General features: G+C 51.8%; 1 protein-coding gene across 1 annotated transcript; it reads left to right on the top strand.

Annotated features, from left to right (window-relative positions):
- Nucleotides 1-20,568: 20,568 nt before the first annotated feature.
- On the top strand, nt 20,569-56,362 carry MYO1H (myosin IH). The gene is made up of 32 exons (XM_009909710.2): nt 20,569-20,718; nt 22,595-22,750; nt 25,373-25,488; nt 25,699-25,897; nt 26,990-27,070; nt 27,481-27,660; nt 28,934-29,032; nt 30,323-30,436; nt 31,469-31,540; nt 32,256-32,375; nt 33,343-33,410; nt 33,697-33,802; nt 34,606-34,686; nt 35,636-35,727; nt 39,314-39,408; nt 40,586-40,632; nt 41,053-41,133; nt 41,683-41,788; nt 42,349-42,466; nt 43,607-43,720; nt 44,574-44,650; nt 45,674-45,742; nt 46,875-46,959; nt 47,498-47,657; nt 48,689-48,772; nt 49,336-49,429; nt 50,207-50,262; nt 50,719-50,854; nt 51,325-51,392; nt 52,398-52,495; nt 54,896-55,038; nt 56,241-56,362. The coding sequence occupies exons 2-32, from the start codon at nt 22,625-22,627 to the stop codon at nt 56,360-56,362; spliced, it is 3,207 nt and encodes a 1,068-aa protein (XP_009908012.2). The 5' UTR covers nt 20,569-20,718; nt 22,595-22,624.
- Nucleotides 56,363-56,907: the final 545 nt, after the last annotated feature.

The following is a 56,907-nucleotide window of genomic DNA, read 5'->3' as shown; positions in this document are numbered from 1 at the left end:
GTCGCAGCGCCCCGTGCGCGGCTCCTCGGGGACGGATGCTTGCGTTTCCCTCTTGAGTTTCTGCAGCTGCCTCTTGGGAAGTGCTTAGCTGGCAACTTGTTCCTGCAATTTTTGCTGGGGCTGGCTGGGGAGGGACCCGTTTGTCCTGGGCAAGGCTATCAGGACAGGTTTCTTAAGAGATTCCAGGTCTCTTTCCTGGATTAGTTTGTAACACTTTGGTGAAATCGAAGCTTTGCTTCCCTGGATTTGTTTGTAACATTTAGGTGAAATCAAAGCTCCTCTCCCCTGGATTTCTTTATAGCATTTAGGTGAAATCAAAGCTCCTCTCCCCTGGATTTCTTTATAGCATTTAGGTGAAATCAAAGCTCCTCTCCCCTGGATTTCTTTGTAGCATTTAGGTGAAATCAAAGCTCCTCTCCCCTGGATTTCTTTATAGCATTTAGGTGAAATCAAAGCTCCTCTCCCCTGGATTTCTTTATAGCATTTAGGTGAAATCAAAGCTCCTCTCCCCTGGATTTCTTTGTAGCATTTAGGTGAAATCGAAGCTGCTCTCCCCTGGATTTCTTTACAACATTTAGGTGAAACCAAAGCATTTAGGTGAAACCAAAGCTCCTCCCCCCTGGATGTATTTGTAACATTGGGGTAAACCCAACCCTTTTCTTTCCTGGATTTCTTTCTAACCCTTAGGTAAAACCAAAGCTCAGCCATTTCGACACTGGGGTGTCACCTAAGCAAAATACCAATCCTGCTGCACTGAAAACCCCCTGGACTATGAAACTGACCACTTGTTTTGGCCACTTCTTTCCCCCTTGTGAAACAGGGGTAAGCTTTAAGCCCCCTGTATTTTGTGGCTTTAGAAGGGGCAGCTTCCCGCTCAGCCGAGTCGTGATACAGGGGTGTGGAACAGCAGAGAGAGGAGGGGGCTGGTGGGGTGGAAAAAAACCCCTCAATATGGTTGGGGTTATTCATGTGCTTTTGGATTTGATTTCCTTCCTACTTCCTTATTTAATAACTGGGTTCCTTAAGACTCCTTAAGCTTGACTGACCCACGTTTTGTTGCCGGGTCTATTCCAATGACCCCTGCCAAGACCCCTGCCCCAGTTCGTCTATCAGGCAAAAATGAATCTATTCCAGGAGCTATCAGTTCCCATTATCTCTAATTGAGCCTGACAGTTGGAGACAGGCCTCATTATTTTTAATTGGGCCCTATAGTTCTAGAGTTAAATTAAACACCATTTAATGCAGATAGCTCATATACCTCGGCCTGACAGAGTCAAATTGTATTTCAAGTTTAATGAAACAACAGTTTTTGTTTCCAGGCTTTGCTTTGCCTTTTTTTTTTCCCCCTACCCACCCCCTTCCTTTACATCTTTTTGCTGCTTTGAGCTCTGCCTTGTTTCAGACTTGCCTGTTGCAGGATGACACGTTCCTTAATTAGACCCTGACCTGATCATGCACCTGCTGAACCTTTTCACTGCACACACTTTCTGATGCTGCAAACCAGAGTGGAGGCAGAAGGTGGTGATGAACAGCTCTTTAATAAGCTCAGACTGCCTGTGATAGCTTCATACTCGCTGGTCCAGACAGTTTTAAATAGATTTACAGTCACTGATCATGCAAGCAGAAGAAACTCCTGAAAGTTCTCCTGCAAGGCCTGAGTGGAAGCTTGATTCAGAATGTATCAACCTGCCCTAGGTGATCCTGCTTTGGCATGGGGGTTGGAGGACTAGATGATCTCTAGAGATGCCTTCCAATCCCTAACATTGTGTCTTTAATTAACAGCTGTTTAATCATGGAAATTACATGTCAGCAAGCCTGTAGGCTAGGATTGTCCTGGAGAAAAAGAACAAGGATTTCCCAATGTTTACGCAGTCACTGCACCTTTCTAACTGCTTTCCTCAGCCTGTGTAGAGGCATCCATTCGAGACCAGGAGGCAGTTATGGCTCACTTCTAACTGCCTCCGAAGCTCCTTCTGAAGCTTCTTAACTTGCAGCACAGAGTAACATCTGGCTGAGCACTCTGCTGTCTGTTCTGCTGTGCAAAACCTCGAGCTGCAGCAGGCTCAGTCCCTCCTCTCCCAGCCCAGGGCAGAGCTTTTCCAGCTCACTGTGTTCTTCTCCAGAGATGGAGCCATGTGGCACAGAGCTCCTCAAACCACCCCAGCTTGCTCCTCTGTGGATTTAGTGTGGTCAGTGATGAGAGCTTGAAGGGGCAGCAGCTCAGGGGGGTGTGAAACAGTTACGGATGAGAAACTGGTGAGAGGGATGGAGTTTAGCAGGGAGAGAAACAAGTACTGGAGAAGGGAAGGGAAAAGTCACACCAGATGTTTGTAGGGGACAAGCCAGTGACAGTGGCTGTGGGGCAGAATTCTCTCCCCCTCTTCCCCCTTCTCTCTCCCCCTCTTCCCCCTTCTCTCTCCCCCCTCTTCCCCCTTCTCTCTCCCCCCTTCCCCCTTCTCTCTCCTCCCCTTCCCCCTTCTCTCTCCCCCCCTTCCCCCTTCTCTCTCCCCCTCTTCCCCCTTCTCTCTCCCCCTCTTCCCCCTTCTCTCTCCCCCTCTTCCCCCTCACAAAGTGGGGGGTGTTGGGGGAAAGGCTTCATTTCTCCCCTGGCTATTTTGAACCCCAGTAAAACCAGTCCCCACAGCCAGCACTTCTTTTAGCCCAGGCAGTGCCTTGCTGCTACATCTGATAGCCTCTCTGGGATGAATTTTTCATGGCCACGTTCAGCATGCAGAGGCTACTTTAGACACAGCTACATGCCTGAGCTTCTCAGCTCTTCTCCTCCTCATTAGGTATTTTTGTTAGCTTTGGCTTGGCCAGCAGAACCCCCCTCCCTGTTCTCCTGGCTCTGCAGGAGGGCCCTGCTGTCACAGCCTAAAATGCCAAAAGATACAAGGGGTCTGTCATATGCTGTTGTCCTTTTGACTGAACTTGGAGAGAAAAGGCTTTTGTGTAGCTTGTGGCCAGTTAGCCAGCACACTCCTAATATTATAGGCACAGATTGAGTGACCTGTGTGAGAAGTGAGAGCCAAAGAGATTCCTTGCAGCTTTCCACGCCCCTAGAAACCATCTCTCTCTGTTTGGGATTTCTTAGTAGCCCTCTGTTAGCATTTGGGCACTGCAGGAGGAGTGGTGTCTGAATAGTCAGTGCCAGGAGGTAAAGTCTGGCTGGTCACGTTTGCAGATGTGGGGCTGAAGCTCTGAGGGTATGTTTGTGTGACAGAGTACACACTAGGGAAAGACTGAGATGAGGTAAAGTGGGGTGGATCCTGGAAAGCAGGATAGTTTCTAGGGGCTTGACACACTCATCAACCACTGGGACAGGCTCCCCAGGGAGGTAGTTGAATCCCCATCCCTGGAAGGGTTTAAAAGCAGCAGAGATGTGGTCCTGAGGGGCATGATTTAGCACCAGACTTGGTGGAGCTGGAGAATGGATGGACTCAATGATCATAAAGGTCTTTCCCAACCAGAACAACTCTGTGGTTCTGTGATACTTGCTTTGTCCAGCACTATCCTATGGGCAGCAAGTGTTTTGTGGCTAAGTTCACTCCTGAGGCTTGTGGCCAAGCAGAGAACCTGCCCCCAGGTGTCACAAAGCCTGACCCACCTTATCAGCCTTCAGATGGGGAAATGCCAGATTGATTTCTTAAATCCTAATAAATGGATTTATCATTCCCATTCTGCTCAAGCCTCTCCTTGTTTTGGAATGGAATGGAATGGAATGGAACAGAGTAGAGTAGAGTAGAGTAGAGCAGAGTAGAGCAGAGTAGAATAGAATAGAATAGAATAGAATAGAATAGAATAGAATAGAATAGAATAGAATAGAATAGAATAGAATTAACCAGGCTGGAAGAGAGCTTTGAGATCATCAAGTCCAACCTGTCACCCAACACCATCTAATCAACTAAACCATGTTTTGTTTCAGTCATCACCAAACCACATCTTGGAGGCTGAGCCCACCTAATGTGTTTGTGTCAGCAATGTAAGAGGGTGGATCAGGCTTTGTGACACCTGGGGGCAGGTTCTCTGCTTGGCCACAAGCCTCAGGTTTGAAGTTGCCCAGAACACATGTGCTGCACACAGGATAATGCTGGACAAAGCAAGTGTCAGAGGCCTTTTCCAGCTTTCATGGTTCTGTGAGTCAGGTGCTAAGCTGATGGAGCTGCCCCTTGCTGCCTTCTGCCGCAGCACTCCCATTGCAGTCTGCCATCAGCCTGTCTTCTCCTTCAAATAACAGCTAGAGCCCCATACAATTCATGGCTAACTTGCTGTGATGTGGGGAAGAGAGGAGAAAGGGAAAGGCAAGTTATTTTGGCCCTTTGTAACACAGCAGACCTCTTTCTTCCTTGGGATGGTTGGAATGACTGAGCCCAGGGGTGAATAATTGATAAGCACTTTAACCCAAGCAAGAATTCCATTAAATATGAACAAGAGGGGCCTGGGCACATGGTAAAGAATTTCTCTTTGCCTTTTTTGACTGCAAACAATCCTCTCAGCCCTGGTCACTGAAGACAGCTGGCAATGAAATGGGTGTGTGAAAGAGGAGGAAACCAGATATTATGTTACTTAAAAGTCATTCATCATGTCGCAGGGAGGCAGGAATCTGAACTCCTGCAATAAATAATCACTAAAGGTGATCTCTCTAAACAAAGGTACTGAGGCATGAAGCCACTTCCAACTGCTCAGGTATTCCTGCTGCAGTGAGGGCAGCAACCCCCAGTGCTGTGCTTGCAGAATGGCCAGGGAAGAGCCAGGAGCTTGTTCAAATGATTTCCTGGGTGAGATGTCTCCGTGAAGGGTCTCTAGAAAAGAACTTCCAGCTCTGTTGTGAGCTGGGAATGCAGAGCAGTGTTCTCCTCTCTGCAGCCAGCTTCAGCAGGGGCAGGAAGGGGACTCTGCCCCTCTGCTGAGACCCCACCTGCAGTGCTGGGGCCACCTCTGGAGTCCTCAGCACAGCAAGGACGTGGACCTGTTGGAGAGGTGCCAGCAATGATGGAAGGGCTGGAAGCCCTCTGCTGTGAGATCAGGCTGAGAGAGTTGGGGTTGTTCAGCCTGGAGAAGAGAAGGCTCCAGGGAGACCTTCTGGTGGCCTTTCAGTGCTTAAAGGGGCTGAGCAGAAAGCTGGGGACAGACTTCTGAGCAGGTTCTGGTGTGACAGGACAAGGGGTTGATGGTTTGAAACTGAAGGAGAGAGCTTGAGACTGGAGAGAAGGGAGAAATGTTTGAGACTGAGGGTGGTGAGAGCCTGGCCCAGGTTGCCCAGAGAGGTGGTTGATGCCCCATCCCTGGAACCATTCCAAGGCAAGTTGCTTGGGGCTGTGAGCAACCTGCTCTAGTTGCAGATGTCCCTGCTGAGTGCAGGGGGGTTGGACTGGATGAGCTTGAAAGGTCCCTTCCAACCCAAACCAGTTTGTGATTCTGTGGTTCTATAGTTTATGATTTTCCTCCCCCTTTCCTGGCAGGTTCCTCAAGGTCTAACTCAAGCAGCTTTGCAGTGTTTTTCAGCATTTCCTGTGGCACAAGGGTGCACAGAAGCTGTAGAAGTCAGTCTGTGGGCTTTCACTGCTGCTCAGTTGCCTGATCCGAGTTCTCATCGCTCTTCATCCGGCCGAGCTTTGCCCTCTGCTGCTTTGGCTGGGCTCAGAGACACCTACATCAATATGCACACAATGGGAAGTGGGGAATGAACTGACTGATAAACCTGCAGGAGTTTGTCATGTTCTCTCTTCATCTGGGCAGCTGTAGAAATTTCTTGAAGCTTGAGGTCTAATTTTCATCACCTAACGTGTGTGGGAGCGAGGGTGAGGCCAGTGTGCTGAGGATGCCAGCAGAGGTGGGAGCTGCCTGCCCTCAGCTCTGGTTACACCACATCAGGACCCTGTGGAAGGCAAACCAGGCAGAACACAAATATATAGATGTGAGAGCTGTGTGCTCCTTCATTCCAGCACTCTTCTGGGACACTGTCTGCTCTGTCCCACCTGTATCCTGGCACAGGGCACAGTGGGGTGGAGAGACCCTGGAGGCAGCAGCGAGGCAGGGGGGTTGGTAACATGGAGTGTGTGAGCTGAAAGCACATTAAAGATTCATGTGTAGTCTTAGCATCTGTTCCTCCTTTGTAGGATATCTGCACTTTTAATTTTTAAGCATGTCTTAGCCTCAGCCTGGGAAGGGGGATCCTATAACCCAGGGAATATACATTATTAACCTCCCAGCTTCCAGCTCCACTCAGCTCCTCCAGCCTCTCCCATCCTGCTTGTGGAGCAGCACCCACCAGCCTGCCTGCAACGCCGGCGTGGGCCAGCTCTGGGCTGGCTCGGGGCCGGGGGCACTTCCAAAGCAGCACCACGCAGGCACCCGCTTCGTGTGGCAGCTGATCATTAACACCTCGTGCCTACACAGGCTCACCAAAGCTCAGTGTTATCTGAAGGAAGATACAGTTTCTAGTTCTTATCTGGGAAAAGCAGCCACTAAAATGTATGCAGGTGCCATAGGAGCAAGTCCTGGGCTCCCAGAGTCAATTATTGATGGTGCTGTGGCCGGGTGAGAGCGTAGCCTCCTCGCTAGCTGTGCAGCGGGCACCAAGGACCTTAACCAAGTTCAAAGCACCTTTTGAATGGTTTAGCTGGAATAATTGCTAACAGCTGACTGTAAGAGCATTCAAGATGGATACCCAGGTAACTTTACTTCTTAGTGGCTGGAGTTGGTGGATGTCTTGCAGCGAGCCAGGGATGTAGTTCCATAGGACGTGGCTGTGAACTGAGTGGAGGAGATACTGGAGTGGTGCATTTCCATGGGCTGTGTGATGATCTTGGGAGAGTATTTTTCTGAAGCACACAGCTGAGAGGATTCAGTCACAGGTGTCTAGGCTGAGGTCAGAAGGGTCGTGGTGCCAAAGCGTGCGTCGTGCCTTCAGGACGACTTTGATCCTGCTACCTGTGTGTGCTCAGAGATGTTCCCTTTCCTTCTCTGCTGCCTGATTTCCTTTAGTGGGCTTGGGCAGAGAAATGTCTCAGGAGCTGTGGCTGGGGTGACATCTCACTTGCATGTTAATGAGGTCTTGACAGAGGAGATGACAGATGGAACTCCAGGATCAAAGGAGCTACCTTTCTTCCAACAAGATATTAACATGCCAAGGTTTATAACAGCTCTTGCAATTGAGGTGCAGGCTTCTCACTGTCTGCTGATGACTTTCCTTTGCCATAGACTGTACCAAAACTTCCAGGGATAATCCTGTGAGACCTCCATAGCAGCACTGTGTCACTAACAGGCTGTGCCCTCAGGTGCTCCAGCTCAGTCTTTTTAAATGCTGATGTTCTGAGTCTGGTCTGGGTGGACCACGGTGACAATATTGGTGTGAGGCCCTCTGCCTCCAGAAACCTCCACCCAATCTCATCACAAAACCTGGTGATGGCTTTTGTAGGACAGAGAAACAGTGAGGTGACCTTGACAGTCTCAGTCCAGAGCTGACTTGTAGCTGAATGAAAGACATGGGGAAATTCTTGTGATCTACTTGGCAGATATTCCACCTGCTGCAAAATAACTTGGTGACTCTTCCATTTACTTATTCAGCAGCACTGTGTGGAGACCTGCTCAAAGAAAAAGTGGTTCCTTTGCACCTTCTTTTCTCTTCTTCCTCACAGATAATTGCTGTCTGTGTTTTTTTGAGCTCACACTCACAATGTGCTTCATGAAGGTCACTTGTGCAGCAGTGGTGGTGTGCTGGAGACCTGCTCAAAGAAAAAGTGGTTCCTTTGCACCTTCTTTTCTCCTCTTCCCCTCAAAAAAAAAATCATTGTCTATGTTTGGAAGGAGCAGCTCACACTCATAATGCACTTCGTGAAGGTCAGTGGTGCAGCAGAGGCGGTGTCCTGGGAGGAACTGTGCTTGAAAAGCTTCACAGAGCTGCTCTAGCAATGATTGGGCTGGAGAGAGGCAGTTCAGGAGGAGAGGGAGGCCCTTGCTGGCTTGAAGGGGGGGTTGGAGTGACACTGAGTAGCTAGGGAGAGGTGCTGAAGCAAAGGTGGTCAGCAGTGAGCAGCAGCAGCAGCATGGAGCAGAGGGAGCGGAGGTGGGAGCTGGGCTGGAGCTCTGCAGCTGGCGCCGTGAAGACCAAATGACAGAGCTGGATGCCAAAGCCAAAGAGAAGTAAGGAAATGATGCCCCAAACAGGAGACAGAGGCTTTGAGCTGCAAAGTCTGATTCAGGAAGAGAAACACAGTGAGCACAGGCAAGAGAGGATTTAATTTTTAATTAGACATAATGAAGTCCTTCCACACCTTAGGTCTGGTTGTAACCCAGAGTGAAAGGAAGCAATGCTGGGTTTGCTTTGATGTGCCACAATACCAGGGAGGGAGAGAAAGGGATCTGTTTTAGGGGGTCAAAGTACTGACTGCTGGGCTAGGAGGGGGGAGATGGGGGGGGGGGGCGGTTCTGGCTGTGCAAGGATCCAGTTCCACCTGCTGGAGTTTGCTGGTGGCAACACTGAAAGGGTGTTGACTTTGCATGTGAGTTTGGGGGCTTCTGCTGCTCAAGGGTGCATGGGCCAGCTGAACCAGATGCAGCAGAACCCCCCTCTTCAGTGAGCCAAAGAAGCAGAAGGATAAGGCACTGGCATTGTACGATAATACAGAGAAGATTTATGAGATCTTATAGATCAGATCTATAAGAGAATGGCACTTTGGGACATGGTTTAGTGGGCATGGTGGTGTTGAGTTGGTGGTTGGACTTGATGATCCTCGAGGGCTTTCATTCTTCATGATTCTGTAAGGCTAGCCCATGGGATGTGATAGGTACCTTGCTGCTGAGGCTTGAAACTGATGCAGCATTGAGGGAATTTCTTTTTAAGAACAAATAGGGCAACAAAGCTGGGGAGGGGGTTGGAGCACAGCCCTGTGAGGAGAGGCTGAGGGAGCTGGGGTTGCTTAGCCTGCAGAAGAGGAGGCTCAGGGGAGACCTTCTTGCTCTCTACAACTACCTGAAGGGAGGTTGTAGCCGGGTGGGGGTTGGTCTCTTCTCCCAGGCAACCAGGACCAGAACAAGAGGACACAGCCTCAAGCTGTGCCAGGGGAGGTTCAGGCTGGATGTTAGGAAGAAGTTCTTCCCAGCAAGAGAGACTGGCCATTGGAATGTGCTGCCCAGGGGGGTGGTGGAGTAGCTATCACTGGGGGTGTTTAGGAGGAGACTGGATGGGGTGCTTGGTGCCATGGTTTAGTTGATTAGATGGTGTTGGGTGACAGGTTGGACTGGATGATCTCAAAGGTATCTTCCAACCTGGTTCATTCCATTCCATTCCATTCCATTCCATTCCATTCCATTCCATTCCAAAAGTAGAAGGCTCAAAATGAATTCCTCCCCAGGAAATGAAAGCTGTTTTCTTTAGTCCAATTGCCAAGGAAAAAGAATTCTTCTCCTTGCTCAGAAAGAATTCCTCTTCAGGAAATAAAAAGTGGTTTCTTTTCTCCAAGTAAAAAAATAGTCCTTCTCTTTCTCTTTCAATCTACATTGGTGTGACAGGTACAGAACTAAGCAGCTGGGGGCTTTTACAGCTTTGCTGTGAGAAGTTTTTCTTCCCACATATTTGCCATATATTACAGTTTTCAGACAAAAAAAAACCCCAACCAAAACCCAGCACCAAATGCTCAAAGGAAAACTCTTTCGCTCCTCAGATGACCCCAAGCAGCTTCTTTGGCCCTTCTGATGTAACTCCTTCCCATTCCATGCTCCTGTGATTCTATGATTTTAGAAGTCTGTGGTTTCACAGTTCCAAGAGTCAATGATTTGTGTGGTTCTGTGATGTTAAATTTGCTCCTTCTTTACTCCTCCTCCCAGAAAAGTCCATCTGGGACCTGCATCTCTCCTTTTGAAAGCCCCAAAGCAGCATCACCCTCCTCCCTTTCACTTTGTCCTTTTGAAAGTCGGTTTTAAAGAGCATAGAACCAGCACATGAACTCCTAATAGGATCCAGGAGTAGTTCCTCAGGCTATTGCCTTTGTGTATCCTCACTCTTGAGTGTCACCAGCTCCAGAGCCCTCCTGTTGTGACGGTGCCTGGGTGCCCCCAAGCCCTCTTGGCACTCCACCAGCTCCTCACTCCCAGAACGCTTCATTAACTGGCTGTAATCTGCTGGGGAGAGGAGCAGCATCCTCCTGCGTGCTGAGCACTGAATTCTGGCAAAAGAGCTGGGAGGTGTGGAGGAATTTGTCCTGTTTCAAACCCAGCTTTCTCTCCTCCCTGCCCGGTATCCACCGGCGCTGGGCTCGCCGCTCTGGCTGCAGGGAGCTCTTGGGGGAGCCAGGGGAGGGGGGGGGGGATGGGGACATGGCCACCTGCCATGGAAATGGAGATCTTACACACATAATGAAAGGCAAAACAAAGAAAACATTCTCTGCACCGTGAGCTGCTGAGAAACAAACAGCAACTTACATATGGCTGGGGCTTGGCACAGCCTTTATTTTTACCCTGGGAGCGGGCTCCCTGTCTAGTTATTTACTGTATTAATGACAGGAGGCAGAATTACAGCATCAGGCTGGGCACATTCATTACTGAGATGATTGTCATCCTCTCCTCCAAGGCTGGGACAGCCAAGCACTGCACAGAGCCCTGAGCACAAGCAGAAGGATGGCTGCAGGTGAAATCCAAGGGCAGCTCCTAGGCTCTCCCTTCTTGCTGCTTTGCCTCCGTGTCCTCTCTCTCTGCTCACCACCTAGCAGAGAGCAAATTCTCTTGTTGATTGCCAGGATCATTTTCTTTCACTGTCAGTCATCCTCTGTGAGAGGAGATTTGTGGGGTCATAAAGGTACCACCTTCTTTTCCTCCAACCTCCCTTCTGTGATATTAGGTAATAGGTTGGACCTGATGATCTCTGAGGTCTTTTCCAACCTGGTTGATTCTCTGATCCTTTTGATACCTAAAGCATTTACTTCTAAATCCCTGGGGGTATTTCCACTTCCCCAAGCTCTAAGCCCTCAGAGAAATGATGTAGAAAGCTACTTAGGGTTTTCTTTGCTCTCTTTAAAAGAAAGTTGTTCATTTCAGGTAGATTTCATTTCCAAGATGAGGAATCTCTCCTGTGAGTCTGATTCAGATGTGCACCTCCACCCAGCAAGTTCAGAGCAACTCTTAATATGCAACATGGATGCTATGGTGCTGGGCCCTATGCTCTTTAACATCTTTGTTGATGATCTGGATGAGGGCATTGAGTCCATCATCAGTAAGTTTGCAGATGACACCAAGCTGGGGACAGGAGTTGATCTGCTGGAGGGCGGGAGAGCTCTGCAGAGGGACCTTGCCAGGCTGGACAGATGGGCAGAGGCCAAGGGCAGGAGATTGAACACATCCAAGTGCCAGGTGCTGTGGCACATTGGCCACAACAACTCCATGCAGTGCTACAGGCTGGGGGCAGAGTGGCTGAGAGCAGCCAGGCAGAGAGGGACCTGGGAGTACTGGTTGATAGTAGGCTGAACATGAGCCTGCAGTGTGCCCAGGTGGCCAAGAGGGCCAATGGCATCCTGGCCTGCATCAGGAACAGTGTGGCCAGCAGGAGCAGGGAGCTCATTCTGCCCTGTGCTCAGGCCACACCTTGAGTCCTGTGTCCAGTTCTGGGCTCCTCAGTTTAGGAAAGAGGTTGAGATGCTAGAAGGTGTCCAGAGAAGGGCAACAAAACTGGAGAGGGGTCTGGAGCACAGCCCTGGGAGGAGAGGCTGAGGGAGCTGGGGTTGCTTAGCCTGGAGAAGAGGAGGCTCAGGGGAGACCTTCTTGCTCTCTCCAACTCCCTGAAGGGAGGTTGTAGCCAGGTGGGGGTTGGTCTCTTCTCCCAGGCAAGCAGCACCAGAAGAAGAGGACACAGTCTCAAGCTGTGCCAGGGGAGGTTCAGGCTGGATGTTAGGAAGAAGTTCTACAGAGAGAGAGAGATTGCTCATTGGAATGTGCTGCCCAGGGAGGTGGTGGAGTCACCATCATTGGAGATGTTCAGGAGGAGACTTGATGAGGCACTTGGTGCCATGGTTTAGTTGATTAGATGGTGTTGGGTGATGGGTTGGATGCAATGATCTTAAAGGTCTCTTCCAACCTGGTTTATTCTATTCATTTATGGATGTAAAATACAAAAGCCATCTCCTGGTCTGTTTATCAGCCTGCAATTCTGTTACCGTCTTGTTTGGATGGCAGCTAGCTTTACTGTTTGGTCAGGGTTTGGGGTTTTTTACCTCTTCAAGCCTTATATAAAGACATTTGCTTGCAGCAGAACACACACCTCTAAATGTTCTGTCTTCTTTTATCCTGGGCAAGCACAAAGCAAATCATTTCATCTAGAAATCATCCTGGTTTGGCTTTAAATGCTGCCAATAAAATCATTGCATCTGGAAATCATCCTGGTTTGGCCTTAAATGCTGCAAATAAGATCATCTCTCCCTAGAAATCATCCTGTTTCATCTTTAAATGCTGCTAGTCCATGAAACCAAATCTTCCTTCCTCCTTCCCCAGGAGAGTCACAAAAGAGAGGCTTAAGCCCAAGAAGTGCTTGATGCTGTGTTGCTCCTTTCAAGCTTGCCTCCCTGCTTGCCATGGTTCCCTCTTCTAACAGGTGTTCCCTGTTCCAGGTGATGAAGTTGCCCCATGGCAGCCCTTCAGCAGCTTTTTAACCCTAAGGGTGAGCAGCTGAGTTGTCTCCAGTCTGCTCTCTGTCCTCCACAGAGTGGAAAGGTTTCTGTATCAGAAGGTTCTAGGGGGTTATATTTTTTGCCTCTCTTTCCTGCCTGGTTTGCTGTAGGCTGCATTTTTGGAGCAAGAGGCAAGGAGTGGAAGGTAAGTTCAGAGCTCTGTGTGAGGTTTGATGCTAACTTGTGCTTTAAATGAGGCTTTCTGCCTTGTGTTGTGCAGGTAGCTTCTCCAAGGAAGGGAAAGCTGGTTTGGGGTGCTTGGGAGAGAATGGTGTGAGTGAAGCAGCAGAGAAGGAGCTGACTTTGAAGAAGAGAAGGATGGGGTTTTTCTGATCAGTGGAGAGTGGGGCTTGCACTATGCCCACCAGGGTGCCTGGTAACTTGGATGTGTCTGCTTGAGGAGCTGTGGCCTTTGCTTAAAAACCCAAACCAAAACAACTGCCCTTTGATGGCCCTGTTGGGTGCCTCTTGCATCCCACAGCATAATGGAGATCCCCACCACCCCCTTTTATACTCATTGTGGAGCAAAATAACTTCGATGCTCTAAGAGGGAATGTACTGCCCAGGGAGGTGGTGGAGTCACCATCCCTGGAGGTATTCAAGAGGGGATTGGATGTGGCACTTGGTGCTATGGGTTAGTCATGAGGTTGGTGGTGACAGGTTGGATTTGGTGATCCTTGAGGTCTCTTCCAACCTTGGTGGTTCTGTGTGTGATCACTGAGCTTACTCCTCCATGTGTGGATATGGCACTTCAGGACATGGATTAATGGCCATGGTTGTCTTAGGCTGATGGCTGGACTCAGTCATCTGGGAGGTCTTTTCCACCTCAAACCATTCTATGGTTTCCCTTTGTCCCATTTGCTGTTAAATTGAACAGCAGAGCTTGACTTTTCTCTCCCTTAGTTACAGGGCTGCAGGCAGCGATGGAAGCTCCTCATAGGTACCATGATCAGACCCTTCCTACCCTCATAAATAACTTCTGTGCACATCAAACTATCCTGGAGGGTGGTAAAGGGATGTCTTCTGAAGGTGAGGCCTTATCTTCCCTTCAAGTGCACCTGTCCTGTGGTGAATTTCACTGCTGCAGGTGGCTGCAAACTGAATCTGGCCCATTAAACCCTCTGCCAGAATGGTTAGTTGGCTGGTGGGGTGCAAGAGCCTCTCCTCTGACTTCAGGTGGTAGTTTCCAGCACAAAGCAGGCATGTGTTTTGTGGAAGGGTCTAGAGAGCAAGACTTGGGAAGTGTGGCTGAGGGAACTAGGGTTTTTCAACCTGGAGAGGAGGAGGCTAAGGGGAGACCTTACTGCTCTCTACAACTCCCTGAAGAGAGGTTGGAGTGAGGTGGGAGTTGGTCTCTTCTCCCTAGTATAAGGTGATAGAAGGAGAGGAAATGGCCTGAAATTGTGCCTGGGGATGAGGAAGAATTTCTTTGCTGCAAGAATGGTCAGGGATTGGCACAGGCTGCCCAAGGAGGTGGTGGATTCCCCATCACACAAGGCACCTTGGGACCTGGTTTGATGGCCACGGTGGTGCTGGGTTGACAGCTGGACTCAGAAGGCTTTTTCAACTGAAAGAATTCTCTGAACATCTTGGTGCTTAACCTTTGCATTTAAGTGCTTGCTAGCAAAGTGCTTTGTGTGCAAGGAGGTCCTGGCAAGCAAACCCAACAAGGAAGGGCTGACAGAAGATGTTTCCTGGCTGAGTTTGAAGGGAAGAAATAGCAAACCTCCAAGAACTGCTCCTTTGTGGCTGCCTCTCCAGGTTCTATTGAAGTGTTAGCCTTGCCAGGAAATTTTCAGCTGAGGAATGAGTCAGGTGCTTGCAGCTCCTTCAGAGGCACCCAGAGTTCCTCCCAGCTGGGTGCAAAACTGCAGGCTTGGCATTGGATGCTACTTCATGCCTGACAAACCAGACCTAGAGCAAGTGCAGGTTCTAAATCAGTGTGAGCACTTGGGTGACCTTTGCTGTAATTCCTGTCCCTTAGTCCTTGCCTTGCAGCCTCTGCAAGGTTGCTGCTTTGTGGCTGTTGTCAAAGCAACCCCAGATATATATATATATATATATATTTTTGGAGGGATCTCTTGTACAGAAATAAAGACTGGGGTTGTGCTGTGGGAGCTTGAGTTGGAACCTTTGGGCAGCAGTTTGTTGTCCCAGGTGGCATTTCATAGACTGGTAGGGGTTGGAAGGGACCTTTGGAGAGTGAGTCCCAATCCCCTGCCCAGGCAGCTTCACCTAGGGTAGGTCACCCAGGAAGGTGTCTTGAAAAACCTCCAAGACTGCTGCTGCTTTCCTCCCTCTGCAAGCTGTGGTGTCCAGAGTGCAAAAGGTAGGGTTTGGAGCAGTGGGTTTTTTGGTGGGGGTTGGGGTTTTCTCTGCTTTCTTCCCTCATCCAGCTGGGGTGAAGAGGGCAAAAGTGGACAGTTTGGGGGGGGGGGGAGGGAAGTTATTGTGTTGTGTTTTGTTTTTCCCCGCTGCATTCAAAACTTGCTGCCAAAGCAAAAGGCTCTTTCCTAGCAGTTGTCAGGGGGTTGTCAATTAAAAGGTTTATAAAGATGTGGTGTAGACTTCAGGTCAGGTGCCTGCTGGCAGTGCTGGGAGGACTGGGGCAAGCTGGAATCCCAGACTTGAATCCTGGGGTGCAGAAGAGCAGCTGGCTGGAGCTAATCCCCAAATTGGAGCTGCTCCTCTGCAGCTGACAGGCAATTGTTTGATTCAAGCTGATGTGCTGAATGGGACTCTCTTTAATGCTGTTTCTCTACCTGCCTGCTGAGTGAGGTGTGATTGCTGCTGCTTTCCTCCCTCAGCAAGCTGGGCTGCAGAGGGCACAAGTGGGGTTTGGGGCAGTTTGGGGGGCTTAGGGGAGGGAGTGTGTTTCACTGCCGCATCCAAAACCTACTGGCTAAGCTAAAAGGCTTCTTTGAGGCAGCAGTTGTGGCTTTATTAATCAAAAGGCTATAAAGAAATGGCTTTGCACTTCAGGTCAGGCATCCTGCTGCCAGTGCTGGGGCAAAGTGGAAGGGCAGAGCTGAATTTTTGGGGTGAGAAGGGCTGGGTGGTGTGGGTTTTTTTTTTCCCTTTAACCTGGTGCTAACCCCCAAATTGGAGCTGCCCCTCTGCAGCTGACAGGCAATTGTTTGATTGAAGCTGACGTGCTGAATGGGAGTCTCTTTAATGATATTTCTTTACCTGTCTCATTGGGTTAAAGTGGGGAGAGAGGAATTCCGGGCGAGGAGCGGGCGGAGGGGCGAAGCGCGGCAGGTGGAACCAGACCCTCAGCGCCGGCTCCGCGCCTCGGAGCTTTTCCCCCGAGCCGCCCGACCTAGAGCTGGGGAGCAACAAGAAAGAGTTGCTAAGAACAAATCTCTATTGTTCCTCGTCATCTTTAAATGAGTGTCAAAGTAGGCAGGGGGGCTTTGACCGTTAACCGCACAATTTAGCCTGCCCGTTGTGTCCGGCCGGCCCCCACCCCCTTGGAGTTTCTAGGATGAGAAAAGGCTGCCTCAACCCCTTCTAAATGGGCCAACTCTTCTCCTTTGTGTGCAGACTGCCCAGTGTGAAATCTGCAGTGACGTTAAATGTTTTCTAATGAATAATTACTGAAAGGAAATGGAGGAATATGTGTGTAATGGATTGTCGGGGCGGCGAAAGGGAGAAGAAGGGGAGGAGGAGGGGGGGGAAAAAAAAAAGAGAGCCCCACAAAAAAACAGAGAGGAAAAGAAAACCCCCACTTTTTTTTTTTTTTGTTTGGTTTTTTGGTGTTTTTAAGGCACCAAAAAAAAAAAAAAAGTTGTCCTTCACCAGCACTTTGGGGGGGGGGGGGAGGGAAGGATTGTTTCAGGAAGCCTTTTGTGGAGGGGGGTTTGATTCTCAATGGATTATCTGTGAGGCGCTGGCATTGCGAATAGGAATCAAAAGGGTCCTTTGGCGAGGGAAGGGGTTTCAAAATGGCAGCCATGAAGCCCATTTAGGATTTAAAGGTTTGGGGAGGGGGGGGAGGTGGTTTAAAAAAAAAAAAAAAAGAAATGTTTGAACTCTGGAGATTTTTCTCTACTTTTCTTCCTCCCCCCCCCCCCCCTCCCCACTCCTTTCTTTTGATTTATGAAAGTGAAGTGGGTTCACCTCGACCTCTCCTCTATTGAGCGAGGCAGACAGTCAGCCTTTAACAAGTCTATAGCAGACTATGCCCTGGAGACAGACAAGAAGCCTTAAGAAGTGTTTGGCATTTCCCTAGGCTCTTGATTAACCTTCAAACCCTCTTAGTCTGTATTCTTTTCAGGAGAAATTAGGTTACAATGTGTAAAGTTTTCCACAGTGTGATTGTGTTTATGAATTCTCCTACCTCGGGTTGGGTACAGTAGTGCAAGGCAGCGAGGTGTCCCCACCTCCCCCCCCCCCCCCAGCCCTCCCTCCATCACAAACCCAGCAGATCCCTTTTCCACGGTGCTGCTGCTGCATTTCCAAGCACAGTCGATGTCTAGCATGTAATTTTCATTCTGAAAGAGGTTGCCAGAGATCTAGGGGCCAGACTTGCTGCAATGGCTGAAAAAAATCACCTCATCTCTTTGTTGGCTTTGCTGCAGTTGGGGCAACCATAGCTTGGAGGCTGGGTGGAGACCTGGGTCTGCTTTAGATGGGTTTGTGTTCTCAGGGGAGACCTCATTGCTGTCTACAACTACCTGAAAGGGGGTTGTAGGCAGGAGGGAGTTGGTCTCTTCTGTTAGGCAACTAGCACCACAACAAGAAGACACAGTCTAAAGCTGCACCAGGGTGGGTTTAGGCTGGAGGTGAGGAGAAAGTTCTTCCCAGAGAGAGTTGTTAGCCATTGGAATGTGCTGCCCAGGGAGGTGGTGGAGTCCCCATCCCTGGAGGTGTTCAAGAGGGGATTGGATGTGGCACTTGGTGCCGTGGTCTAGTCATGAGATCTGTGGTGATAGGTTGGACTTGATGATCTTTGAGATCTCTTCCAACCTTGGTGATACTGTGTTAAGAGTTGAGAGTGTGTCTGGTGAGGAGCAGCTGAGGGAACTGGGTGGTTTTAGCCTGGAGAAGAGAAGGCTGAGAGGAGACCTCATTGCTCTCTAACTCCCTGAAAGGAGATTTGAGCCAGGTGGGGGGTTGTCTCTTCTCCCTAGTATCAAGTGATAGAAGGAGAGGAAATGGCCTGAAATTGTGCCAGGGAAGGGTTAGGTTGGAGCTGAGGAATGCTGCAGGAGTGGTCATGGATTGGAACAGGCTGCCCAGGGAGGTGGTGGAGTCCCCACCCCTGAAGGTGTTCAGGAGATGTGTGGACATGGAGCTTTGGGACTTGGTTTAGTGGTGGTGTTGGGTTAATGGTTGGACTCAATGACCTTAGAGGTCTTTCCCCACCCAACAATTCCATGATTCTATGTGCAGCTCTTATTTATCTCAAAATTACTCTGAACAGATTAATTCTGTGGAGCTACACCAAAGCTTCCACAGTAGGAGGGAACTATTTCCCTGTTGCCCTGGGCTTGCTGCTCCTCTTGAATGCTGACTGTGTTGTTCCAAGTTTATTATCAAGCATATTCCTCCTTGATGGCCTGAATTCTCTTTGGGACTGAAGGAATGAGGTTCTGGCTCCTCCTGAAGCAGACACCATGCAGACAGCTGCTTGTAGTGCCCTTCCCACAGCCCTACCACACGCTGCGGTCTTGATCTTGGGGTTGTTGATGGAGTTGAAGGAGAAGATTGCTGGAACCTGTCTGTGCTCTCTGCAGACCTCTTGCAGAGCATCTTTCAAGGCCACTTTTTGTGGTCAAGCAGTGTTGCTGCCCTTCTTGGCTGGCTTCTCTTGAGAGGCTTGGGTGGAGGGAGGTGGAACAGAGCCCGAGGCGTTTCCTTGTTGTAATCCTTGCAGAGCCTCCATCCAGTTTGCAGGGCTCTTAAGGAGCAAATCCCTGTTGAGCAGGAGGGGTGCAGGACTGGGTCAGGGAGTGCTGCCTCTTGCAGTAGGTGCCCATTTCCAAAACAGAGCTCTGATGTTTCTGGAGGAATCTCTTAGCAGTGTTGCTCCAAGCTCATCAATCCCGAGACCTTCATTTCCCTTGCCATGAGGACGCCTTAGTTACTGAGTGAGGTTGGACTTGGGTGTGAGGCTTCTTCAGTCCTGTAAAGAGCTTTGTATTTAAAGCATCGTTGGAAGGTTGGTTGAAGAGGGCTGAGAGGTCACTTCTGCTGCCCCTGTCTCAGCAGCTACCCAAATGGAGGAGCTCATTCTGCTGACAATTGTTTCTGCAATCATGGGAAAACACTTGTTGTTGTCTTTGCCAGCTGGGCAGAGGGGGAGAAAGAGCTGGTGTCACATGAGAGCTGGCAGCAATCTCAGTCCAACCCAGGAATTCAGGTTTTGGAGGCAAAACTCTGTTGTATATGGAAAAGGAGGAGGGGTAGAAGTGGGATGAAATCCGTCGAAGCTTCCACCTGCGAATGAAAATGGGGTTTGCAGTGACCTCTAGTGGGCATCCAGCCCGGGAGCCGCAGGAAGGTCTGAGGAGCCTCTTCAGGAGCGATCTATTTCGTGCCTTCTCTTGCTCGATTTACCCATCAGAAAGGCTCGAACCTGTCGCTTGGTCCTCGGCCTCAAACTTCAGCCTTTTGGTGAGGGCTTAAAGTCTCCTCGAGTGGTGGCATCGGCGTAAGCCTCAGCGTGACTCGAGTGCTGACAGGGTGTTAGATAATTCATTAAAGCCCAGGATGTCAGCATCCCTGTCCAAGAGCAAACAGCCCTGACACACGATACTTGGTGTCAGTGGGCCTCATCTTCAGCCCTGTTAACTCTTGATGCACAAAGTGCAGGTTGGAGAAGGAGTTGAGAGGAGATGACACGCTGCGGTGATGCAGGTAAAGCGGGAGGGACAGGAAACCCCCACCCTGAGTTTGGAGGGTGGTGGGAAGGAAATTCAGCATCTCTGAGTGGGTTGGGATGGTCTTGGGGAGGTGTGGAGGAGGTTGGATGCTAGGAACAATTTCTTTGCTGAATTTGTGCTGGAACAGGCTGCCCAGGTGGCGGTGGAGCTACCACACCTGGAGGCGTTTGAGAAACGTGTAGCCGTGGCGCTTGAGGACTTGGTTTAGTGAGCGTGATGGTGTTGGCTGGATGGTTGGACTTGATGGTCTTAGAGGGCTTTTCCAACCCTAATGAGTTAATGATTCCCTTCTATGATTCTATGAATTGCTGGCTTTGGGGGTGGCCCAAATGAAGCTGGAGTCTTGCATGGCATGTTCCTGTAGATAGGGGTGACTGGGTGGGTAAGGATACTCCAGGTGAGATGGTGCCCACCTGGGGTTCTCACCTCTTTGTATTTGCATGGGTAGCATGGTTGGTTTGGGGGTTCCCTACACAGTGGCATCATAATTGATGAGAGAATCATAGAATGGTTTGGCTTGGAAGGGACCTTAAAGATCCTCTAATTCCAGCCTGCCCTGAATCCTCCTCTTGCCCTGCACACTGATGTCCTCTGTGGTGCTTCAACCAAAGAAACAGCAACAATTAACCTGGGAGCCTGTTGAAGTTCTGAGCCCCTGGCACAGAAGGGTGATAACTCTGCAAATCTGGGTGGGGTTTGTAAAGAAAAAGAAGGTTTGGTTGGGTTTTTTTCCTAACTGGTCCTTGCCAGGTCTTGCTTGGTTGGTACAAACTTTGTCATAGAAACCAACCTGGTGCTCCTGACCTTGCGTTGCTCTCTGCAGGGGGAGGGGGGTTGGACTAGGTGACCTTTAAAGGTCCCTTCCAACCCCAATGCATTCTGTGATCAGCCCTTTCTCAAGAGCTGCCCATCTCATGGGTTTGTGGTGTGGTCTGTTGCAGTTCCTTGTAGTTCATGCTGATGGACAAATCCCTGTGGGAACAGAAAAAGGCTCCTTTGTAGTGAGGGAGAGATCTTCTGATAGAGCTTGTGTCTCAGGAGGCAAGAAAGAAAATCTCCTGACTCTACAGTGATGAGGGAAGGAAAATAATCCTTTGAAAAGAGCCCTGACTTGCTGGGGTGACATGCTGATGAGTCCTGGGGTGGGGAGCTCTTGCTGATGGTGATGCCAGGTAAGCACACAACCTCCAGAACTGGATGGGGGGAGGGAGCGGGGGACAGGGTGGGTTATGGTAATGAAATTGCCTGACCTCAACAACTGCAAAACAGGGAGAAAATCTGAGCACAAAAGCAGCTCAGAGAAGAGTTTCAGCATGACTTTTTTGTCTGATGGGGACCAGTGTCACTTACCAATTAACATACGAGTGAGAGAACTGGGTTAAGGAAACCTGAGCAGGCCACTGTGGTGTCAGGCTTCTTCTTTCCTGCTTCCTGGCTTGGAGAGAAGGTTAAGGTCTCTTCTCCAGCTTGTCTAGCTCTCTCAGGGGGACAAATCCACCTCAAGCTGTTTATAGTCTTTTGCAGCCCAGAAGGCCAGTGGCATCCTGGGCTGCATCAAAAGAAGTGTGGCCAGCTGATGGAGAGAGGTGATTCTGCCACTCTGCTCTGGTGAGACCTCACCTGCAGCACTGTGTCCAGCTCTGGAGTCCTCAACACAGGAGCACCTCTGCTACAGGGACAGGCAGGGAGAGTTGGGGCTCTTCAGCATGGAGAAGAGAAGGCTCCAGGGGGACCTTAGAGCTGCATTTCAGTATCTGAAGGGGACCTACAGAAAGGCTGTGGAGGAACTGTTTAGAAGGGCCTGTGGTGATAAGAGGAGGGGCAATGGTTTGAAACTGGAGCAGGAGAGATTTAGGTTGGACATCAGGAGGAAGTTCTTCACTGTGAAACACTGGAACAGGTTGCTTGGAGAGGTGGTTGAGGCCCCATCCCTAGATGCATTCGAGGTCTAACTTGAGGCCCTGAGCAACCTGATCCAGTTGGAGATGTCCCTGCTGACTGCAAGGGGGGGGGGGGTTTGAACAAGATGACCTTTGAGGGTCCTTTCCAACCTGATGCAACCTGTGAATCTGTGACAGCAAAGTGCCAGTCTTGTCAGGCAGCCACCATCCATAGATTATAGGATGGAGTGGTGGGAGTGCAGGGGTGGCATCACAGAACCAAGTGTGAATTGTTTTGGGTGGGGGGAGGGAGAATACATTACAATGAAGTTATAAGGCTGCTAAAAATGTTTGCAGAAGACATTTGCCATGTGGCTACCACCATGACAACCATGCTCAACACCAGCCAGGTGTGACCAAGTGTCCTCTCCTCTCTCAGCCCGGAGGAGAGGCTGAAATCATTGCCATCATCCCACTTAATACTGCACTCTGAAAAGCTGTTTTGTAAGGTTTGCCCACGGTTTGTGTGAAGCTGTAAGGATCTCTTGGGCAGCTGGCACCACTGCTGGGATGATTGGTGGTGTGGGAACACCAGCACTGGCAGGTGTTTGGAGGTAAGTGTTCAGGATGAAAGCAGGGAGGGGAGACTCCATTGCTCTCCACAACTCCCTGAAAGGAGGTTGGAGTGAGGTGGGGGTTGGTCTCTTCCCCTTAGTGTCAGGTGATAGAAAAGAGGAAATGGCCTGAAGTTGTGCCAGGGGAGGGTTAGGTTGGAGATGAGGAGAAATGTCTTTGCTGCAAGAGTGGTCAGGGGTTGGAACAGGCTGCCCAGGGAGGTGGTGGAGTCCCCATCCCTGAAGGTGTTCAGAAGATGTGCAGCCATGGCACTTTGGGACCTGGTTTAGTGGTGGTGTTGGGTTAATGGTTGGACTCCATGATCTCAGAGGTCTCTTCTAGCTCAAACAATTCTATGACTGTGAAGAACCTGGGTTGCAAGCCAGGTATGAAACTGCCCTCCTCAGGGAAGGTGTTAACAACAACTTGGGTAATAATCCTTTGGTGTTCCCCATGCAAGGCTGACTTGGCCCTGGGCTATGAGGAAGAACTTAGCTGCCCCTTAGGATGCTGCTCCCTCCCACTTCTGAATCATCCAACTTTTGTGTTGCAGAAAGAAGTGGAAGATAACCCTGATGAAAACATGGAAGGGGCTCTGATAGCCCGGGACAGAGTTGGGGTGCAGGACTTTGTGCTTCTGGACTCCCACACCAGTGAGACAGCTTTCCTCAACAACCTTCGCAAGCGCTACCAGGAGAACCTCATCTACGTAAGTGCTGCTGGCTGGGTGCATCTGTGGAGCCTGGGGGAGGGGAAGTGTGTGGCTCACATGTTAAAAGAAAACCCAAACACAACCAAAACCTGTTCTACTCCCCCCCCTCTATTCTGCCCTGGTGAGACCTCACCTGGAGTGTTGCGTCCAGTTTTGGGCTCCCCAGTTCAAGAGGGACAGGGATCTGCTGGAGAGAGTCTAATGGAAGGCTATGAGGATGATGAAGGGACTGCAGCACTGCCCCATGAGGAGAGGCTGAGAGCCCTGGGGCTTTTTAGTCTGGAGGAGACTGAGAGGGGGGTTAATAAATGTATCTGAGGGCTGGGTGTGCAGAGGGAGGGGACAGGCTCTGCTCAGCTGCACCCTGTGATAGGACAAGGGGCAATGGATATAAACTCCAGCACAGGAGGTTCCACCTCAACATGAGGAGGAACTTCTTCACTGTGAGGGTCACAGAGCACTGGAACAGGCTGCCCAGGGAGGTTGTGGAGTCTTCTTCTCTGGAGACTTTCAAGCCCCATCTGGATGCATTCCTGTGTGACCTATGCTAGATTCTATGGTCCTGCTCTGGCAGAGGGCTTGGCTCAATCTCTGGAGGTCCCTTCCAACCCCTAGCATCCTGCCATCTTGTTGTTGCCCATCTTGATGGGGTACAAACTTCAGGGGCAGAAAGCTCTGTCAGTACAGAGAATGTTCTCCCAGGCTGGTTTTGTTGTACTCTGAGACAGGGGAGTGCCCAGGGAGGTGGTGGAGTCACCAGCCCTGAAGGTGTTTGAAAGAACATGTAGACATGACACTTCAGGACATAGTGGTCATGGTAGTGTTGGACCTGATGCCCTTAGAGGTCTTTTCCTACCTTAATCATGATTTCATGAGACAATAAACCTCATGAGATGTTAGTACTCAGCACAGTGATCATCCAGTAGTAGTCTGGCTGCTTCAGCCAAGGTAAACCATAGTCTCAGCCTGCTCAGAGTTGCCTTGAAGACCCAAACAGCATTCAGTGCTGTTCCACTTTCCCATCCCCTTACTCTTGAGGCAAGACAGTGCTGAATGTGGTATCTCACTTGTCTGAGAAGTGTAGAGCACTTCGTGGTGCAGACTGAGGTGACTTCACAGCCATGCCCATTTTCTCAGCAGCCTCCAGCTTCTCCCCTGGCTGGGAGCAATGGCAAGCAGCCCAGCAGGCCCCCTGTCAAACGAGGGCTGATGGCTGTAGGACTCTAGTGGAAGGAAGTGAAACAAGGGGAGAAAAGAGGGCATTGTGATGGGATGAAACATGGATCCAAGTAATCCAAAGGGGTCCTGAGATGTGTGATTTCACAGCCAAGAAGGCATTTTCTCTGTTTGACAGCTATCCCTGGAACAGAGACTCCTTGGCTTTCCTTCCCAGCGTTGATTATGGGTCACTTCCAGAGATCTGTGTGAAATGGAGCTGGGAAAGCAAAGGCATCATTGTGTTAACTTGATGGGAGTTGGTGTTTGGGTTTTTTTTTCCTACTGAGCATCATGAGATACCAAAATGTTGTCTCTAGTATGTAAAGCTCCAAGCTTGCTGTCATTGTTCAACTCCACTCATAGCTAGGTAGACACTGGAAGATGTTTGGTGTTGGCTTTGAAATCTTGAAGCTTGTGGAGGGCTTTTTTGCCTGGGCTGGTTTGGGTTTTAGGTGGTTTTTGCCTTTTCTCGTGGAATACAATAGAATTAACCAGGTTGGAAAAGACCTTTGAGATCATCAAGTCCAAACCATCACCCAGAACCAGCTAATCAACTAAACCATGGCACCAAGTGCCTCATCCAGTCTCCTCTTAAATACCTCCAGGGATGGGGACTCCACCACCTCCCTGGGCAGCACATCCCAATGGCCAATCTCTCTTTCTGGGAAGAACTTCTTCCTAACATCAGCCTAAACATCCCCTGGCACAGCTTGAGACTGTGTCCTCTTGTTCTGGAGCTGCTTGTCTGGGATAAGAGACCAACCCCCACCTGGCTACAATCTCCCTTCAGGGAGCTGTAGACAGCAAGAAGGTCTCCCCTGAGCCTCCTCTTCTCCAGGCTAAGCAACCCCAGCTCCCTCAGCCTCTCCTCCCAGGGCTGTGCTCCAGACCCCTCTCCAGCTTTGTTGCCCTTCTCTGGACACCTTCCAGCATCTCAACATCTTACCTAAACTGAGGGGCCCAGAACTGGACACAGGACTCAAGGTGTGGCCTAACCAGTGCTGAGCACAGGGCAGAATGAGCTCCCTGCTCCTGCTGGCCACACTGTTCCTGATGCAGGCCAGGATGCCATTGGCTGCCTTGGCTACCTGGGCACACTGCAGGCTCATGTTTAGCCTACTCTCAACCAGTCCCCCCAGGTCCCTTTCTGCCTGGCTGCTCTCCAGCCACTCTGCCCCCAGCCTGCAGCACTGCCTGGGGTTGTTGTGGCCAATGTGTGAACACATCCAAGTGCCAGGTTCTAATCTCATGCCCTTGGACTCTGCCCATCTCACACCAAGCTCTGTGCCATCTTTTCCAGTGGTTCTTGCATAGTGTCCTGATGTTCTTGACTCCTCTGGGGACCTCTCACTGTAGTGTTGGAACAAGTGTCTCACCTGTGTGCATTCCTTCTCCCTGCAGACATACATTGGTTCTCTTCTTGTATCTGTCAACCCTTACCAAGAGCTGGATATCTACACCATGACACAGATGCAGCTCTATCGAGGGGTCAACTTCTTTGAACTGCCACCCCATCTGTGAGTACCACCTGCAGCAGGCTGCCAAGGGAGCTTGTGTAGTCTTCTTCCCTGAAGACTTTCAGGACCCATCTGGATGCAATCCTGTGTCTCCTGCCCTGGGTGATCCTGCTTGAGCAGCGGGGTTGGACTGGCTGATCTCTGGGGGTCCGTTCCAACCCCAGCCGTCCAACGATTGTCCTCTGATTGCTTCTTGTGGTCCTTGCTCAGGTATGCCATAGCTGACAATGCCTACAGGCTGATGTGCAGCGAGTACAACAACCATTTCATCCTCATCTCAGGGGAGAGTGGAGCTGGGAAGACAGAAGCATCCAAGAAGATCCTGCAGTATTATGCAGTGACTTGTCCAACGACAGAGCAGCTGCAGGTGGTCCGCGATCGCCTGCTGCTTTCCAACCCTGTTCTGGAGGTAAAAACTGAAGGGAGGGGCAAAATGCTTAAGAGGTGGGGCTGAAGGCCTCATTCTGTGAGACTTGGATGCAAATCTACACACCTACACCCAGGGATAACCTCTTGCTTTACATGGATTTGTGCCTGAAGTGAGACACTGGGCTGGTTAGAATGGAATAGAATTAACCAGGTTGGAAAAGACCTCAGAGATCATCCAGTCCAACCTAGCACCCAGCACCATCTGATCAACTAAACCTTGGCACCAAGTGCCTCATCCAGTCTCCTCTTGAACACCTCCAGTGATGGGGACTCTACCACCTCCCTGGGCAGCACATCCCAATGGCCAATCTCTCTTTATGTGAAAAACCTCTTCCCAACATCCAGCCTAAACCTCCCCTGGCACAGCTTGAGACTGTGTCCTCTTGTTCTGGTGCTGCTTGCCTGGGAGAAGAGACCAACCCCCACCTGGCTACAACCTTCCTGCAGGGAGTTGGAGAGAGCCATAAGGTCTCCCCTGAGCTGCCTCCTTCTCCAGGCTAAGCAACCCCAGCTCCCTCAGCCTCTCCTCACAGGGCTGTGCTCCAGACCCCTCCCCAGCTTTGTTGCCCTTCTCTGGACACCTTCCAGCACCTCAACATCTTTCCTAACCTGAGGAGCTCAGAACTGGACACAGGACTCCAGGTGTGGCCTAACCAGTGCTGAGCACAGGGCAGAATGAGCTCCCTGCTCCTGCTGGCCACACTGTTCCTGCTGCAGGCCAGGATGCCATTGGCCTTCTTGGCCACCTGGGCACACTGCAGGCTCATGTTCAGCCTACTATCAACCAGTACTCCCAGGTCCCCCTCTGCCTGGCTACTCTCAGCCACTCTGCCCCCAGCCTGTAGCACTGCCTGGGGTTGTTGTGGCCAATGTGCAGAACCTGGCACTTGGATGTGTTCAATCTCCTGCCCTTGGCCTCTGCCCATCTGTCCAGCCTGTCCAGGTCCCTCTGCAGAGCCTTTCTACCCTCCAACAGATCAGCTCCTGTCCCCAGCTTGGTGTCATCTGCAGCTCTACTGCAAATGGTTCTGTTTCTGTGGGCAGTGACTGGATTTCATCTGCTTGCCCCTAGGCTTTTGGGAACGCGAAAACCCTGCGGAACGACAACTCCAGCAGGTTTGGGAAGTACATGGACATCCAGTTTGATTTTAAGGTGAGAAGGTGTTTCACTTCCCTACCAGTGAACCTCTTGGACACTCCCCAGGCAGCAGAGGATTGATGAAGCCTTACACTGCAGATTTCTGCCCCTTTTCTTGCAGGAGATGCATTGTCGTGAGGAAAGTGGCTGGTTTTTTACATCCTGAAAGCTTCTTCCCCTCCTGGCATTACTGCCAACCCTCAGTAGAAAGCTGACACAGGTGGTTGTAAGGCATGAGTTACCCTAGGCAGACAACAAACTCTTTAGATACAGCTTGTAGAGTTGGATAGCACCTCTTAAACACAAGATGGCAGATAAGTAACAGCAGACACTTGCTGCTGCTCGTTCCTGGGCGCGGAGGAACGGCGATCGCAACCGAGTCGGGTCTGGTCCGTGGTGCTGATCTGGCTGCTTTGTTCTGCCAGGGAGCTCCAGTGGGAGGGCACATCCTCAGTTACCTCATTGAGAAATCGCGAGTTGTCCACCAAAACCACGGGGAAAGGAATTTCCACATCTTCTACCAGCTGCTGGAGGGTGGAGAGAAGGAACTGCTCGGCTGGCTTGGGCTGGAGCGCAACCCCCAGAAGTATGCATATCTCATCCAGGTCAGTGAGAGCTGCTCCCCCTGCCTCTGGCACACATCTTGAGCTGCAGGGATGGCAAGTGAAGCTTCCCTCGTGTACTAAGGGTGCTGCAAGGCTGCTCAGAGGACCTGCTGTTGTACTTGGCTCTGGGGAGCCCGCACCTTCAGTATTGTGTCCAGTTTTGGGCACCTCAATACGAGAGAGATGGACAAGCAGCTGAATAGGAGCCAGCAGTGTGCCCAGGGGGGCAAGAAAGCCAAAGGCATCCTGGCTGGGATCAGAAATGCTGTGGCCAGCAGGAGTAGGGGGTTGATTGTCCCCTGGTACTCAGCTCTGGGGAGGCTGCACCTCAAGTACTGTCTCCAGTTTTGGGCTCCTCAACACAAGAGAGATGTGGAGGTGCTGGAGCCAGGGCAGAGGAGGGCAAGGAAGCTGGGGAAGGGCCTGGAGAATAAATCTGATGAAGAGTGACTGAAGGAGCTGGGGATGGTTAGTTTGGAGAAGAGGAGGCTGAGGAGAGACCTCCTTGCTCTCTACAACCACCTGAAAGGGCACTGTAGAGAGGCTGGTGCTGGTCTCTTCTCACAGCTAATCAGTGATGGAACAAGAGGCAATGGCCTCAAGTGTGACTGGGCAGGCTTAGACTAGACATTAGGAAAAGTGTTTTCCCAGCAAGAGTGGTCAGGCCCTGGAATGTGCTGCCCAGAGAGGTGGTGGAGTCACCAAGCCTGGCTGTGTTTAAAGGTGGTTTGGATGTGGTGCTTGGGGCTACGGTTTAGGGGTGAGCTTTGTAGAGCAGGGTTCTGGGTTGGACTTGGTGCTCCTGAGGGTCTTGTCCAACCTGAATGTTTCTGTGATTCACTGTGTCCCAGAATGGTTAGAGGAGGCTTGTGGAGATCATTCAGTCCAAACCCCCCTCCTAAAGCAGGGTCACCCACAGCAGCTTGCCCATGGTGTGCAGGTGGGTTTGGAATCCCTCCACAGAACGAGACTCCACAACCTCTCTGGGTAGCCTGCTCCAGGGCTTGGTCACCCTTAAATTCAGGAAGTTCCTCCTCATGGAGTTTCTTAGGTTGCAGTTTGTGCCCACTACCTCTTGTCCTGTCCCTGGGGACCCCTGAGTGCAGACTGGCCCCGTCCCCCTGACACCCACCCTGGAAGCATTTGTAGCGCAGATTGCACCTGGGCAGGCTGAGGAAACTGGAAATGAAAGTAGTGAACTGTCTGCTGCTGAGTTAATAAAATGATTTTGCTAATGAATTGGACTAATTGGGCCTTTCTTTTTGCTCTCCAGGGTAAATGTGCCAAAGTGTTTTCTATTAATGACAAGAACGACTGGAAAATAGTCCGCAAGGCTTTCTCTATCATTGATTTCACTGAGAGAGACCTACAGGTAGGTGTGGGGAAGGGCTGAGCCCCCTCCCCTCCCCTGCTGAAGGGGCTTTTGAGGAGGGGCTGAGCCTCTCAACAGGGTTTGAGGAATAGGATTAACCAGGTTGGAAAAGACCTTTGAGATGATAGAGTCCAACCTATCATCCAACACCATCTGATCAACTAAACCATGGCACCAAGCACCCCATCCAGTCTCTTCCTAAACACCTCCAGGGATGGGGACTCCACCACCTCCCTGGGCAGCACATTCCAATGGCCAATCTCTCTCTCTGTGAAGAATTTCTTCCTAACATGCAGCCTGAACCTCCCCTGGCACAGCTTGAGACTGTGTCCTCTTGTTCTGGTGCTGCTTGCCTGGGAGAAGAGACCAACCCCCACCTGGCTACAACCTCCCTTCAGGCGGTTGGAAAAGACCTTTGAGATCATGGAGTCCAACCACAGCAGCATGCTCCTTACTGAAGTGATAGAAGCAGTCTTGCTTGGGAGAGGTGCTAACAGGCTAGGCCACCATTTTCACACATAATCCCAGCTTGGTGGGGGTTGGAAGGGGTCTCTGGGGATCATCCAGTCCAACCCCTCCTGCTAAAGCAGGGGCACTCACACCAGCATTCCCAGGATCACAATGTCCAGGTGGCTTTGGAAGCTCTGCAGAGAAGGAGACTCCATAACCTCTCTGGGCAGCCTGCTCCAGCCCCCTTATGGGAAAGAAGTTCTTTATGTTGAGGTGTGGAAGTGAGGGAGTGAGTGGGTAAAAAGCTCTGTCCTTGGGTTCAGCATGATGGCAACTGGTAGGAACATCCTCCTGAAGCTGTCTGACTCACTTCCTCCAGCCTAGCCAATATTAGCATGCATAAATGGTGACAAGTTGGACTTGATGAACTTTGAGGTCTTTCCCAACCTTATTGATTGTATGAAATGTCTGTTTATATCTGAGGGCTGGCTGTCAAGAGGGGACAGGCTCTGCTCAGCTGCACCCTGGGATAGGACAAGGGGCAATGGATGTAAACCCCAACACAGGATGTTCCACCTCAACATGAGGAGGAACTTCTTCACTGGGAGGGTCACAGAGCACTGGAGCAGGCTGTGGAGTTGTCTTCTCTGGAGACTTTCAAGACCCATCTAGATGTGTTCCTGTGTGAGCTGTGCTAGATTCTATGTCCCTTCTCTGCCAGAGGGGGTTGGACTTGAAGATCTCCAGAGGTCCTTTCCAACCCCTAGCACCCTGTGAGCAAGTGACCCATGCCCTGGAGCTGTGGGGAGCTGTTTTCTAATGGTTCCCCTCTCATTTCAGCAACTCTTTGGAATCGTTGCGAGCGTGCTGCACCTCGGGAACATTCAGTTTGAAGAGGACAGCAATGGGCACTCCATCATTCGTGATGGCACACAGATCAAGTGGATCTCCAAGGTATCTCTGCTGAGATGGTGTCAGAATGGAAGCCTTAGCCTTCCTGTGCTTTCCTCTTATGGACAAAACCAAAAGCAGAGGGATTGCCACACACACTCAGCTCTTGCTGAAAGCTATCTCGGTAAAGATGTTCCTGCTCGCTGCAGGGGAGATGACCTTCAAAGCTCCTCTCCAATCTGACGCCTTCTATGACTCTACCTTGGATTGCAGAGCTCTTCTTCTCTCTATCTGAAGCTTCCTTACTTGCTGTTAAGTAAAACATGAGTGTAACTGGGAATGAACTGCTGGGCAATGAGGTATCCCTGGACAGCAATGTGCCCTCATGGCCAAATAGGAAGATGGTATCCTAGGGTGCATGAAGTGTGGCCAGCAGGTCAAGGGAGCTTCTCCTCCCCCTGTATGCTGCCCTAGTGAGAGTATTGTTAGTTCTGTATCTGAGTATTGAGTCTAGTTCTGGGCTCCCCAGTTTGAGAGGGACAGGGACATGTTAGAGAGTGTCCAACAGAGGCTATGAGGTATGATGAAGGGATTGGAACACCTGTCTGCTAAGGAAAGGCTGAGAGGGCTGGGGCTGTTTGGCCTGGAGAAGAGCAGCCTGAGAGGGAATGTGATCAATGTTTGCAAATGTCTGAAGGGTGGGTGTCAAGAAGAGACCAGGCTCTTCTCAGTGGTGTCCTGTGATAGGAAAAAGGCAATGGATACGAACTGGAACCCAGAAAATTCCTCAACATGAGGAAAAGCTTCTTTGGAATGAGGGTTCTGGAGCCCTGGAGCAGGCTGCCCATACAGGTTGTGGAGTCTCCTTCTCTGGAGACTTTCAAGACCCATCTGGATGTGTTCTTGTGTGACATGCTTTAGGTGAAGGTGCTCTGGCAGGGGGGTTGGACATGATGATCTCCAGAGGACCCTTCCAAGCCCTACCATTCTATGACTTTATGAACTGGGGGTTGTGCCCTGCTGATGACAAAAATGCCACTTACTTCCATATTCTCCTGCTGACCACACTCTGAGTGCCCCTGCTTGTTCCTACAGCTCCTGGGGGCACACTTGTCCATCCTGCAGGAGGCTCTCACCCATCGGAAGATCGAAGCCAGGTCTGAGGAGGTATGGAGTCAGTCCTGGGGTAGGAAGAGACTCTTCACAGTGAGGGTGGGGAGACACTGGAACAGGCTGCCCAGGGAGGCTGTGGGTGCCTCCTCTCAGGAGGTGTTCAAGGCCAGGCTGGAGAGTTCGAGGTGCTGGAGCATGTGAAGGGCCCTTGAGCAGGAGTCTGATGAGGAATGGCTGAGGGATCTGGGGTTGTTTAGCCTTCAGAAAAGGAGGCTGAGGGGAGACCTCCTTGCTATCTACAACTACCTCAAAGGAAGATGGAGCCGGGGGGGGGGTCAGTCTCTTGTCACATGCAACAAGTGACAGGACAAGAGGAAACAGTTTGAAGTTGTGTCCAGGGGAGGTCAGGTTGGGTATTAGGAGCAATTTCTTCACAGCAAGAGCTGTCAGGCACTGGAACAGGCTGTCTGGGGAGGTGTTGGAGTCACCATCCCTGGAGATGTCTGGATGTGGTGCTGAGGGACATGGTTTAGTGGGTCAGCAGCAGTGATAGGATTGTGAGCTCCAGGCAAGTAATTGGACTTGATGACCTTGGAGGTCTCTTCCAACCTCAGGAGTTCTATGGTTCTAGCTGTAGCCAAGGTGAGCACTGTGCTGTAGTACCCAGCAGCATGGCTGGCTCTCCAGGCCATCAGTGTGAACTGGCTTTTCAGAAGCTTGACCTGATCAGCTGTGGTGTTGATCACCTCTGGCCTATCTTCACTTGTAGGTGCTAAGCCCCTTGAACGTGGATATGGCATTCTATGCTCGGGATGCAGTAGCAAAGGCGATCTACGGACGAACCTTCACTTGGCTGGTCAACAAAATCAACAACTCCCTGGCCAACAAGGTTGGTTGCTTGCCTAATGTCTCCCTAGACAATGAGTGCCCCTAGCATGTTGAGCAAAGCTCCTCCAGTGAAGACCTACAGCACTCAGCACCAAGTATTTCAGGGAGGTGGTGGAGTTGCCATCCCTGGAGGTGTTTAAAAGGCGTGTGGATGTGATGCTGAGGGAGGTGGTTTAGAGGTAATGGCTCAGCAGGAGTGGTGGGATTGCAACCTCCAGGCAAGAAGTTGCTCTTGATGATCTCAGAGGTGTCTTCCAGCCTCAACAGAAGGACATTGAGACTCTTGAACATGTCCAGAGAAGGGCAATGAGGCTGGGGAGAGGCCTCGAGCACAGCCCTCTGAGGAGAGGCTGAGGGAGCTGGGGTTGCTTAGCCTGGAGAAAAGAAGGCTCAGGGGAGACCTTCTTGCTGTTTACAACTGCCTGAAGGGAGGTTGTAGCCAGGTGGGGGTTGGTCTCTTCTCCCAGGCACCCAGCACCAGACCAAGAGGACACAGTCTCAAGCTGTGCCAGGGGAGGTTTAGGCTGGAGGTGAGGAGAAAGTTCTTCCCAGAGAGAGCTGTTAGCCATTGGAATGTGCTGCCCAGGGAGGTGGTGGAGTCCCCGTCCCTGGAGGTGTTCAAGAGGGGATTGGATGTGGCACTTGGTGCCATGGTCTAATAGTCATGAGGTCTGTGGTGCCAGGTTGGACTTGATGATCTCTGAGGTCTTTTCCAACCTTGCTGATTCTATGGTTCTGTATCTTGGATGCTTGGTAACTGATGCGTGGCCATCCCGCTGCACTGAGCTGGAGAACTGAGTTAGGTGTGGAAGGTGGTTTGGTAAAGAGTTCTGGCAGTTCACTACCTGCTTTAAGGTCCTTACTCCGTTGGTGTGTCTCAAATATGTGGGTGGAGGGCTCGAGATGAATCAGGCAGGGGAGCAGCATCAGCTGAAGCAGCAGTTACAGGGCAGTGGTGTCTTTAACAGGATTCGACTCGCAAAACAGTTATTGGCCTGCTGGACATCTATGGCTTTGAAGTGCTGGACACAAACAGGTAACGCTTCCTGAGTGTCCTCACACTGGTGGGGGCATGTGCTGAAGTCCTTCATGTCTTCTTGGGTGTGCTTTTGTCCCAGCAAGGCAAGCTACAGATGACCTCCAAAACCTGAGTGCGCTGAGTTAGGGTTTGAGCCTGGATTTGGAGGCGTTGGCACAAGAGTGTGGGAGGAGGGATGTTGCGGGTTTGGTCTGCGGAGGAGGAGGTTGCTTGGCTTGGAAGTGGTGGGAGAAGTAAAACTGCCCATGAAATAAAAACTAATGCTCATGTAACCCCTCTGAAGCTTTGAGCAGTTCTGCATTAATTACTGCAATGAGAAGCTCCAGCAGCTGTTGATTGAGATGACCTTGAAAGCAGAGCAGGAGGAATATAAACTGGAAGGAATAGAGGTAATTTATTGGGGTTTTTTCTTCCCCCTCTCCCATTTTCCTTTGGGCTGCCATCACTCTTGATGCTTTTGGTCACTGATGAAGAAGACAGCCTGCTATTTTTTTGTTCCTTTTTGCAGTTTCATTGTTCATGTGGGAAGTAGAAGACAGCTGTGGGTCTTGTTCTGTAAATCACCTGCAGGGTAATTTAGGCTGGATTTAATTGACATCCTAGAATGGTTTGGGTTGGAATGGACCTCCAAAGGTCACCTAGTCCAACCTCCCTGCAGTCAGCAGGGACATCCTCCATTAGATCTAAGGAGGGAGGAGGATATGCCCCAAAACTCAGGTCAACAGTGGCAATGTCCCTGTAGAAATGGGGAGCTCCACCAGTTGAGGCACAGGAAGATGGAGTTGCATTCACATGGAGAGGCAGTGGAACACTGGAAGAGGTTGCCTGGGAAGGTGGTTGGGGTTCCACCTCTGGAGATATTCAAGGTGAGGCTTGTCAGGGCTCTGGGCAACCTGATCTAGTTGAGGATACCCCTGCTGACTGCAGAGGGGGTTGGATTAGATGACTTCTGGAGGTCCCTTCTAACCCAGACCATCCTGTGATTCTGTGAAGAGGATGTCTAGGCTGCTGAAGTAGGAAGGCTGCAGTGTGAGGTTGGTAGGTCACTGGGCTCTCACTCTTTCCCCATCAGCTTGGTTGGTGTGAATTCACAGCTGGGATCTTGTCTGGGATTGGAGCTTGGCTTCAGAGAACTGCCCCACCACAAGGAAAAGCTCTCCCTCTAAAGCTTATCTTCCCTTCTTCTTTCCAGTGGGAACAAATTCCATATTTCAACAACAAGATCATCTGTGACCTGGTTGAGGAGAAGCATAAAGGAATCATCTCCATTCTGGTAAGAGCAAGAGTGTTTGCTGCTTAGGTCAAAGCACTTGCCTGTGTCCTGCTGTTATGGTCCATAATTGTGCACTTTGCTTCTCATAGTGTGATGGGTCTGCACAACTCAATGTGAACAGCTAGACCTTGCAAGCAGAGACCCAGAAGATGAAGGCAGAGGATCTGCTTGCTGGCAGAGCTGTGGGTTTTGAAGCTGTGCTGCTTCCACAGCAACCCTGAGTGCTCAAAGGCAGGCCCAGACTCTTCTCTCCATTTCTCTGCTTGGAGAGACTGAGAGATAGGAGGAAAGTGCCTGCAGCAGCCTGGGTGATTTGTAGTCAGCAACAGGAGTGGGACCCAGGTGTCTTCCAAGTACTGTTAGGGAGACAGCAGAACACCTCCTGAGCCCAGACATCCAGGCCTTCCTAAAGATGGGACAACTCATCCCATCTGTCTCCTCATGTGACTTGCTAGCTTTGATGCTTGGTGTTTCAGAAGGGCTCAGCTAGGAGAGAAACCTGAGAGCTGCCTTCCTCCTCCTCCTCCTGAGCTGCAGGTCCTTCTCTTGCTCTTTAATTGTTACTGCTCCTAAAAATGATCTGAAGAAGATCCTCATTGTGGCCTTCATAGGGATGGCAGAAGAAATGGGAGGTCCTTCTGGATTTTGATGTGGAATGATGGACATTTTCTCCCTGATTTTTAAATGACCTAGAAAGAATAAAGGATGAGGCAGGGCATTGGCAAATGTGGAAGAAAAGGCCAGATTTGGCTGACCCTGACTTACCTTGACAGGGCTGCTGAAGGCAGATCAACGAAGCTCTAAACTGAAGCAGGAAGTTGCTTGTATAAAATAGAGCTCATCCCAAGCTGGACAATCCAGGGCTGGGTTTGCTTCACCATGTTGTACTGAGTGTGAGTGAGGTGTCTGCCCAGAGCAGAGTTTGATCTGGTTTGCTCTGTTGCTTCAGGATGAAGAGTGCCTACGGCCTGGTGAAGCCACTGACTTGAGCTTCTTGGAGAAGCTGGAGGAGAAAGTAGGAGATCATGCCCACTTCGTGACGTATGCATTGCCTCTCTCGCTCCTACCCCACAGGAACCCTGCCCATCTCTTACCCACAGCTTCACTGCACATCACACCAAGCTGGGGGCAGGTGCTGATCTGTTGGAGGGTAGGAGAGCTCTGCACAGGGACCTTGCCAGGCTGGACAGATGGGCAGAGCCCAAGGGCAGGAGATTGAGCACATCCAAGTGCCAGGTTCTGCATGTTGGCCACAACAACCCCAGGCAGTGCTGCAGGCTGGGAGCAGAGTGGCTGAGAGCAACCAGGCAGAAAGGGACTGGGGGTAGTGGTAGTAGGCTGAACATGAGGCAGCAGTGTGCCCAGGTGGCCAAGAGGGCCAGTGGCATCCTGGCCTGCACCAGGAACAGTGTGGCCAGCAGGAGCAGGGAAGTCATTGTGCCCTGTGCTCAGCACTGCTCAGGCCACACCTGGAGTCCTGCGTCCAGTTCTGGGCTCCTCAGGTTAGGAAAGATGCTGAGCTGCTGGAAGGTGTCCAGAGAAGGGCAACAAAGCTGGGGAGGGGTCTGGAGCACAGCCCTGTGAGGAGAGGCTGAGGGAGCTGGGGTTGCTTAGCCTGGAGAAGAGGAGGCTCAGGGAAGACCTTCTTGCTCTCTCCAACTCCCTGCAGGGAGGTTGTAGCCAGGTGGGGGTTGGTCTCTTCTCCCAGGCAAGCAGCACCAGAACAAGAGGACACAGTCTCAAGCTGTGCCAGGGGAGGTTCAGGCTGGATGTTAGGAAGCAGTTCTTCATAGAAAGAGAGATTGGCCATGGGAATGTGCTGCCCAGGGAGGTGGTGGAGTCCCCATCTCCTTGGGGTGTTCAAGCAACATGTGGGCATGGCACTTTGGGGCATGATTTAGTGGCCCTGGCAGTGTTAGGTTGATGGTTGGACTTGATGCTAGAGGTCTTTTTCCAGCCCAACCAATTCTGTGACGAGCCAAAAGTCCATCTCAATCTGTGGTGGGCTTCAGGTACTATGAGGAACTTCCATGGCTGCCTGCAGCCCTGGAACTAAGGGAGAGAAAAGTCAAGCTCTGCTGTTCAATTTACCAGCAAATGGGACAGAGGAAAAGCATAGAATGCTTTCAGGTTGAAAAGACCTCCCAGATGATTGAGTCCAGCCATCAGCCTAAGACCACCATGGCCATTAAACCATGTCCTGGAGTGCCATATCCACACATGAAGGAAGAAGCACAGTGATCACACACAGAATCACCAAGGCTGGAAGAGACCTCAAGGATCATCAAGCCCAACCTGGCACCACAGACCTCATGACTAAACCACGGCACCGAGTGCCACATCCCATCCCCTCTTGAGCACCTCCAGGGCTGGAAGAACTGTGCTCCTGCTCAGATCTCCTAGAGGAGCAGCCCTTCAGTTCCTAGCCAGTTTGCAGCATTTTCAGACTCAGTTTGGGTAGCAGATGAGCAGGTTGGGGCTGGGCTGTGCTGGCAGCTCCCAGCAGAAGCCTGCTGGAAGGCTCTGACAAGTCATCAATTCAGAGTCGCGCTGCCGAGCCGTCACCGTCTCCACAGCTCTGAGGTTCATCACAGCCAAGTGGAAAATGTGTTGCCAGCTTCCTTGTCACCACAAATGTGCCTTAATCCTGCTCTGCCTGATGACAAGCTCGAAATAGAAGTGCTGGAGCTGCTTAAATAGGACCTGCTCTTGGCGAGGCTCTTGGAAGGCAATCTTGATGTGCTAATGTGCTGTTGTGACACAGCTCTGCTGGTAGTGCCTGCTGATAAAGCTGAAACTTCAACTGTTAGGTTGCTCTTTTTTTTTCCCCCCCTCAGGAGTCCTTGATTTTCTAATTTTCCTTCTGTTCTTGAGATACTTTTATTGAGTCCTGGTTTTTTTCCCCTCTGTGTGTGCAGCTGCGTTGTTCCAGGGCAAAAATCTCTCAAGCAATCCTTTCCCCTCCCCCTCTTTCCACTATGAAATTGAGGAAGGTTGGGATCTAGTTTGGCATTAGAAGGGACTTCTTCCCTTGGAAAGGCAGAGCTGGGGTTGCTTAGCCTGGAGAAGAGGAGGCTCAGGGGAGACCTTCTTGCTGTCTACAACTCCCTGAAGGGAGGTTGTAGCCAGGTGGGGGTTGGTCTCTTCTCCCAGGCAAAAAGGGACCTGGGGGTACTGGCTCATAGTAGGCTGAGCATGAGCCAGCAGTGTGCCCAGGTGGCCAAGAAGGCAAATGGCATCCTGGCCTGGATCAGGAACAGTGTAGCCAGAAGGAGCAGGGAGCTCATTCTGCCCCTGTGCTCAGCACTGGTTAGGCCACACCTAGAGTCCTGTGTCCAGTTCTGGGCCCCTCAGTTTAGGAAAGATATTGAGGAAGAGCCTGGATGGGGTGCTTGGTGCCATGGTTTAGTTGCTTAGATGGTGTTGGGTGATAGGTTGGACTGGATGATCTGAAAGGTCTCTTCCAACTTGGTTAATTCTATTCTAAGAGGCTCCTGAGGGAGATGGTTGACTCTCCATCCCTGGAGGGATTTCAAAGAGGCTAAGCCATGACCCTCAGCACCATGACTTGGTAGAGTTAGGTCATGGTTGGACTCAGTGATCTTGAAAGTCTTTTCCAATTAAAGCAATCTTACGTCCCTGCTCACTTCCTGGGGGTTGGTCTAGATGACCTTCAAAAGGTCCTTTCCAGCTCAATGTATTTTTACCAGGGAGGTGGTGGAGTCCCCATCGCTGGAGGTGCTTAAGAGGAGCCTGGATGAGGCTCTTGGTGCCATGGTTTAGTTGATCAGATGGTGTTGGGTGATAGGTTGGACTGGATGATCTCAAAGGTCTTTTCCAACCTGGTTAATTCTATTCTGATCTCGTTCTCCTGTGGGCAATGAGATTGTGTTGACATCAATATTACAGGAAGAAATGTTGATAATTGTGGAAAGGGTGATCCTTGCCAGGTGGCAATGGGGACTCTCAGATACCTTGAGGAGTTTCTGGTAGCGAGCTGCTGTCTTCCACCACTGTATTTTGCTGTTGACTCCTCAAAATGGACAGACTGACTGTGGGCCATAACTATCAGCACAGTTGGAACCATGCTGATAGAACTTAGACTCCCAGCTCTCCTACAGCTGTGTTTTCTGGAGGTGACTTTCTACCAGCTGGGGGAACCTATTTAGAATAGAATAAACCAGGTTGGAAGAGACCTTTGAGATCATTGAGTCCCACCCATCATCCAACACCATCTAATCAACTAAACCATGGCACCAAGCATCCCATCAAGTCTTCTCCTAAACCTCTCCAGTGATGGTGACTCCACCACCTCCCTGGCCAACACACTCCCAGAAAGAGAGATTGGCCATTGGAAGAACTTCTTCCTAACCTCCAGCCTGAACCTCTCCTGGCACAGCTTGAGACTGTGTCCTCTTGTTCTGGTGCTGGGTGCCTGGGAGAAGAGACCAACTCCCACCTGGCTACAACCTCCCTTCAGGGAGTGGGAGACAGCAAGAAAGTCTCCCCTGAGCCTCCTCTTCTCCAGGCTAAGCAACCCCAGCTCCCTCAGCCTCTCCTCCCAGGGCTGTGCTCCAAACCCCTCTGCTTTTTCTGCTCTTGATGTTGGTGTCTGCTGTCTCTGCAGCCGCAAGCTCGCAGACCAGAAGACGAGGAAGTCGATTGACTGGGTGGATTTCCGCCTCCTCCACTACGCAGGGGAAGTCACCTACAGTGCTGTTGGTGAGTGTGACCCAAGCACCAGCCTAGAAGTCACCTGAGCTTCCAAGCCAGTGTGGTAGATGATAGAATCATGGAGTTGTTGGGTTGGAAAAGCCCTCTAAGATCATCCAGTCCAACCCTCAACCCAACACCACCGTGGCCATTAAACCATGTCCCAGAGTGAACCTGACCTGAAGGTGAATTCCAAACTGCCTTCCCTCTGAAGGCACCATGGCTTCAAAGTCTTAAACATGAATGCACCAGGGGAGGGTTAGGTTGGGTTGGAGGAAAAGCTTCTTCACTGTAAGAGTGATCAGGAAATGGAACAGGGAGATGCCAAAGCCACCTGGACATTGTGATCCTGGGAATGCTGGTGTGAGTGCCCCTGCTTTAGCGGGAGGGGTTGGACTGGATGATCCCCAGAGACCCCTTCCAACCCCCACCAAGCTGGGATTATGTGTGAAAGTGGTGGCCTAGCCTATTAGCACCTCTCCCAAGCAAGACTGCTTCTATCACTTCAGTAAGGAGCATGCTGCTGTGGTTGGACTCCATGATCTCAAAGGTCTTTTCCAACTGCCTGAAGGGAGGTTGTAGCCAGGTGGGGGTTGGTCTCTTCTCCCAGGCAACCAGCACCAGAACAAGAGGCCACAGTCTCAAGCTGTGCCAGGGGAGATTCAGGCTGGATGCTAGGAAGAAGTTCTTCCCAGCAAGAGAGATTGGCCATGGGAATGTGCTGCCCAGGGAGGTGGTGGAGTCCCCATCCCTGGAGGTGTTTAGGAAGAGATTGGATGAGGCACTTGGTACCATGGTGTAGTTGATCAGATGGTGTTGGGTGATAGGTTGGACTGGATGATCCCAAAGGTCTTTTCCAACCTGGTTAATTCTATTCTATCAGGAATTGGAACAGGCTGCCCAGGGGAGGTGGTGGAGTCACCGTCCCTGGAGGTGTTCCAGAAGTGTATGGACATGGCACTCTGGGACCTGGTTTGATGGTGCTGGGTAGAAGTTGGACTTGATCTTAGATGTTTTGCAACCTTCATGATTCCTTGATGCCTGCCCTCTGAAACCACCTCTAGTTCAGAGTCTTAAACATGAATGCAGTGTGAATCTCAAGGATATAAACTTTGTGTTATAAAGTGTGTAGCCTTCAAAAAGAATTGAGCCTTCTCCTTTTCCTTGTTTGTTTGCTTTTCTTCAGGGTTTCTGGAGAAAAATAATGATCTCCTCTACAGAAACCTGAAAGAGGTAAGAAAAATCACATTTCCACCTAAACATGAGGAGAAACTTCTTTACAGTGAGGGTGCTGGAGCCCTGGAGCAGGCTGCACAGAGAGGTGGTGGAGCCTTCTTCTCTGGAGAGATTCCAGACCTCCCTGGACATTGTGGACCTGGGTGCTCCTGCTTGAGCAGATGGATTGGTCTGGATGATCTCCAGAGGTCCCTTCCAACCTCTACCATGCTGGGATTATGTGAAAAAAAGGCTCTTGAGGCAGAGATGCTTGGCAGAAGGTTGCTTTTTGTCTCTGTAGCAAACAACTTCTATTTCTCCTTGGCAATGCTCTTTGGGCACCTGCATGGTGTCCCCACAGCCCTGCTGCTGAAGCTTGGAAGCATCCCAGCAGGAATTGCACCCCTCTGAGGCAGTGTTTCCCTTCTCCTGTCTCAGGTGCTGTGCAACTCTAAAAATGGCATTATCAGAGAGTGTTTTTTACTGTCAGAGCTGGACAACAGGAAGAGACCAGAGACTGTGAGTTTCATCTGAACTTTGACTGTACGCTCGAAGTGCTCAGGCTGGGTGATGGGGCTTGGGCTGGGTGAGGTCCAGCCCCTAGCATTCTGAGATCTTGTCAATAAAACTCAACTTCCCAAGTCTTGATTGAGCCACTGACCCCAGCCCTAGTCCTGAATTCAGTGGGTTGCTATTTTTGGCTGGCTTTGCACCTCTGCTAGCTTCCTGCTAGCTGAACGGTGGTGTTGCTGAGACAGCAGCCACCAGTGTGACATCCCTCAATGCTGTTACTGATGCATCCCCTTGAAATGAGCCCTGTGGCCACCATCCAAGGGTGGTTAGTTTCTAAAGGGCTGTCTTGCATGTCCAGCTCCATGGCAGGGGCCCAGCTCTTCCTGCTGAGCACTGTCAGTAGCTCAGCATTGAGCTGCTGGGAAGTTCGGTGCTACCGCTGCGTGTGTCAGCCCTTCTCTTGCAGCTTTAAGGTGCTTGCAGGGTTTGAGTTGCTTGCAATTACTGCAGCACCTGAGTTCCAAGGCTGAGAAGCATCTTGCTGTGTCCTTTCAGGTTGCAACTCAGTTCAAGAACAGTCTGACAAGCCTCATAGAAATCCTGATGTCCAAGGAGCCTTCTTATGTCCGATGCATTAAGCCGAATGAGCTCAAGGAGCCTGGTAAGACTTTGGGCCGAAGGGACGATGGAGGTGAAGGGATGAACTGAGGGAGGCTTCAGCTGACAGAATCATTTGGGTTGGAAAACACCTTTAAGATCATGGAGTTCCAACCATGACTGTTTGTGGGGATGTCTTGCTGTTCTTTCAGGTGTAAATCCTGAGCAACCTGATCTAGTTGGGGATGCCCCTGCTTACTGCAGGGGGATTGGACTTAGATGACCTTCAGAGGTGCTTTCCAACCCAGGGCACTCTGATTCTGTTCTCTAGCTCTGCTGAGTCTGGTGCTAAGCCATGGCCCCCAGTTTTATAAACACCTACAAGGATGGGGATTCAACCACCCCCTGGGCAGTCTGTTCCAGTGGTTGAGAACCATTCCAGTAGAGAAGTTTCTCCTGATGTCAAACCTGAACCTCCCCTGGTGCAACCTGAGGCCATCTCCTCTCGTGCTGTTACCAGCTGCAGAGTTGACCCCTTCCTAATCTGTCTTGATCCATGAGGAAGTGAGTGAGCCTCCACAGACAGTGCCTGCCAGGGGCTCTGTGTGTTCTCTCTCACTCCAGGGAAGTTTGATGACTTTCTGATCCGACACCAGGTGAAGTACCTGGGCCTGATGGAGCACCTGAGGGTGAGACGAGCTGGCTTCGCCTACCGGCGCAAGTATGAAATCTTCTTGCAGAGGTGAGCAGAGGTGTGCTGCCCTCCAGCCAGGGAAACCTGGCCTCCCATGAGGGCTGCAGAACAGGGTGTGCTTAACTCATAGAATCACAGCAACATTCAGGTTGGACAAGACCCTCAGCATCACCAAGTCCAACCCAGAACCCTGCTCTACAAAGCTCACCCCTAAACCGTAGCCCCAAGCACCACATCCAAACCATCTTTTAACACAGCCAAGCTTGGTGACTCCACCACCTCCCTGGGCAGCACATTCCAGGGCCTGACCACTCTTGCTGGGAAAACACTTTTCCTAATGTCTAGTCTAAGCCTGCCCAGTCACACTTGAGGCCATTGCCTCTTGTTCCATCACTGATTAGCTGTGAGAAGAGACCAGCACCAGCCTCTCTACAGTGCCCTTTCAGGTAGTTGCAGAGAGCAAGGAGGCCTCTCCTCAGCCTCCTCTTCTCCAAACTAACCATCCCCAGCTCCTTCAGTCACCCTTCATCAGATTTATTCTCCAGGCCCTTCCCCAGCTTCCTTGCCCTCCTCTGCCCTGGCTCCAGCACCTCCACATCTCTCTTGTGTTGAGGAGCCCAAAACTGGAGACAGTACTTGAAGGTGCAGCCTCCCCAGAGCTGAGTACCAGGGGACAGTCACCTCCCTACTCCTGCTGGACACAGCAATTCTGATCCCAGCCAGGATGCCATTGGCTTTCTTGGCCCCCTGGGCACACTGCTGGCTCCTATTCAGCTGCTTGTCCATTAGAACCCCCAGGGCCCTTTCTGCCAGGCAGCTTTCCACTCGCACTGCCCCAAGCCTGTAGTGCAGCTTGGGGCTGCTGTCACCCAAGTGCAGGGCTTGGCACTTAGCCTTGTTGAATATCATCCCATTAACCTTGGCCATGGGTCCAATCTATCCAAGTCTCTCTGCAGAGCCTCCCTACACTCATGCAGATATGTCAAGCCCCAGTGATGGGAGATGTGTTGGTGTCAGGAGAGAAGCTTCAGCATCACAGATAACCTTTGTATGTGTCCTGTCTCTCTGCATTTTGCCTTCCTTTGGCATCTGCCTTCAATAAAGCAGTCAGGATCTGGAGGGAGGAGTTTCAGGAAGGGGTACCTCAAACAACAAGTCATTTGTGTGGGTGTCATGTTGATCTTTCAGGTATAAATCCCTCTGTCCAGCTACCTGGCCAAACTGGAATGGGCCAGCAGCTGAGGGTGTGGAGAAGCTCATCAAGCATCTTGGCTACAAGCCTGAGGAATACAAATTAGGAAGGTAAGTTTGCTTTCTCTGCTGCTCAGCTACGTGGGGTTTACCTTGCTGGATCCTGGCTGTGACTGCAAGCCCCCAAGATCTAGCAGTGTGAGCAGATCTCCTCAGCTTGATTCTTGCTTGACCATGTGACTTAGATGGCCCTGTCTGGCTTTGCAAGCCTGACAGCTTCAGAGTAGTGACCAAAGCAACCTCCCCCCAAAGCTATGTGCTGCCCAGGAGCAAGGAGCCAGATGCAAATCCCAGATTTATGGATTTCCCTTCTATGTCTTTTACCTTCTGCTTCCTTGGAAGCTTGGAATCCAGCACAGTTTCTTCCATCTTTGAGTTAGCTCCAGGTCTCCCTGTTTGCTTGGGCAGCCAGAAGCAACTTGCCTGCACTAGGCTCGAGTTCTTCTCTGAACTGCCTTTTGCAGCCACTTTTGAACCAGAACTTTGCCCTCTCTGCCAAGGCATGGGGCAAAGCAGGACCTTCTGCTGTCACCTTCAACCTGTGGCTAGCAAAATCCATGCATTAGTGCCTAGGCTGGTAGCTCAACCAAGGAATCCTGTTTCACTGGGTTTCAGCTGCTCATCCTGAGCTGCTGGGAAGGTTGCAGAGATCCCAGATTGGGGAGCTGTGAGTTGTGTAAAGGCAGAGCTCTCCACACTGCACCTTTCAGGACAACTGTGTGGTTTGCTTCTTCCCTCTCCCTTCACCCTTTTGCACCTGTTCAGGATGGGCCAGATAGAAGCATGAGGAGTAGTTGTGGAAGGAGATGGAACTTGTCACCTCTTCCAGCTAGTTGGAGGGCTCTGGGCCTGGTTAGGGCACCTGGCATTGCAGGAGTGAGCTGTTTGTGCTCTCTCTTTCCAGAACCAAAATATTCATCCGGTTCCCCAAGACTCTGTTTGCTACTGAAGATGCCTTTGAGCTCAGAAAGTACCTCTTGGGTATGGTTCCACTTCCCTTCCTCTATCTAGAGACCAAGAAGCAGAGCCTGGGTGAGCTTCTGGGCTCCAGCTTGGTGCAGCAGATGCACCGTGGTGAGAGCTGAGGCTTTTGATCTCTACAGCTCTGGAGAGGCCAGGGTGGGAATAAATCACTGCCATGTCAGGAAGAAATTCTTCCCCAGGAGGGTGGTGAGAGACTGGCACAGGTTGCCCAGGGAGGTGGTGGAAGCCTCATCCCTGGAGGTTTTGAAGGCCAGGCTGGATGTGGCTGTGAGTGATGTAGTGTGAGGGGTCCCTGGCCAGGGCAGGGGGGTTGGAACTGGCTGATCCTTGAGGTCCCTTCCAAGCCTGACAATTCTATGTTGCTTGGTTTCTAGACACCCATTTGCTTTTAGAGCTCCTTGGTCCTGCTAGTAACTGTTGGACCCTGTCTGGATGCAGTAAGGACCTCTCCTTTGGGAGTGGGATACCACCCATCTCATCCTAGTGATACCTGTTGGGGTCTGCTTGAAAAGCAGAAATGGTGCCCAAGGGCATGTTTAGCCACACAGCCTACTCCTGGTCCTGCTGGTGTTGTGGCACCTTTGCTCCTCCATGGCTGTGCAGACCCTCCTGAGGCTTGGAACATGGTGTGTGATCACCGTGGGGCTGCAGCAGAGCTGGAGGGGGACACTCCCCAAAGGCATGCAGTGACAAGACAAGGGGGGGGGGTGGCTTTAGGCTGCAAGAAGCTGAATTTAGATTGGACATGGGGAAGAAAATCTTCTCCACACTCCAGTGAGGCACTGGAACAGCTTTCCCAGGGAAGCTGTTGGGAAGGGGCTTCAAGCCTGGAAGTGTTTAAAGCCAAGCAGGATGGGGCTTTGAGCCACCTGGTCTGGTGGAAGGTGTCCCTGCCCAGGGGGCAGGGGGTTGGGACTAGATGATGTTTAAGGTCCTTTCCAACCCAAACCAGTCTGTGGCTCTAGGAATGTTGTGATCCAGTAGATCCCAGCACAATGTCTCTGCTTTCCCCCCTCCCAGTTTCGAGACTCCAGGCCAAATACAAAGGACGCCTTGGGAAAAGGGAATTCAAGAAGAAGAGAGATGCAGGTATGGGCTCTGGAACTGAGGATCCTCTTCTTCTCTTCTTCTTTCCACTAGCAGCTGTAGCCTGGGGAGGTCCTTTCTCAGTAGCTTTGGGAGGTCCCATGTCCGTGTTGCTGCAGACAGCCCCTGCAGCTTCCCCACGGGGCTGTGGGTGATGGGGTTGGATGCAGGTGACAGCTGTGTGAGGAGCTCTGCTGAGCTACTCACACCATGTGCTGCTCTTGGTGCCACCCAGGCCTCAGCTGATGGAGCAGCTCTGTGTGGTGGCAGCAGCACCCTGTGCTGCTGTGTCCTGGGGTACAGAGGAATTGCTTAGTGATGGTGAGCCCTAGGTGAGTGGTTGGACTTGATGAGCTCAAAGGGCTCTTGCAACCCCAGCAGTTCACTGGTTCTAGTCAATGCTCATAGAAGCAATAAGGTTGGAAAAGACCTCAGAGATTATCCAGTCCAACCTGTCACCCAACACCTCATGACTACTAAACCATGGCACCAAGTGCCATGTCCAATCCCCTCTTGAACACCTCCAGGGATGGGGACTCCACCACCTCCCTGGGCAGCACATTCCAATGGCTAACAACTCTCTCTGGGAAGAACTCTCTCCTCACCTCCAACTTAAACCTCCCCTGGCACAGCTTGAGACTGTGTTCTCTTGTTCTAGTGCTGGTTGCCTGGGAGAGGAGATCAACCCCCACTTGTCTACATCCTCCCTTCAGGGAGCTGTAGACAGCAAGAAGGTCTCCCCTGAGCCTTCTCTTGTGCAGGCTAAGCAACCCCAGCTCCCTCAGCCTCTCCTCAGGGGGCTGTGCTCCAGACCTCTCCCCAGCCTGACTGGAGCAACAAAGCCTCTTCTGATGGTGGTCAGGCTGCCAAATCATGGTGCAGGCTCACAGGAGAGTGTTCTGAGATGACCTCCTTGCTGTCCACAGCACCTCAGTGCCACAACTTTGAGCTCTGCGGTGCAGGTGGTGCCAGATCAGTTATGGAGAATAGAATGTCCTAAACTCCTTGTACTGAGGATCAGCCCATGGGGAGAGCTGGAGGAAAAAAACAGTTAGAACTTCTTGTGTGTGATTTTAAAGGATAGTATGGCCCAGGACCTCTGATACTAAGCCCAGGACCCAATTGCCTCTTGCAGCTATCAAGCTGGAAGCTTATTGCAGAGGAGTCCTGGCCCGAAAGGCAGCCAAGAAGAGGTCGTGGGCAGTTCAGATAATCAGGAAGTAACTATCACTGCATGGTGCTCATGGGGGAGGCTTGTGGGTGGGGGGGGGGGTCACAGCTTGGGGATGGTTTCTGGACAAGGACTGCACAGTCCTGACAGTACAGCAAGTCAGAATGATCTCCTCCACAGCCACTTCTGAGCCACCATGGCACTTAGGAGGAGGGGTGCCAGATGGGGCTGATCAGAAGCGGCTTTCACCTCTGACATCCGCCAGTTTCTGCCTGGTTTACACTGAACCAAGGGATCTCCAGGATAATCCTTTGTGTGCCTTCATCCATGGTCCCATGACCCTGCAGCTCCACTTCCTCAAGCCCCTCTCCTGTGCACTGCACCAGGAGTAGAGCTGATCTTGCTTTCCAAGCCCGGAACACCGCAGCTTGGCCAACCCCCCTTGGAAAGCCATGGCAGTGTTGGGAACATCCTGAAGTTTGAGAGGTGGCAGTGCAGCTGAGGGAGCACCCATGGTCTTGGCAGGCTGCTGGCTGCCCTCTGTGCCTTTCACCTCCCTTGAGCTGTGCTTTGGGGGTGTCCTGTAGGTTCATAAAAGGCTTCATCAATCGGAAGAAACCTCTTTGCCCAGAGAACGTTGAGTTTGTGAGGCTGGTGCAGTACAACTACCTGATGAAGCTCAGAGACCACCTGCCAAAGAATGTCCTGGACAAGAGCTGGCTCCAGCCTCCTTCCATCCTGGAAGAGGTGAGGGTTGCTCCAGGCTTGGGGCTGAAGGTAGCTTCTGTCCTGTGTGCACACCTCATGCAGGAGGAGAGCAATGATCTGTTCTCTCTTCAAGCAAGGTGGAAGAGCTTGGGGAGGTTGGGGTGGGAGGAATGATGCTGTTTGTTTCCAAGGGAAAGGAGGGGGAGGTCCATGCTGCTTTTTCAAGCCATAGAAAAGGAGATGCACTGACCAAAAATGTGAGCTCCTGAACCCCATTAAAGGCAGAATTTAATCCCAGGGTGCTTGAAGCTTGCAGCACAAACAGACCTGCAGCCTGGCATCTTGTCTGGGCTGTGGCAGGGCGTGTGGCCCCTCTGCAGGAACTGGACAGCATCTGAGGCCACATCTGTGCCCAGTTTGGGCTCCCTGGTTCAAGAGAGACAGGGAATTACTGGAGAGAGTCCAGTGGAGACTCCAAAGATGCTGGGGGGCATGGAGCATCTCTGTGAAAAGGCTGAGAGCCCTGGGGCTGTTGAGCCTGGAGAGGAGCAGCCCCAGAGGGGATCTGCTCAATGCTCAGCAAGAGCTAAAGGGCCTGTGGGGGGCAAGAGGATGGGACCAGACTCTTGTCAGTGGTACTCAGCAAGAGGGCAAGGGGCAATGGGCACAAAGCAGAACCTGGGAGGCTCCATCTGAACAGGAGGAGAAAATTCTTTGTTGTGAGGGTGCTGGAGGCCTGGAGCAGGCTGCCCAGAGAGGTTGTGGAGTCTCCTTCTCTGGAGAGCTCCCAAACCCACCTGGGCATTGTGCTCCTGGGCAAGCTGCTGTGGGTGCCCCTGCTTGAGCAGGGTGGGGTTGGACTGGATGATCTCCAGAGCTCCCTTCCAGCCCTCACCCTGCTGCAATTCTGGGGCTCTCTGGCAGCAAGCTATTTCTGGGGGAGCTCAGGTGGGTTGCAACTAGGTGTTAAAAGCAGGTTGCACCAGGTCAGTAGTCAGGACTTGTTGCTAGGACTGAGCAGGAGCTGGTGGCATCACTTCACTTCTTTCTCTTTCCTGTTCTTAATGTAGGTGTCTGAGATGCTGCAGAACATGTGCATTAGGAACCTTGTAAGGAAATACTGCCAGGGGGTTCCTGCTGAGAGGAAAGTGCAGGTAACTGCTAGGAGGGAGTTCAGCCACCCTGTGCATCTCTGAGGTACAGACTGCACCTTCTGACAGACCTCAGCTCCTCTCAGCGAGGTTGGAGTCAGGTCTTTGTGTGGGTGGCCCTTGCCATGTGCAGTGTGGGGCTGCAGCACATGGCTCTGAAGCTTGTGGCACTGAAACTGCCCTTCAGATGTGGAGGAAAGATCCATGAGGAGGAGGACAGCTCTGTGGGAGCTCTTTAGTCCCTGCTGCTCCTTTAGTTGTAGTACAGTTAAACCTGAAGATGCTGGAGGAGAGGTGGGGGGCTGATGCCCAGAGGGGTGGGAGGTGGGGGGCTGATGCCCAGAGGGGTGGGAGCTGAGGAAGGTGGGTAGGTGGTGCTGGATCACTGGTTGAACTTGATGATCTTGGAGGTCTTTCCCAGCCCAACCATCTGTATGTTGGCAGTAGTGCAGTGTGAGCTGGGTTGTCCACTCATCTGGAGTGCCAGGATGATGATGTGCAGGGACAGTGCCCTTGTCACCACTGCTGGAGGCACCTCAACACTCAAGGCTGTTCCTTCTCCACAGCTAGAGCAGAAAGTGGTAACAAGTGCTGTCTTCAGAGGCAAGAAGGAAGGCTACCAGCAGAGCATAAACCAGCCCTTCATGGACACCAGGCTGAGTGAGTGCCCCACAGCCCCCTGAAGGACTTGGCCACGGGCTCCTTGCTCAGGAGCATTCTGTTTGACAAAGCAGATGCAGTTTCCAACTAAGCTCCCACCTGGTGGAGGTTGTTTGGGCCTCACTGTTGGAGTTTCCTTGCCCTGTCATGTCCAGTGACATTAAATGGGACAATCACTGCCAGATTGTCCCTTGAATCCCTCTTGGGACTGAGAGTCATCAAGCAAAGGTCCTTGGTGGGATGGGATTCACCCACTCCTGCTGTGCTGGGTGGAGCAGGGTGGTTGCAGTGCTGGTTGTGGGGATCCAGTCTGGACTGGAGCTGCTGGGAAGGAGGGAAGGGAATCTGGGGAGTCCACCTTGGCTGCTGTTGCATGCATGGAGGGAAGTTCTGGGGGTGCAGTGGCATGGTGAGGGCTCTGGCAGGCTGGGTCCTGCTGTGGGGGTGAAATGCAGGAGGTGCTGCTGGAACCTCTGGGAGAGCTTCCTCTGGGCCATGGTGTGGAAGGAAAGATGCCCTGGGTGGTTCTCAGCATGAGTCCTCTCATGCCAGGGTCTGGACCAAGAGCAGACCCAGGAACAGGCCAGTGTGGCAGGCAAGGAGAACCACTGCAGTGGGGTTGGGAGAACCTGGAGGTGAAGACCCTTAGAAGGGAGAGTGCCAAGGGAGCAACCACTAATAGGATGAAGACCATGAATGCATCTCTGGTGTTTTGCTGGTGGGAGTGGTGGCCACCTGCCACCTAGCCTCACTTGGCCTTTCTGGTTTGCTCTGCAGAAGAGAGTGATCTAAACCCCAGAGTGCTGCAGCTCTTCCAGGGTGAGAAGATCAAGGTAAGGGAAGGAGAGCTGCAGCTCAGCAGCCCTCAGGCCAGCTTCACTGCAGTCCTGGAGCTGGCTGCTCACGCAGGGGGTGAGCTGGGACACCCGATGCTGTCCTGCAGCCGTGACTCTGCGTCAGAGCAGGCTGACCAGCAGGGTGTTTGCTTTGGAGGCAGGGCTCAGAGTGCACCTGGCCAACAGTTTATTAACCATTCCTCAAACAGAAGCCCCAAAAGCTTCAGGAACCCAACCTGGGCTGAAGTGGGCAGAGGTGGAGCTGCGTGCTCTGCGCTTGCCGTGGCACAGAGGGCACAGGCGAGCCAGCTTCCTCCGGGGTGGCTTTGCCATCTGGGTCTCCAAGTCTAAAGCAAGCAGGCCACTCCAAGCAGAGGCTGGGAGCTGCTGCTGTGGGCTGGGGTCTGCAGCCTGGAGGAGCAAGAAGTGCTGATTCCACCTCGCTGCTTTCAGTACGTGACCCCCGTGATCAAATACGACAGGAACGGCTTCAAAGCACGGGAGAGGCTGCTTGTCCTCACCCAGGCCTCAGCTTGCGTGGTGGAGATGGCCAAGATCAAGCAGAAGATAGACTACAGCACTCTGAAAGGTAATGGTGGGACTGTGGGACTTCCCTTCCTGCCAGGGGTGGGCTGGTGATGGATGAAGTCACCTCCAGGAGGCAGTGTGAGGACTTGGATGAATTCATGGAATCAAGCAGGCTGGAAAAGACCTCAGAGATCAGCAAGTCCTACCTGGTACCTAGCACCTCCTGACAACTAAACCATGGCTTCAAGTGCCACATCCAGTCCTTTTCTGAACACCTCCACCACCTGGGGACTCCACCACCTCCCTGGGCAGCCCAAATTCCTCACAGCAGCAGCTTTGTGGCACTTGGAAGCAGAGTGATCTACTTTCCCCTGTGTGTAGTGAGGGACAGAGGCCCTCTCTGGGACATCTTCTGCAAACAAGTTGGGGCTAGAGTCACTTCTCCTGCAGGAGCATCATCCTGACACTGGCAGGTGATGGGAGTGATGGCATGGAACTCTCTCTCCTCTAATTGCCTGAATTCTCCTGCAGGTATTTCCACCAGCAACCTGAGTGATGGGATTGTAGTCATTCACGTCCCTGAGGACAACAAACAGAAGGTAGGAGACCATGGTGTGGCCTCTGTGAGCTTTGGTGAGAGAAGCAAAGTCTTGCAGCTGACACTCTGAGTCACTGGGCTGACACCATTACTGGTCACAGGATCACCAAGGTTGGAGGAGACCTCAAAGATCATCAAGTCCAACCTGTCACCCAACACCTCATGACTAAACCATGGCACCAAGTGCCACATCCAGTCCCCTCTTGAACACCTCCAGGGATGGGGACTCCACCACCTCCCTGGGCAGCACATTCCAATGGCTAACAACTCTCTCTGGGAAGAACTTTCTCCTCCCCTCCAGCCTAAACCTCCCCTGGCACAGCTTGAGACTGTGTCCTCTTTGAATGTCTCCAGGGATGTGGCCTCAGCCACCTCTCTGGCCAGCCTCTCCCAGCATTTCACCACCTGATGTCCAGCCTCAATCTCCCCTGCTCCACTTTCAAAGCATTGCCTCTTGTCTTGTCACCACTGGCCCTGTTTAAACAGTCCCTCCCCAGCCTTTGTGCAGCTTCCCCTCAGATACTGAAATGAAGCTCTGAGGTCTCTCTAGGGCTTTCTCTTCTCCAGACTGAGTGATGGGCTGCCTGGGGAGGTGGTGGAGTCACCATCATTGGAGGTGTTCAGGAGGAGACTTGATGGGGTGCTTGGTGCCATGGGTTAGTTGATTAGGTGGTGTTGGATTGGTTGATAGGTTGGACTTGATGATCTTGAAGGTCTCTTCCAACCTGGTCTGGTCTATTCTGGTCTGGTCTATTCTACCCTCAACTCTCCCAGCCTGCCAGTTCCTGGAAGGGGATCTCTAATGATCCAAGCTCAGACCTGACTGCAGGAATTGCTGTGCAGTCCCTGGTCACTTGCAGGCAGTCACAGCTCTGGGGTGAGGAAGGAGTTTCTCTGACTGCCCAGCTGCTGCCTGGGGTGACACCACAGGGTCAGGAAGGTTGGGGATAAGAAAACCCCTCTGTGGTCACCAGATGACTTTGTGCCTCTTACCTCTTGCTTGCAGGGAGATGCAATCCTTCACTGTGAGCACATCTTTGAGACAGTCACCAAACTCTGCATGCTGGCCAACAAGCAGAACCTGGTTAAAGTGGTGCAGGGAAGGTAAGGAAGGAATCATAGAACCCTTGAGGATGGAAATGACCTCAAAGGTCATCAAGTCCAATTATCCACCCAACCCCACCCTGGCCCAAAGGGAGGTTGGGTGGGCAGTGTGCTGGCTGTGTTTCATAGCATGCACTGGGTTGGAAAGGACCTCTGAATCTCCTCTAGTCTCCTCCTGCAGTCAGCAGGGACATGCCCAGTTAGGTCAGGCTGCTCAGAGTCCCATCAAGCCATAGAATCAATAAGGCTGGAAAAGACCTCAGGGATCATCAAGTCCAACCTGTCACCCAACACCTCATGACTACTAAACCATGGCTCCAAGTGCCACATCCAATCCCCTCTTGAACACCTCCAGGGATGGGGGCTCCACCACCTCCCTGGGCAGCACATTCCCATGGCCAATCTCTCTTGCTGGGAAGAACTTCTTCCTAACATCCAGCCTAAGCCTCCACTGGCACAGCTTGAGGCTGTGTCCTCTTGTTCTGGTTGCCTGGGAGAAGAGACCAACCCCCACCTGGCTACAACCTCCTTTCAGGCAGTTGTAGACTGCAAGGTGGTCTCCCCTGAGCCTCCTCTTCTCAGGCTAAACACCCCCAGCTCCCTCAGCCTCTCCTTGTAGGGCTTGTGCTTGAGGCCTCTCCCCCATTTCAGGGAAGAACTTGCTTCCAAAACTCAGAGCTGGACTAACTCAGGTCAAAACTGTTAACATCCCAGGGCCCTAACTGGTGAGGTCTGTTGCAGTAGCATGGTTGCTTTGGTTGCTGCCTCTCATAGGCAGGGGGAACAGAATGGGATGCACTGGAGTGAGACCATGTGTTAATCACTGACTTTGCCCTGCTAGTGAAGCTTCTTTCCATGCTGGTCATGGTGGCTGCTCTGCTCCATGAGCTGCCTGTGACCCCACCTGCCTGAACTCCAAACCTTGTTTAGAGCCATGGAATGGTTTGGCTTGGAAGGGACCTTCAAGATCAGCTGGTTCCAACCCCTCTGCCATGGCCAGGGACACCTCATGTTAGACCAGGTTGCTCAAGGCCTCATCCAGCCTGGACTTGGATGCTTCCAGGACTGGAGCCTCCACAACCTCCCTGGGTAACCTATTCCAGTGCCTCACCACCCTCAGAGGGAGCAACTTCTTCCTAATCTTAGTCCAGCTTCCACTTTGAAGCCATTACCCCTGCTCCTGTTGCTGTCACCTGCATCTCTCTTCCCCCCACCTTTCCCTCCTGTGCCAGGGGAAACAGGCCAGTCCTTGCTCCAACCCTGCTCTTTAGGCCTCCCCTCCAGACTGCAAAAGGACTTGCTGCAGGCTGCTGCTGCTGTGACCTGAGTGTGAGGTGGTGGGTTTAGTGGTTTCACAGCAGATCTCATTAGCACCAGCACAGCAAAGCCTGCTAGGGCTGAGCCCCTGGGTCACTTCAGGATAAGCACTGCTCTCTGTGAAAGGCTGAGAAGCCTCCAGAATGTGACTGAGCACAGGAACCTCCTCAGTCACAGCACCAGGCTCCCTGAGAGACTGAGAAGGGTCCAAGCTGTGCTGGCTGAGCACAGGAACCTCCTCAGTCACAGCACCAGGCTCCCTGAGAGACTGAGAAGGGTCCAAGCTGTGCTGGTTGAGCACAGGAACCTCCTCAGTCACAGCACCAGGCTCCCTGGGAGACTGAGAAGGGTCCAAGCTGTGCTGGCTGAGCACAGGAACCTCCTCAGTCACAGCACCAGGCTCCCTGGGAGACTGAGAAGGGTCTAGAATGTGCTGGTTGAGCACAGGAACCTCCTCAGTCACAGCACCAGGCTCCCTGGGAGACTGAGAAGGGTCCAAGCTGTGCTGGCTGAGCACAGGAACCTCCTCAGTCACAGCACCAGGCTCCCTGGGAGACTGAGAAGGGTCCAAGCTGTGCTGCCTGAGCACAGGAACCTCCTCAGTCACAGCACCAGGCTCCCTGGGAGACTGAGAAGGGTCCAAGCTGTGCTGGCTGAGCACAGGAAGCTTGCCAGTGACAGCCCCAGGCTCATGGCAGGTGGATGCAGTGTCTCTCCCCAGTCTCTCCATGAATTGGCAGTGGCATGTGAAACCTGGGCTTCCTGCTGCAGCTTCTCTCCCTGGCCTTTGTCTTTCAGCTGTGATGAGATTGTGTGTGCTGTGTGGCTGTCTCCAGGTCAGCTCTGCTTAGCTTCCAGTCCTTAATTGCTCCAGGAAGATTCAAAGGCCTGGCCCAGGCAGGCAGGCTCCGTTCATCAACCCCCCCTGGGCTCTAATGCAATTGTTGAGGACATCCACCTAAGCTGGAGGGCTCTGATCTTCTCATCTAATGAGATTTGCCACAGGAACAGGCATTAAGAGGGCTTAGAGCAAAGCCTGCTGCAAGGGAAGCAGCTCCTGACTAACCCTGTCTGTGCCCGCAGCCTGCGGTTCCGCGTCGGCTCGGGGAAGGAAGGGACGATGGTCTTCACTGTTGGGCAGGAGCCTCAGGTCTTCAAAGCCAAAAATGGACAGCTAACAGTGGTAAGGCCTCAGCTAAACCCTGGGAGGATCACAGAATTCCAGGGTGGCAGGGCTTGGCAGGCAGCTCTAGGAAATTATCCAGTCCAACCCCTCTGCTCAAGCACAAGCAGGGGCACCCGCAGCAGCGTGCCCAGGATCACAGTGCCCAGGGGGGGCCAGAGGAGACTCCACAACCTCTCTGGGCAGCCTGCTCCAGGCCTCCAGCACTCTCACAGCAAAAAAGTTTCTCCTCCTGGGTTCCAGGTTGTGCCCATTGCCCCTTGCCTTGTCCCTGGGTACCCCTAAGAAGTCCATCGCCATCCTCTTGCTCCCCACACCTTAGCTCTTGCTGAGCATTGAGAAGATTCCCTCTCAGGCTGCTCTTCTCCCAGCTTTCTCAGCATCAGCCCCACAGGGAGATGCTCTACACCTGACCTGTGCTTTCTCCTTTGATCCTCAACCCCTGCAGAGAGCCCCTCTGAGCTCCAGCAAGGGCCTTCTGTGTACATGCAGGGGGTCTTGCTTCCTCTTAGAGGGCAGAGGGGTGCAGGGCATGACCCAGCCAACACCTACCTCTGTCAGGTGATGCACAGTAGATGGTCATTGTGCTGGCAGCTGCAGGTCCTCCCCTCACACATGGGGTCACTGCCCCTTGCTCTCAAGCTGGCAGGAGCATAGGAGGCAGAGCTCCCTTCTGGGTTGGTTGTTGAGAGCCCAAACCCAACCTGTGCCTGCACAAGGAAGACTTGGCTGAAGCTTGCTGCCTCTTGGTGCCTCCCTCAGCCAAGTTGTGTCTGAAATCAATGGAGCAAAAGCTTTTTGTGTCACCCAGGCAGGCTGTTGGAGAAGGAAGAACCTGTCTGACCCCATCCTGGGTCAGGATCTGACTGAAGGCATTCTGGGTCTGACTGTAGCTGTAGTCAACAGGGAAGCTTTGCCTCTGTCCTTGCTCCTCATGGCCAGGCAGGGAGGTGCTAAGCCTGCCCCCAGCTGCTCCATGGCACCTGCCATGGAGGGACAAGCACAGATGAAGGTCTTTGCTGCTTCCTGGCCAAGCTCAGGGGGTTGGGTGCTGTTAGCTGTGACAGCTCCACACTGAGGCATGACCCCCCCCAGAGCACTGCTCAGCTGTCCCTGCAGCCTGGAGTTGCCTTCATGTGCCAGTGGTCAGGCAGGACCAACACCACCTCTGCTCCTGCAGGCAGGACAGCTCAAGACCAGAACACTGCTGCCTGATTTAATGGCTGCTTCCTCTTCTCACCCCAGGTGTCAACCCAGATGAGCTCTTGACGAGAAACACTTCCACTGGCCTGGCCAGGAGGCTGCAGCAAGGAGCCTGCAGGATGAGCCCAGCACTCTCCTCTCCCCTGGGCCCTCTGCTGCCATAGGGCTGCTGTGATGTGACAGTTTGCTTGCTTATTTTTAAGTCTAGCTTCAAACTACTAAACTCCAGCTCAATAAATGCTGTTCTGTTGCTGCAACACTCCAGTGAGCACAGAAGCTCCTTCCACTCTCGCAGGGAAACGTTTGAAAGCAGAAGCTGCACTTCCCCAGGTAGAAATGTCTACCTCAGTGCACTCAGGGAGAGCTCTGGGAGGCCAGGAAGGATTAAAATGGAAGCAGAAAGAAGGCTTCTCTGGCTCTGCTTGGAGTCCCAGCTCAGCAGAACTCCATCCAGTGCAGGTAGATAAAGGTAACTCCGGTCTGACAGCAGCTCTTCTCTCTGGGAGAGCCTTTAAAGCCAGCAGCCAGTCTCTCAGCAGGTGAAGGGGGGGCTAAATGGAGCAGGAGGGTGATGGCTTTGTTGGTCATCAGCACATGAAGCACCTCCCCTGGAACTTCCAGGGGCCAAGATCCTTGCTTTGCTCTCCCTGTGCAGTGGAAGCCAAACCACAGATGATGGCCCCCAGACCTCCTCTCTTAAAGAGGGAGG

The sequence above is a fragment of the Dryobates pubescens genome, chromosome 25 (assembly GCF_014839835.1).
Source record: "Dryobates pubescens isolate bDryPub1 chromosome 25, bDryPub1.pri, whole genome shotgun sequence".
NCBI lineage: Eukaryota > Metazoa > Chordata > Aves > Piciformes > Picidae > Dryobates > Dryobates pubescens.
This window is presented reverse-complemented; position numbering and strand designations above follow the sequence as displayed.

Excerpts from the sequence above, each read along its gene's own strand:
- MYO1H (XM_009909710.2), top strand. The coding sequence starts at position 22,625 with ATGGAAGGGGCTCTGATAGCCCGGGACAGAGTTGGGGTGCAGGACTTT. Across the intron at positions 33,803-34,605 it reads ATAAACTGGAAGGAATAGAG|TGGGAACAAATTCCATATTT; the intron begins GTAATTTATTGG and ends TCTTCTTTCCAG. Across the intron at positions 43,721-44,573 it reads GAGGAATACAAATTAGGAAG|AACCAAAATATTCATCCGGT; the intron begins GTAAGTTTGCTT and ends CTCTCTTTCCAG.